The following is a 72089-nucleotide window of genomic DNA, read 5'->3' on the forward strand; positions in this document are numbered from 1 at the left end:
CGGCATGCTCGCGAGCTATCCATGTTAGTTTAAGTCCATCATCGCACGTTGTTGCATGCCATATTTGTTTACATGTTTAGGTTGTGTACCTATTGCATATTAAATGCATTGCATAATCATGTTGCATTAGCCTTGCTTGCATGCTTAGGTTGCATTGCATTGTGCATGCATCCCTTGCCTCTTGATTAAGCATGATAGAGGTTGGGGCCTTTGATGTGTTTTGTGTGTGCATTTCATTTGATATTGAAGTTGCACACTTGGCTTTTGTGCCATCACGCATTGAAATACGCGATTGGTGGTCTGAGAATCGAGCACCATACCCCATTGAGTCACAAACATGATAAGGGGTGTGTTGGTGCACACATTTGCTTGAAATGCATTGTCATGCCTTGTTTTGCCTTCTGCTGCTGTCAAAACAGGTTCTGCAGGAAGAATTGGCCGGTCGACTACATACAGTGCCGACCGACCACGTATTGCTGGCCGAGAGTCACACCAGTGGCCGATGACCACATCCCCTTAGCCGGTGATCATTTACCTTGGCCGGTGGCACTCCACAGTGTGCAGAGAGCATACCTTGGGACTTGTGTAGTCTTCAGAGGTGCCAAACAGTGAAAACAGAGACAACATGTGTCATGGCAATGGATTTCCAAGCGAAGCCAATCCGAGCATGCATTCATCCCTCTTCGCGAGGTTATTTTACTGCTTTAGTAGCTTAGTTAATTTGTTTAATTAATTAAGGGTTTGTGATATTTAATTAGCTAGAATAGTTAATTACTTATTCGGTTTGTATTATTCTTTTGGTCCCTCCGAGCGAGGGCGAATTTGATATAAGTGTGGGTGTGTGTGTGCATGTCTTCCAACCCCCACTTCTTTCTCCCTTTTACTTACCTGCTTTTGATGGTTAGTATTAGGTCATATTTAAATTAGCATACCTTATGCTACGCATGCATGCATCCATACATTTGTCTTGCATGCACCGGGCTCGGCGCATCATACTAGCTGCATTGTATTTCAATTCCAGGTTGAATACGTGTTAGTTATAGCATCATCATATGCCATCCATAGATTAGCCGAGCCTATTGTAGCTGCATCTTGCATGTGTTGCATTAGCCATCTTAACATGAACTAGGATCATGCATATGATTACTAACTAGTTTTTGTTTTGGCTTGGAGTACTCGGTAAGCATTTATGTTTTAGCATCCTTGCATGTGTGTGAGTGTTGCCATGACAACATGTTTACCATGAGGCTACCTGCTTATGTGATATAACTGCTTGAATGCCTGTGGATGGAGGTTGAATTACCTAAATTGGAATAATGCATTAAAACTGTGAGTTTTAAGCCCACAAGATCGTGGCAAAACCATCTTTTCTAAAGCCCACTTGAGGGTGGCAAAACCTGCATTTTAGCCTACTTGCGAGTAGCAAACCATTTTCAAAACAAACATGCAATGTTTTGTTCTAATTTAGGCGATTTGGTCTATACTTGCTTGTTGTGCGCATGACATAGTAATTCTAGGCTAATAACCAGAATAAGAATACATAATGCTTTCAAAACAAGATATCATGGTTAGTAGAGACCGATCTTTGATCGGGCGAGCGGGGGTGCTCATAGATGACCTTCCCCAATCGTACCCAAGTTCCCGAGCCGAGGCAACTTTGGTGATGACGGACACGTGGCCTTAGGCAAACAAGTCAGGGTTTCCTAAATTCCCCCAAAATAAAATATTTGGGTGGTGACTCTGTATCTGGCAAAGGAGTCCATGTTTGGCACTTCTTTTCTAAAAATCTATTTTTCTCAAAACGATTTGCCGGATTTGGACTCTTTGGTTCAGATTAAGAACCGTGACAATTCGAGAGTTCGAACTATAGTGAGCCCAATATGAATAGAACGGGACTCACCCTCCCAGGGCGTTCAGGGACGTCTACACACGCATGCAAGCATAAGGTATGCTAATCGAAATATGCCCTAATCTAACCATCGAAAGCTAATAAGTAAAAGGGAGAAAGACGTGGGGTTGGAAGACATGCATCACACACACGCACACTTATTACAAAATTTTCCCTCTCGACGGAGGGTCCGAATAATATGAAAGCTAACTAGCTACGCTAATTAAGCTAACTATTACAAACCAACTAATTAACTAACTATTCTAGCTAATTAATTATTACAAAACAAATCGATTAATTAAGCATATTAACTAATCCATTACAACAACGACTAAGCTAACTTAGCTAAGCAAAATAGTTAGAAAGCCTCGGGACGAGGGATGCATGCATGCTCGATCGCCTCGCTCGGAAATCCATTGCTATGCCACTAATTGTCTCTGTTTGCACTTGATTTAATCTCGAAAAATTGCACAAACTTCAAGATTGCTTCTGCTCCAACACAGGGACCCTCTGATGGGCTGCCGATCAGAAAAAGGGGCTGTAGACCAGAAAAACTGGTCGGCCGACCACCCTTACTAGTCGATCGACTACTTCTTGTGGTCGGTCGACCAGCTGATTCTCCAAACTACAGTTTTGCTGCAACAGAGAACAACAAGGGGCATAGCAGTGTATTTGCAAGATATGTGTGCACAACCACCCTCCCTATCATTTCTCAGGCTCAAGGGAGTATGGTTCTCGACTCTCGGGCCTCCAACCAAGCATTGCAATGCACGATGGCCGAGAAGCCAAGATTGCACGAGTCAATGAATGCACATATAACACATAAGAGCCTCCACCTCTATCATGCATGATCAAGAGGGTCGGCGACCAAGAAATGCTACACGTTTCATCACTTTGAGTATGAAGCATCTCTCATTTCTTGTGTTTGGATTAACGTCCGATCCAAACATAGGCAATGCAACACAACATGTTATCTTTGACATGTTTTACTTGGTTCAATTTTGTTTACTCATTTTAGATTCCCAATCCATCCTTTAATTGGTTAAGGCCAAAAGCGAGAAGTCCTCTAATTAAAAGATGGTCTAAACCAGAAGTATCTTAAGCTTGAAAGAAGCCTCATGCTTTTGGTTAGAAGAAGCCCTCAAGAGAAGGCTAAAACCATTAGGCATGAGAGCCTCAATTCCATGCTCAAGCCAACAAGGGGCTCAAGACCTCTTTCAAAACAAATGAAGGAGTAAACAATGGAGTGCAATGGCATAATTTTGGCACTGAAATGACATGCTAAATGATGCTAAAACATGCTAATGACTCATGCAATGCATGCTAGAAGCCAAGAATACTGAGGCTAGTGAAGGACACAACACTAGAGGTATGCAATACAATGCACAAAGGACTAAACCAACCCCAAAAAGACCTCATGCATGCCAAAACAGTGGCTAAAATGAGCTGAAATGATAGCATGAAAAGCAAGAAAATGCATGCGCAAATGATGGCTCGCAAGCAAGGCACAAAGCTTAACTCTCAAGAGCACTTAAAGAGTGAAAAATATGGAAGTGTGGCAGATATATATGCTCTGAAATAACATGCCAAATGATGCCCATATCACAATAACATCACCAATAAGGCATGCTAGGGGTCTCCAAGCACAAGGCTAGCAAAGCCAATTACACTATAGCCCTACAAGGCAAGCCATACATGACCAAGACCACTTGGAATAGAGTTTAATCATGCTAAATCAAGGCCAAAAGCATGCTGAAATAGAGCTAAAGCAAGCTAGAATTAGAGGCATAAAGCATGATGCATGTTAAGCCTACAAAGGGGCATTACACTACAAGTACAAAAACCAAGCAAGAGGTGACTGTAGACACCCCATTTTTGACCGTCCTCAAGACTTGGACGTCACCGCTCGAACACTCGGTGATCATCCATGTTCGTGTTCGTCTTGAGTTCCCGGAGGTCTCGACTACGAGCCTTGCCTCGGAACCTCTCGACTCGACTGTTTTGTGTCTGGTTTTGCACCAAACACTTGTGTTTTGCCTTGAAGGGGCAGGGAATGCCTTGTGAGGCATCCCCACACATCACCGGCCATGGCTTGAGGCCACCGGCCAGTGATTTTGTTCCATCGGCAATGTATATTGCCGGTCGGCACTGTTTGTTGCCGATCGGCCATTTATTTTGCCAAAATGGCAATTTTGAATGGCCGATCACTGTTCATCTACTTTTGGTAGATATTTTGTGCCAGCTGTGATAGCTGGCACCCACTCTGCTCCCCTCCATACACGTGTATGGAGGGATTTCTCTCTTAACAAGCTTATTTGACAAGCTTTACAAGAGAGAGCTCTATAAGAGAGAGTCTCCTCTCTTGAATTTAGGGTTAGACAACATAGTTAGAGAGCTCTGGTTTTAGGGTTAGGAATTTGTATCTATCCTATATCTCTCTCTCTCTCTCTCTTGAGCTTAGTGTGTGTGTTTTGTCTTACTTTTGCTAACAAGCACCCACCATTACACCATCCCTTGGAGCTGAGGCCTCTTGAGGATTGTTTTGGAGGTTTTGAAGCTGGTTTCAACCTAAAGAAGCTGCTGGAGCTCCATTGTTGAAGAAGGTCTTCAAGGGTAAGAAGCTTGCTCCTTTTTACCCCTTTCTTGCATTGTATTTTTGCCTACCTTGCAACTATTTTTGTGTTTAGTATATAACATAAAGAAGTTCTGTTTTTAGGCCCTCTAAATAGTTTGTTTAGAGTGTTTTGTGGTTTGAGGTTGTTTGACCCCTCTTAAGCCTTGTAAGGCTCTATTTTGTGCCATTTTGTGTAAGCTCCGAGACCTTGGTGTTTGGGCCTCCTCACCACTGAAATCTTGAGGTATTTCAGAGGTGAGGATGATGCCTTGAGGTCCCAAGAAGGAGAGGGCCACCCCCTCTCCTTGTTGTCCTTGAAAAGGACTATTTTTGCCTCTTGAGGGAGCATCTAGCTTAGGTTCATGTTGACCATGCCTTAGCTGATTTTTGTGCTTATTATGTCATAATATGCCTCTGTTTTTAGTTGGTTTTGGTACATCATGCTTGCTTAGCATACATGCCTTGTAATGCCATTTTGTTGCCTTAACATGCCTTAGGTTGTAAACCATTGTTCTAGCATGTTTTAGGCTTGGCTTTGTGAAGCTTTCATGTTTATCTTGCCATGATTAAGGTCTGTCCTTAGTTGCTTGGGTCGATTTTGGCATGCATTGTATAGCCTCTTTGCATTTTGGCTTGTTGGCCTTAAGTATGTGAGTGTATAGCATGCATTACTTGCTTTGATTTAGTGAGTTGGGACTATTTTCCATGTCATTTTAGTCCACATAGCATGCTTGTATATTTGCATTTCATGGCTCTTCGATGTTTCAAGAGTTTGTGTTTCATGCTCCTTGAAAGTGCATTTGAGCATGCCTCCATGTGTAAGTCATTTTGATATCATCTAAGTGGTTTTTGAGGTTCATTTTGACATGCTAAAACCCTTATTTTAGTTGCTTGAATCATGTCATGTTTGGTCTTGATAAGTGTAGTCCAATGCCTCTTTGGTGAGCCTTAAGCACTTGGGTCATTGTGGCATGTTTTGTTTGTTTTGTTTAGTTGGTTTGGCACCTCCTATAACATGATTTTCAGAGCTTGGTATGTATGCCATATGTCCATGTTCATCTCCTTTTAAGTGTGCTTAAAAGTTGTCTCTTCAATGCTTAAGTGTTGGCCCATTTGCATTCATGTTTGTATGTGTATTTGCCTCTGATTCCGTAGCATTTTAGCCACTATTTTAGGTAAGTTTGAGGGCTGCCTAAATTAGTCTAAGTCCATTCTTGCATATTGTGACATGCTTACCTTGTGTGTTGATTGCATGCCTGGCCTATCACGTGTTGTGGCATGTCTAAGTGACTTTGCATTTAGCATGCATTTCTCTTAGTTGGAATTACCTAACATGTTGCATGCTTTGCATACTTGCATGCTTGAGTAACTAGCATAGTTGTCACATGCCTTGTATGCTTGTTTGCATTACCATGTTGCATGCCTAGTTAACATGCTTAGGTTGTATTGCATGCATGCTTTGTCTCTTGATTATCCATGATTGAGGTTGAGCTCCTCACTTGCTTGTTGGTTTGCATTACATTTGAAATCAACATGCATAAATCGGATCCTTGGGCCATCACGCATCGAAATGCGCGATTAATGGTCCGAGAACCAAGGACCATGTCCCTTTGAGTCATAAACATGATAAAGGATATGGTTGGTGCATACATTGCTTGAATTGCATTGCCATGCAAAGCACTGTCCTCTACTGCTGTCCAAACAGATTCTGCAGGAACTTTTTGCCGATCGACTGCACAGAGTGCCGACCGGCAATCCATCCTGGGCCGATAGCTTCATCAACAGCCGATGATCACATCTTACTACCGGTGGCCATTCTCCTCAGCCGGTGGTGTCCCCCAATGTCCAGGGAAGCAATTCTGAGACTTTGGAAGTTTTCAGAGGGGCAGAGCAGGGAAAACAGAGGCAGCTTGCGCATGGCAGTGGACTTCCGATCAAGACCCGAGCACGCGTGCATTGAGCTCTCTTCCTGAGGCCCTTTTTCTTGCTTTCTTAAATTAATTAATTCGTTCAATTAATTTAGTTGGTCTGTAATAATTAATTAGCTAGGTTAGCTAATTCTTTATTTGAGTTGTATTATTCTTTTGGTCCCTCTGAGCGAGGGTGAATTTGTAATAAGTGTGGGTGAGTGTGTGCATGTCCTCCAACCTCCACTTCTTTCTCCCTTTTACTTACCTGCTTTGATGGTTAGTAATAGGTCATGTTTAATTTAGCATACCTTATGCTATGCATGCGTGCATCATTCATCAGTATTGCATGCACCGGGCTCGGCGCATCATGCTAACTGCATTAGCATTTCGAATCTAACTTAAATACATGCTACTTGTGCATTTTCACATGTCATTCATAGACTAGCCGAGCCTACTCTAGTGACATTCCGTATGCGTTGCATTAGACATTTGAACATGGACTTGGATCATGCATTGATTGCTAACGAGTTCTTTGTTTTGGCACGGAGTACGATGTAAGTATCTATGCTTTAGCACCCTTGCATGCGTGTGAGTGTTGCCATAATTGCGTGATTACCATGAGGCTAGCTGCTTATGTGATATAAACTGCTTGAATGCCTGTGGGTGAAGGTTGGATTGTCTGAGTTGGAATAGCTCATTGAAATCCGTGTTTTAGCCTACTTGCGAGTAGCAAATTCCAAAACATCTTTTTTTTCCAAAACAAACGGATATGCAATGCTTATTCCCAAATTAGGCAATCTAGTCTATACTTTTATGCTGTGCGCATAACATAGTAATTCTAGGCTAATAATCGGGATAAGAACACATAACGTTTTCAAAAACTGATACCATGGTTAGTAGAGGCCGATCTTCGGATCGGGCGAGAGGGGGTGCTCATAGTTGACCTTCCCCAATCGTACCCTAGCTCTTGAGCCGAGGCAACTTTGGTGATGATGGACACGTGGCCTTTGGCACCGAGTCAGGGTTTCCTAAATTCCCCCATAAAAAATATTTAGGTGGCGACTCTGTATCTGGCAAAGCAGTCCATGTTTGGCACTTCTTTTCAAAAATCTTTTTCTCAAAACGATTTGTCGGATTTGGACTCTTTGGTTCAGATTAAGAACCGTGACACAAATCGAGTCTAAACTGTAGCGAGGCCTACACGGGCTCGTCTACAGTTTCTGGCGACTCTGCTGGGGATGTTTAGAGAGCTTGACTCGAACTCGTGATATCCTGTTTTGATTTCATTTATGTGTTTCTTTGCATTGCATGTGTATTGGTGTGCCTAGGACACCGTGTTTGCCATCTGCCATTCCTGAACGGTTTGCCAGAGGCTTGTCTTGTCAAGACATGTCCATAAGGCTGACCGGTTGTGGGCTCTGACAGTATGGGAACACAAACCCAGTTTTACCGGGGCACCTTTTTTAACCATTCGACCTAGTGCATATTCGGATCCATAGTGACCATTCCAAGCTAGGGCAGGTTGCTTACCCGATGTTAGGTTGTTTGAAAGCTGCTGCGTGCATAGTGAAACCCTAGCTCTTGACAAAATAGGACAGGGAAACCCTACCCCTTTATAGGGGTGTTTTGGCTCTCTTTACTTGCTATGTGCTTTTAGAGTGTATCTCTACAGGAACGTACATATCAGTTTGCAAGTTTGAGTATCAGACCTGAGGGCATCAGTGTCAGTTTATGAGAATTAGTTATCTGCGGGTATCAAGTTCAGTTTTGGGGACAGTGATTCTGGGGAACAGTGATCAGTAATAGAGTGCAGTTGTTCAGCTACACCTGTGATTGATCTGTTTGGGCTGAAATGCTGTTTGTTTTTTCTTTCAGTTCAGAGTGTCCAGAAAATTGATACAGAATAGCTAGTGTTCCCCCTTGCTGAGGCAGGACTTATGATGATGCAGAATTTAGAAGAGATTGTGGTTATGACAGCTATGTTAGATCAAGGGACTACCCTGCGGGATGAAACTAATGTTGATGTATCGCACCCGCCAAGGTCGCCTGTCGCGCATCCGGTCTGGACCCCCCAGTTGTATCAGGCTCGCGAGCCCACCACATTTGAATTGATGGGAATGATAGGTGACCTCCAGAGATCTGTGGCTGATTTGGCCTATGGAATGTCGGCTTCGCCGCCAGCGGCACCGTATGCCGGGAATTTCATACCACAGGAGCCCCCGCTACTGGGGCGGATTGTGATAGAGCTCAGCCAACCAGAGGCTGCCTCCAGCTACAGCAACGACGTGTCAGCAACAACCGGGCTTCGCTCTGATGCAGTAACCCAAACCCCCGATCAGGCTGAGGCCAGAGGCAAGAACAAAATGAAGGCAGATGCCGATCCCATTGAACAACTGCTGCGGGCAGTCGAGGCTTTGAAAGCCGGGGGGATGAACAAGCAACAGATATCCGCAGTTGTGGCAAAAACTGTGGAGGATGCTTTTCCCACTCTACCTGAGGGTAGTTCAAGTCAATCAGAAAATCGGGATAGGCCCCATCATGCCAGAACAGTTCCTCCTATTCCCAACCCTGCACATGGGAAAGATCAGAAAACCAAGGCAGAGCCTGCTGACCCTTTTGCTAGTGCGTCTAGTAAGAATGCTCAGACTTCAAAGTACCTGCCCCGAGGGCGCAGAATCTTCCATGCCCTCTACATGCCTCTGTCTAAGGCACTTCAGATTCTTGCCGAAAGGGGGCACCTCAAACCCCTTGAACCTCGGCCTCTCCCGAAAAATCTCCCTCTCACACATGATGCTGCTTTGTACTGCGCGTACCACCAACAGACCGGTCACGCCACCGATAACTGTTTCCGCCTTCGCCATGAAGTGCTGGATTTGATCGATAATGAGGTCATTCTTCCACCTACCTCAGCGAAGTCTGTTACCACCGAGCTGTTGGACTTTGAGGATACTGCGAGTATGTGATCAGGGGTTGGACCACCTGTGGGCGGCGCTCGGTGTATTTCAGATGTGGCGTCTGGTACGCACTTTTTGAGCATTTGTAAATGCAGTTTTGTAGCTTCTGGCTTGGGTTTTGAGTCAGTTCTCTGTTTTGTTTTTGAGTCTGCCTCTTTGCTTTGAGTCAGTCTTTTTGTTTTTGGGTCTGTCTTGCGGTACCGAGTCAGTTCCGTTGTATAGGATGTCGAGTGATTCCGGGGTTGTTGCCTCGAACACCGTTTTTGTATTTAACCTTTTTGCTTTCTTTTTGAGTCTGTCTCTGCTGTGGAGCCAGTTACATCCGAGAAACCTGAATGAAATAGCTGCGGCTATCATGTTTCTGTGCTTATCGTTTGTTTTGGGCTAGTTGTGACAGAGGTTTTGAATGGAACGGCCCTGCATTCTACCTGCTCTTCTGTGCCTTGAGAATTATTGCATTGACCTAAGTTCTTCAAAACTTTTTTTCGAAACATTGTGATAAAAACGAAGAGGAAGGAATTCCTCCGGTTTTGCAAAAATTTGATCAATTGAGAGAAAGAGAGGCATGCTTAGCCCTTAATGAATGAAATCATGCTTGTCAGCGTGAGTACTGGGAAGGACCCTGGCTTGATCCAGACCAGTTCCACACTATCTTCGGCGCGAGCAATTTGTCGCTTTCTTAAAAACTTTCAAAAACAAATGTTTTGCGCGGCCCTGTGAAGACCTGTGTGGAATTGCTCTTGAGATTGTGCAGCCTAGGATCGCTCTCAGCCTCAAGATTCAACCCGTTCATTTTTAAACCTTGAACCCATTCAGAACGTTCAACGGTCAACCGCCATGTAAGGTCTGTGTGGCCAGATTAGAAGCAGCCCTCGAATAAGAGGCACCAAAATCAGATCAAGAAGATTAGATCTCACCAGAAGAAGCTCGTGGAGCAGCCATGATGGATTCTTCTGCAAATCATTGCAACAGCCGTTCTCCTAGATACAGAGAGGCTTCAACTTCAAAAACCATTTGGCATGGACTTGTTACACTTTTACCCTTTTGAGAGGCTCGCTGGGCCGAAAACCCGGAAGGGCGACCCAGGCAAAAGTTAGAGCAAGAGAAAAATACAAAAAATTCAAAAAAAGAGAAGAAATAAAATCAAAAAAAAAGAAAGAAAAAAAAAGAATGAAAAGATACAAAAAATCAAGAAAAAAAGAAGGAAAAAAAGAAAATGAAAAGAAGTTCGCAAGGTCGAAAACCCGCATCGGGCACCTTGGCAAAAGTTAGAGCCTGAAAAGTGCAGGTTAAAATACCTGAGTGTACCTTAACCGGAACTACGTAAGGCTTGATTCCCATGTTTGGGATACGTAGGCAACTTCATCCTGAAGTCCAGCCCTCAACGCTTTCATAGCACCTCAGTCCATGTAATGGTTTTGATTATTTTCGCCCTCCCCGAATCCGATAGTTCGGTTGTGACAATGGGATACATAGGCAACTTCGTCCCAAAGTCCAGTCGCTCAACACCTTCAAAGTGACTGTGTCCATATATTGGTTTTGACCATCTTCGTCTTCTCTGTATCTGAGAAAGTTCGGTCGTGATCATCACTGGTAAGGACTGTTTACAACATGCTGCGGCATCATCCAGACAAGGGGCAACTTTCCGTTGCCATGAGTCGCCGTTCAAACCAGGGGAAACTTTCCGTTGCCATCCACCCCTTTCAAGCCAGGGGCAATTTTCCATTGCCTCCGATCCGAGGTTGCGCATCTCAAAGAGTAAGTTCCATGCTCGTTGAGCATTGACTGTTTGCAAAATAGTTTTTGAAAATTTTTACTGAGGTTGACTATTTTCTGGAAAACTATTCCATTTTCCAAAACTGGACCATTTTCTTGGACCTAAATGGAAAATTTTCAGTGCTTATAGTCTGACTTGCATGGTTTTCAAATCAAAAATCGAACAAGTACGTTAATCCGACTCTCATCTTGATCAAAACTGTTTTAGTAGAAAACCAAAACAAAAAATGGTCAAAATGATGAACTAGGGGCACAGTTGAGTCAGGCGTTCTGTCTTTCCCCCGTCGTCAACATACTTGCCAAGAGGGCACTCTTCCCACCAGAAGAAATAGCTGTGAGCTAACGGCGTTGGGCATGAACCCACAACTTCTTATTCATTCATCAATCACCTTGGGGAGGGACGAAAAATGAGAGAATAAAGAATAGAGAGGTGTAAGTTGAGAGAAAAGTAAGAAAAAGGGTTTTGAGAGAAAAAAAACCGAGCCTGAGGGCCGAGTGATGTGAGAATCACAAATCAGAAAGGGTGGGAAATATACCCGGAGGAACTGGCTCCTCGAAATTTGAGGTCTTTTGTTGAACATGTCCGCGTGTCGTGTCTTTCGTTTTGTTCACCTCAACTTTTGTTTTGGGTCTTTTCCGAGCGTGTCTCGTTGTGTTTAGGTCGTGTATCCCTTTTGTTTGAGTCTTTCCCACTGTGTTCAGTTGTAGGCTCGATACCCCAGTTGAAAATCCTTTTTTATTTCGAAAATCGTTTATGCTCAGAGTGCTGTGCCATTCTCTACATCTGTGCGAAGCAAAAGAAGAAGAAAAAATTTTTGGGGCATCTGAGCGTGCTTCAACTTCAACTGGTCCCGTCTTTGTGTTCCGCCTTGTCAGATTGGGCCGTTTGTTCAGGATTTGCTGTGTGCAGAATGAACCGAGTGTGGTGTTAGGGGCTGTATGCAGATTAATCCCCAGTAGAGTATGAGCTGAATGTTCAGAATGTGCAGTGGCTGGTATGGTTTGTTTTTGCTGTTGACTGGTTCGTTATCTGATTATTACAATGCAAGTGTTCAATTTTCAGACAACAGGTCAATTCCATTCACATTGAGGTGTAACATGATGCGATGCGATGCAATACATGAGATATGTAAATGTAACACTTTTTAAGCAAAAAGTTTGTTCATTTCATTATCTTTTTCAAGTACATAGCTTTGAAAACAAAAATTTGCCTGCGGCAGTACAAGGTAATCTAACTACCAACAAAGAGAAAAAGAAAAGAAAAAAGTACAAAAAGAAGAAAAGCAGCAATCTAGATCATCATCAGTAGTCTCGGGCCCAGGGATCTGTCCTCACCCTCTTCCTGGACGAAGGTCCAGGGGCATCGTCATCAGCATCGTCATTTGAGCCTGAGTCTGAGTCGTCTCCAGCCTCCTCAGATGACCTGGCCTCTGCCTCTGCCTCGGACTCGTCATCATCATCATCGTCATCATCAGGGATCGGCGCCCGAGAGCTACTCCTGACATGAACACGCCCCCCTTGGTACGGGGACGTACAGCGTCTCCAGGCCCTCCTCGAGCAGGAATAGAGGGCCCAGCCGGAGCACCACCTACCGGAGGAATCTGGAAGGGAGGCTGAAAAGCACAAAAGGCAAATACATCAGAATACTGTGAGCAGTGTATCAGTGCAAAATGCAGTGTACAGTGTGTGAATGCCGTGAGCAATTTATCAGTGCAGAGTACAGTGTATAAATGCAGTGTATGCAGTGTATCAGATGCTGTGAGATCAGTGTGTCAGGTGTTGTGTCGTGCATCAGATTACGTGAATCAGCTTATGAATGGTTTAAGACCGTCGTCAGAAGGACATACCGGAATACTATAGAGGGCCAGGAGGTCGAAGGTCCGCTATAGCATCCCTATCATAGAGGCATTCAACTCCATAGACTGCCGGGTGTACTCGGAGGACGCCTGCAAGAGTACAAGATATATCAGTATTTCGCGGAATATCAAATGAACTGAAATGAAATGGCAATGCAAGATGCAAAATGAAGTAATACATACCGGAGGCAAGTCGGGGATACCGGCTAACTCATGATCAGCCGGGGGAGGAGCAAAGGGGATCTGGTAGGTTGCCCCATCCTGCCCTCTGTATGTCAGTAAAGTGGGCAGAGCAGGCCAGCTGGTCCCCCGCCCTCTCTGAACTCCACCCCTACCTCGGACTCGAGCTCTTCTCGACGCTCCTGCTCCAGCCCCCGCTCCCGCTCCAGCTGCCGGCGCCGCTGGCCTCTCCCTCTCAGCTCGGCAACCACCGCTCAAGGGTCGCATAATGTAGGTCCGGACGTACTCTGCGTAGTCGCCCTCGCCTCTGTGATGCTCTACACCCCAGTCGACAGTGTAGTCCCTCATCTCCTGGGCGGCGAACCTCTCAGTATCTCTCATGTGGGCAGGAGGTGGACCTGGCACTATCTGCTCCGGTAAACCCAGGGTCTGACACAAGAAACGCTCACCCAGGTACCAAGCCCGACAACCGGGCCCTCCAACAAAATCCGACAACGGGCAGTCTCCCCTGCGCCCTCATAGTGATCCCTCACCACGGCCGGCAACGGAGCCCAGGGCTGCCAGGTGATCTGAAAATAATATGCAGTTTGTTATCTGTCTGTTATTGAAAACATATAGTGCTAAGCGAAGCCTAAGCAAATTCTAAAGATGAACATACCTCCGCGGCGGTGATGGTGTCGAAGTAGCGGCGGAAGAAAATAAAAGACTCCCGTGGTCTCCGCACGCATCGCACATCAAAGCGATGAGAAAAGGGGACGCCGAGTGGGGTCTCCGCATCAGGTACTGGGGCAAGCCTGGGAAAGTAGGCATACACTCATAACTGCAGAATAGATATAAGTATGACTATCAGATAAAGCAAAATACAGAATAAAGCAGAAATGGCAGAGCCGTGTGTTGTGCAGTGTATTGTACAGAGTATATAGTGTGTGCAGTATACAGTCAAAGTAAAGCAGAGTATATGTGTGCCGCGTGTGCAGTATATAGTCAGTGAGAGGCAGACCGTGGTGTGTACAGTGTGCAGAATACAGAAAACGTGAAGCAGAAATGTAAAAGGGGAAGAAGATGTACCTCCCAAGCTCGCCAGTAGCCGCCGAGAAGTTCTCCGCTGAGGCGGGAAGAAGAGCTCATGTAACCATACAAAGTGGCCAAGCCGGCGCCACCCCAGTCATAGTGGCGGATCCGTCTGACATCCACCAGTGCGCTCAATAGACATAGAGGCACGGTGTAGGCACGGTGTTCGCCCGGTCGGTGAAAAGAGTCGTCCCGAAGAAGAACATGATGAAGCCTCACGCATACTGATCCACCTCATCCGGGGTCATCTGCGCCTCCTCCGCCAAGGCTGGCTGGATCCAGAAATGGCTCTCAAACCAAGAGTACCTGACAAACCCTGCCCGAGCGAGGGGAGGCTGAGTGCCGAGAAGGTACAGCTGGGCGGCGTCCCACTCACCCATATCGGTGTCGAAGGCGATCGGATCACCCCCTATCCCGATGCCGGTGAGCATCGAGAAATCATAAGGGGTCATCGTCATGTCCCCCGCAGTGGAGAAGTGGAAGGAGTTGGTGGTATCCCACCACCTCTCCACTAAAGCGGCGAGCAAGGGCCTACAGGTCGTAAGCCGGGAGAGCCCCCTGCAGAAAATGCCGAAATCGGCCTCGTCGATGATATGACGAACCGCGTCTAGAAGCTCTAGGTACCAGTCCCGAGCGACGATATTCCCATACCCGCGGATGGTATGGGAATCCCCCTGTAATCAAAAACAACAATTGCGAGGCAATATTCAAAACGTAGTTTTAAGAAGCATACAGGTATACAGCATGTGTGCATGTTTTTAAATTCAAACAGACATCGGGTGCCGGTGTACTTACAGTGAACTACAACGTGTGATGCGTCAGCGTGTTTGAGTGGTTCAGGGCAAACACAGCATGTGTGCATGTTTTCAGACTCAAGCAGATATCGGGTACCAGTGTGTATGCAGTGAAATACAGTGTGCGCCGTGTGTTTGGGTGATTCAGGGTCAGTACAGTGTGTGTGCACGTGTAAGTTTCAAATAGATATCGGTTGTAAGTTTGTTTGCAATCAACTACAGTGTACAGTGTATCGGTGCATCCGGGCTAAGCAGTTAGAGAACAGAATCAACTAATGGCAGTTATGTTCCACATTGCGGGAAATAATAGAACAGAAGAAAGAATGTTACCTCGGAAGCGCCGAAGGATAGATGGGAGGTAAGCTCACGCAGGAGAAGCTCGGGTGCCGCGCTCCTCTCGAAGCTCCGGAACTGGCGTAGTCCATCGGGGAGCATCACATGAACCGCAGGCCTGTAGGTCTCCGGATCGAACGGCCGCATATGAAGTGGCAAGGGGTCGGCCTCGGGATCCATCTCGAGCTCTGGAGGGGCCCTACCCTGTGGAAGATCGTCCGCCATCTCGAAGAGAATATGAAAATGGCCGGAAGACGAAAAACCGGGCGAGAATATGAAGAGTCAACAAAAAGTCAACCCCGAGAGGGACGGAAAAGGCCGGAAAAGCTGAAGTGCGGAAAAGGCACAGATATCGAGAAAAACTCAAGGGAAACAAGCCCCGAGTGGCGGAAATTGAAAAAACAACACCGAAATGAAATTTCAATCGGTTCAAAACGTTCGAAACGCAAGGGTGAATGCGAATCGAACGACGAAATGGAGGCTAGAACGCAAGAAAACGAGGAAATAAGGCTCGGAAAATATCTTAGAGAGAGAGAGGAGGAAATTTCAAACTAGAGGAAGTGAAGAAAATAGGGCTTGAAGCCCTATTTTAAAAGACCCGTGGCCAAATGACTGAACTGCCCCGACACAGGGACTTTTTGCCAGTCGGCCACACTCTTTGCCGATCGGCAAAATATTGTGCCGATGGAGATTGTATGATGGCCAATGGACGGCCGGTGATGCATTTTGATGGCCGGTGGACATCCGGTGGTCTCCTACAGTGATTTTGGAGCCTCCTACACCCTTGTTTGAGTTATGTGTTGGGTCCAGGGCCTTTAGTGCTCAAAACAGTGCAAAACAGTGCATTTCCGACGCTCAACCGGCCTCCGTTTTGACCTCGGGCCGTGTCTTCTGTGTGTGGCACTCGAATTCGTGCAAGGTGTATCCTTTCCGTATCCGTTTGGCTTTTACAAAACTCAAAAGTTGCCCCATGTGCATCACATGTCAATTGCACTGTCTTGTGCATTTCAAATCAATCGCACTGTCTTGTGCACTCGCGTTGTCTAAACGCATCGCGCGATTTTGTGCATCTCATTGCATTTTGCATGCATTCAATCAATTTCGTTACTTGCGTAGGCCGCATTCTTATGTTCAATTTCATTACTTGCGTAGATCGCATGTTTTGCTTGTGTAGACCGCATGTTTGTAATCAATTCCATTACTTGCGTAGACCGCATGTTTTGCTTGCGTAGACCGCATGCTTTCTTGGCGTAGACCGCATGTTTTGCTTGCGTAGACCGCATGTTTGTAATCAATTCCATTACTTGCGTAGACCGCATGTTTTACTTGCGTAGACCGCATGCTTTCCTAGCGTAGACCGCATATTTTGCTTGCGTAGACCGCATGTTTGTAATCAATTCCATTACTTGCGTAGACCGTATGTTTTGCTTGCGTAGACCGCATCCTTTCCTGGCGTAGACCGCATGTTTTGCTTGCGTAGACCGCATGTTTTGCTTGCGTAGACCGCATGTTTATAATTAATTACGTTACTTGTGTAGACCGCATGTTTGTAATCAATTTCATTACTTGCGTAGACCGCATGTTCTGCTTGCGTAGACCGCATTCTCATGTTCAATTTCATTGCTTGCGTAGACCGCATGCTTATGATCAATTTCGTTGCCTGCGTAGACCGCGTGCTCCACTTACATCACTGTGCCTTCACAACTTTGTTATGCTTCCCACTTGCTTTGCGTTGTCACGCATCTTCAAGTACGTTAATGTGCATATTGTTAATCACATTGTACCTGTTAAGTTTGTTTTCTTTGCAGGCACGATATTGTATGTACGGTTCATTTAAGGCTGGTACAACCCGACGAACCGGACAGGTATGGTATACTCCGAGTGAGACATACCGAGAATATATACGGTCTAGGAGACCTTAAATCCTTGGAAGGTGCAAGACCTTTGGCGCATTGATGTGCACAGTTCGCTTGCATTGTCATGCATATCTTAAGCCGCACGTTGTTGCGCATTTCAAGTTCACTTGCATTGTTATGCATTTCTTGTGCAACATATACGGTCTAGGAGACCTTAAATCCTTGGAAGGTGCAAGACCTTTGGCGCATTGATGTGCACAGTTCGCTTGCATTGTCATGCATATCTTAAGCCGCACGTTGTTGCGCATTTCAAGTTCACTTGCATTGTTATGCATTTCTTGTGCAATATATACGGTCTAGGAGACCTTAAATCCTTGGAAGGTGCAAGACCTTTGGCGCCATGATGTGCACAGTTCGTTGCATTATCATGCATGTCTTAAGCCGCACGTTGTTACGCATTTCAAGTTCACGTGCATCTCAAAAGCCGCACGTTGTCGCGCACTTCAAAATCATGCATCATCATGCATTTGCATCTCAAAAACAAAAAATATATAGTTGCATTGTCATGCACCATCGTAAATAGTTGCATTGTCATGCATCATTGTAATATAGCGCACATTGCATTGTAGTTTGCATGCATTCATTGCATCACCTTCATCTATGGCTCGCACCTTTCCATGATGGAGCTTGGTCTGGTATGTGCCCATACTTTTCACGTCGAAACATAGTTCAGTGGATCGTTCTATGTTAGACAAGGCTTGTACGTGTACATGCCTTTCCTAGGCAAGATTTGGTTTGGCCCGCAGGCCATATCCATTGTATCCATTTCCATTCCATTGCATATTTGTAGATATTGCATTGTAATTTGCATGCATTCACTGCATCACTTCCATCTATGGCTCGCGCCTTTCCATGATTGAGCTTGGTCTGGTATGTGCCCATACTTTTCACGTCGAAACATAGTTCAGTGGACCGTTCTATGTTAGACACGGCTTGTATGCGTACATGCCTTCCCTAGGAAAGATTTGGTTTGGCCCGCAGGCCATATCCATTATATTGCATTTCCATTCCATTGCATATTTGTAGATATTGCATTGTAGCTTGCATGCATTTATTGCATCACCTTCCATTTATGGCTTGCGGCTTTCTATGATTGAGCTTGGTCCGGTATGTGCCCATACTTCTCGTGTCGAAGCATAGTTCAGTGGACCGTTTTATGTTAGACATGGCTTGTATGCGTACATGCTTTTCCGAGGCAAGATTTGGTTTGGCCTGCGTACCTTATCCATTGCCATTTTCCCCAGCATTTTCATTGTATGTATTACATTGTAGTGTAATTTTTGCATCCAGCATTAGGATCGTTGTCCTTTCCCCAGCGGGTCGTTTCCCCACTTATGTCATCCACCCCCCCAATACTTGTTCTTATGTCCGCCTACATTACTCATAGTTCTGTTGATCGTTCTATGGTAGACGGACTTGTTACCTCCATCAATCTATTTGACATAGGTATGGTTTCGAACCGCTCATGATTGGATCATGATTCAATTCTTTGCATATAGTTTGCATTGTTTCAATTGCATTGCACTTTCTTTTGCATTGTTTATACATTGTTTTGTATATATTGCATATTATTTTGCATCCATTTTTGCATTGTCATGCATGTTGCTAATAACATCGTACCTGTCGAGTTGTTTTCTTTACAGGCACGGTATTGTATGTACGGTTCATTTGAGGCTGGTGCAACCAGACGAACCGCACAGGTATTGTATCCTCCGAGTGAGACGTATCGAGAATTGCATAATTCTCTTACATCTTTTCTGTATTGTAGTGTAGTTTGGTGTATGCTAGCTTAAAACTGTTGCGTGTTATGCTTCGTTACAGCTTTCTTTGCATGATCATAAGTTATGTTCTACTTTGTGCATTGTCTTGCATCTTGCCCCCGCCTTCGGGCGCATATCTTGTTTGTCTTGCATGTTTGTCTGAGTCTTCGGCCATGTCAAAAATGGGTCGTCTCTGGGCTTTGACATTCACTCCCGTCATTGTTATGACTTTCGAGTTCTGTCAAAGAGGGGCAACTATAGACACCCCATTTTTGACCGTCCTCAAGACTTGGACGTCACCGCTCGAACACTCGGTGATCATCCATGTTCGTGTTCGTCTTGAGTTCCCAGAGGTCTCGGCTACGCGCCTTGCCTCGGAACCTCTCGACTCGACTGTTTTGTGTCTGGTTTTGCACCAAACACTTGTGTTTTGCCTTGAAGGGGCAGGGAATGCCTTGTGAGGCATCCCCACACATCACCGGCCATGGCTTGAGGCCACCGGCCAGTGATTTTGTTCCATCGGCAATGTATATTGCCGGTCGGCACTGTTTGTTGCCGGTCGGCCATTTATTTTGCCAAAATGGCAATTTTGAATGGCCGATCACTGTTCATCTACTTTTGGTAGATATTTTGTGCCAGCTGTGATAGTTGGCACCCACTCTGCTCCCCTCCATACACGTGTATGGAGGGATTTCTCTCTTGACAAGCTTATTTGACAAGCTTTACAAGAGAGAACTCTATAAGAGAGAGTCTCCTCTCTTGAATTTAGGGTTAGACAACATAGTTAGAGAGCTCTGGTTTTAGGGTTAGGAATTTGTATCTATCCTATATCTCTCTCTCTCTCTCTCTTGAGCTTAGTGTGTGTGTTTTGTCTTACTTTTGCTCACAAGCACCCACCATTACACCATCCCTTGGAGCTGAGGCCTCTTGAGGGTTGTTTTGGAGGTTTTGAAGCTGGTTTCAACCTAAAGAAGCTATTGGAGCTCCATTGTTGAAGAAGGTCTTCAAGGGTAAGAAGCTTGCTCCTTTTTACCCCTTTCTTGCATTGTATTTTTGCCTACCTTGCAACTATTTTTGTGTTTAGTATATAACATAAAAAGTTCTTTTTTTAGGCCCTCTAAATAGTTTGTTTGGAGTGTTTTGTGGTTTGAGGTTGTTTGACCCCTCTTAAGCCTTGTAAGGCTCCATTTTGTGCCATTTTGTGTAAGCTCCGAGACCTTGGTGTTTGGGCCTCCTCACCACTGAAATCTTGAGGTATTTCAGAGGTGAGGATGGTGCCTTGAGGTTCCAAGAAGGAGAGGGCCACCCCCTCTCCTTATTGTCCTTGAAAAGGAACATTTTTGCCTCTTGAGGGAGCATCTAGCTTAGGTTCATGTTGACCATGCCTTAGCTGATTTTTGTGCTTATTATGTCATAATATGCCTCTGTTTTTAGTTGGTTTTGGTACACCATGCTTGCTTAGCATACATGCCTTGTAATGCCATTTTGTTGCCTTAACATGCCTTAGGTTGTAAACCATTGTTCTAGCATGTTTTAGGCTTGGCTTTGTGAAGCTTTCATGTTTATCTTGCCATGATTAAGGTCTGTCCTTAGTTGCTTGGGTCGACTTTGGCATGCATTGTATAGCCTCTTTGCATTTTGGCTTGTTGGCCTTAAGTATGCGAGTGTATAGCATGCATTACTTGCTTTGATTTAGTGAGTTGGGACTATTTTCCATGTCATTTCAGTCCACTTAGCATGCTTGTATACTTGCATTTCATGGCTCTTTGATGTTTCAAGAGTTTGTGTTTCATGCTCCTTGAAAGTGTATTTGAGCATGCCTCCATGTGTAAGTCATTTTGATATCATCTAAGTAGTTTTTTAGGTTCATTTTGACATGCTAAAACCCTGATTTTAGTTGCTTGAATCATGCCATGTTTGGTCTTGATAAGTGTAGTCCAATGCCTCTTTGGTGAGCCTTAAGCACTTGGGTCATTGTGGCATGTTTTGTTTGTTTTGTTTAGTTGGTTTGGCACCTCCTATAACATGATTTTCAGAGCTTGGTATGTATGCCATATGTCCATGTTCATCTCCTTTTAAGTGTGCTTAAAAGTTGTCTCTTCAATGCTTAAGTGTTGGCCCATTTGCATGCATGTTTGTATGTGTATTTGCCCCTCATTCCATAGCATTTCAGCCACTGTTTTAGGTAAGTTTGAGGGCTGCCTAAATTAGTCTAAGTCCATTCTTGCATATTGTGACATGCTTACCTTGTGTGTTGATTGAATGCTTGGCCTATCACGTGTTGTGGCATGTCTAAGTGACTTTGCATTTAGCATGCATTTCTCTTAGTTGGAATTACATAACATGCTGCATGCTTTGCATACTTGCATGCTTGAGTAACTAGCATAGTTGTCACATGCCTTGTATGCTTGTTTGCATTACCATGTTGCATGCCTAGTTAACATGCTTAGGTTGCATTGCATGCATGCTTTGTCTCTTGATTATCCATGATTGAGGTTGAGCTCCTCACTTGCTTGTTGGTTTGCATTACATTTGAAATCAACATGCATAAATTGGATCCTTGGGCCATCACGCATCGAAATACGCGATTGATGGTCCGAGAACCAAGGACCATGTCCCTTTGAGTCATAAACATGATAAAGGATATGGTTGGTGCATACATTGCTTGAATTGCATTGCCATGCAAAGCTCTGTCCTCTGCTACTGTCCAAACAGATTCTGCAGGAACTTTTTGCCGATCGACTGCAGAGAGTGCCGACCGGCAATCCATCCTGGGTCGATAGCTTCATCAACAGCCGATGATCACATCTTACTGCTGGTGGCCATTCTCCTCAGCCGGTGGTGTCTCCCAATGTCCAGGGAAGCAATTCTGAGACTTTAGAAGTTTTCAAAGGGGCAGAGCAGGGAAAACAGAGGCAGCTTGCGCATGGCAGTGGACTTCCGAGCAAGACCCGAGCACAAGTGCATTGAGCTCTCTTCCAGAGGCCCTTTTTCTTGCTTTCTTAAATTAATTAATTCGTTCAATTAATTTAGTTGGTCTGTAATAATTAATTAGCTAGGTTAGCTAATTCTTTATTTGAGTTGTATTATTCTTTTGGTCCCTCCGAGCAAGGGTGAATTTGTAATAAGTGTGGGTGAGTGTGCGCATGTCCTCCAACCTCCACTTCTTTCTCCCTTTTACTTACCTGCTTTGATGGTTTGTAATGGGTCATGTTTAATTTAGCATACCTTATGCTATGCATGCGTGCATCATTCATCAGTATTGCATGCACCGGGCTCGGCGCATCATGCTAACTGCATTAGCATTTCGAATATAACTTAAATACATGCTACTGATGCATTTTCACATGTCATTCATAGACTAGCCGAGCCTACTCTAGTGACATTCCGTATGCGTTGCATTAGACATTTGAACATGGACTTGGATCATGCATTGATTGCTAACGAATTCTTTGTTTTGGCACGGAGTACGATGTAAGTATCTATGCTTTAGCATCCTTGCATGCGTGTGAGTGTTGCTATAATTGCATGATTACCATGAGGCTAGCTGCTTATGTGATATAAACTGCTTGAATGCCTGTGGGTGAAGGTTGGATTGTCTGAGTTGGAATAGCTCATTGAAATCCGTGTTTTAGCCTACTTGCGAGTAGCAAATTCCAAAACATCTTTTTTTTCCAAAACAAACGGATATGCAATGCTTATTCCCAAATTAGGCAATCTAGTCTATACTTTTATGCTGTGCGCATAACATAGTAATTCTAGGCTAATAATCGGGATAAGAACACATAACGTTTTCAAAAACGGATACCATGGTTAGTAGAGGCCGATCTTCGGATCGGGCGAGAGGGGGTGCTCATAGCTGACCTTCCCCAATCGTACCCTAGCTCCCGAGCCGAGGCAACTTTGGTGATGACGGACACGTGGCCTTTGGCACCGAGTCAGGGTTTCCTAAATTCCCCCATAAAAAATATTTAGGTGGCGACTCTGTATCTGGCAAAGCAGTCCATGTTTGGCACTTCTTTTCAAAAATCTGTTTCTCAAAACGATTTGTCGGATTTGGACTCATTGGTTCAGATTAAGAACCGTGACACAAATCGAGTCCGAACTGTAGCGAGGCCCACACGGGCGCGTCTACAGTGACCCCACCAACTAAAATCAGAGTTAAATCATGGAAAATAATGGCTAAAAACATGCTTGAACTTAGCAAATTCAAGGCACAAAGACATGCTACTTTGCAAGGCCACAAGTAGGATTACACTACAAGTGCAATAAGCATGCAAGAGGTGACCAAGACAGCCAAAAACTGAGTTATGGAAGGTCTAAAAAGTCACAGAAATGAGCCTAAACAAATCCTCAAAGAAGTAAAAGCACATTCTCATTTGGTTGGCCATCAACACATGCAAACAAGAGAAGAGGAGGGGGGGACCGCCCCCACCTATTTAGGACCTCAAAACATGGTTTTTGTAACTGAAAAACCTCTGGTTTTTAGTGGTAAAAAGGCCCAAAAAGTTGGATTTGAAGGTGGTGAGAAGTTGCACAAAAGGCCTCACAAGCCAAGAAACAAAAAGGGAGAACAACCCCCTAGCCAAACAAGGCACAAACCAACACTTTTAGGACTGAAAAACAGAGGAAAAACAGAGGTTTTTGTAGTTCAACACCACCCGCAAAACAGCCCCAAAGTAGTTTAAAACTATGGCAAAACAATAGTGCACAAAGAGCTTAAAAGGGATAAGGGGTTACCTTTGAAGTACAGCAGCAAATCAGCCTCTTTTCTGAGCCAAACAACCATCCAACAACCCAAAAATAGGTTCCAAGGGACCTCATCCCAATGGTGATCAACTTTGGTTAAGGGTCTCTTTGCAAAAGTGTAGAGAATTCTAACCTTAAGGCTCAAAAACAAAAGGAGAATGAGAGAATTCTAGAGAGAGAGAGAGTTTGGTCACAAATCTTCTAGAGAGAGAAGATTCTAGAGTGAGAAGCTCCCCAAATTTTCTAAGCCTTCAAAATGTTCTAACCCCCTTGAATATATGAGATATGGCTTCATATATAGCAAAAAGCAAGAGCTTGGTCGGAATATCTGATTATAGGACAGCCGAAGGTTGTGGAAGATAGTTGGAGGGAAAATATCTTCAAAATATCTGAGTTTGGGACCTTAGTGGTCGGTCAGCCACATTTTCTGGTCGACCGACCACCTTTTTGGGTCGACCGACTACTTTTCTGGTCTACAGCCCATTTTTCTGGTCGACAGGAAAAATTCTGCTTTTCAGGTCCAACTTCAAATAGGCATATCTCCTTCATCTGAACTCCTTTTCAGGTCATTCTTGTGTCCAAATTGAATCCCCGGAAGTAAACTTTCCAATGGTGGCAGCCTTGCATCAAAATTCCAACTGTGCAAAAAGGTATGCCTATTTTGGTGAAGCCGCTTAGTTTCGATCCTACCCAGATTTATGCCGAACTTCTCCTCAACTAGTTTTCTTCTCTCCTTTCTCATTTCTTCAACTCCAAACCCCTAAACAAGATATTTTGAAAGATTTTTCAAAGATTTCATCTCTCTTTCATTCATTTCCCCTTTGTCCCTGCTCGGTTTATCGAAAAGCGCAACATTTAACGAAATGCGAGCGTCGAAACATCGTAAGAAGATTATTTCAAAAATATTTTGAAAGAGAGGGTTTTAAGGTCTAAAACCATTCAAAATAGTCTTAGTCCAAAATGGGGTGTGAGGTTTGGATTTGACGCTCTCCTTGCCGAAGAAATTGAACCTTTGCACTGCACAGCCTGCATCACTAAGTAAGCAATCAGTAGCGCCCAAGTCTTAAGGACGGTCAAAAATGGGGTGTCTACAGTTGCCCCTCTTTGACAGAGCTCGAAGTCATGAAATGACGTGAGTGAATGTCAAAGCCCAGAGACGACCCATTTTTTATAAGGCCGAAGACTTGGACAAACAAACAAAATACAGATGAATAAAATGGTTGGGCCCATAGACTGCCTACGTATCCTTTTGCAAGAAATCCAACTAGCGTAGTTCAGGGGCAAAATGCAAACTGATATGCCATATGCAACAAAACGATGTAAATGATATACAATGTAATTAAACAATGCAAATGATATGCAATGTAATTGAGATAATCAAACCACAAGTAGTGCAAAACCACACAAATATCATAAAAGGATGGAGATGCAACATCAAACTACGTTTAACACAGAAAAGGTGCCTGAATCCTCAAACCACAATTCTCTTTGTGGAAAATGCGTGTGCACATGCAGAACTGTGTGTTTTACAGAGAGAACACAAGTAATTGGGTGGGATGATATAAGTGAGGAATGACCTACTGAGGAAAGATCATGATCCTAAATGCTGAATGCAACAACACAAAATACGATGCAACGAATGTAATAGATAAGGCGCAAGCCGGACCACATCTTGCCTAGAAAAGGCATGGACACAAACTAGACCACGTCTAACACAAAAAAGGTGCCAAAACCCTCAGACCACAATTCTCTTAATGGAATAGGCGCGTACACATTATCACAGAACCATGCTTCAACGAAGGAAATATATGAGCATATGCCAGACTAAGCTTAACATGGAAAGGATGCATGTGATGGATGCTATATGCAATGCGATAGATGCTATATCCAATGCAATAAACATACTAGATGATGTAGATAGGAAGTGAAAGTACCTTACAAGGGCAATCGGCAATGACTGACCTCATGTTGCTAGGAATCTCCCACTTCTGCATCTTGCGTTTCCGAGCCATAGGTACTACTTTTCTTCCTGGCTATGCTCGTAGCTTTCCCTATTCTCCAACAGGGTGACAGACTAGGTTGGTTCAGTATCCAGAATTGAGGCTCATACCTGCTATCTCAATCAATGGGGCTTCCATACAGATTTCAAGCCGGGGATACACCCCTGGGTATTTAAACCAGACTTTAGTCTAAAAAATTCCGAACCTTTGCGTTCTAGGCATGGGCCATTCGAACTCTAGTTTCCACCGTGTCAGTTGATCTCCTAGGAACTCACTGCAAACACAGGTAGGTGGCTATACCAGACCACCGGAAGTCGTTCGGGCACGACAAACACCAAAGGAATTGCACCTTTTGAAGATTTAAGGTCTCCTAGACCAAAGAGGGATGTGAATACGTCCAAGTGCGTCTCATGCGAGAGGAAAATGTGAATAAATGAACACTAGAACGCATCTGAGTGTTCGAAACCGAAGACATCCTAACGCACCACATGTGAGAGGGGAAGAGGTATGAATGAACACTGAAACTCATCCGAGGGTTCGAAACCGAAGACGTCCTAACGCACCACATGTGAGAGGAGAAGGGTTACGTAAGAAAGCGCGGCATCCAAACGCGCCACACACGAGTGGAGAAAGGTTGCGCAAGAAAGCGTGATGCACATGACAGTGCGAGTACGTCCAAACGCGCCGCACGTGAGTGGAGAAAGGTTGCGCAAGAAAGTGTGATGCACATGACAGTGCGAGTACATCCAAATGCGCCACACGCGAGTGGAGAAAGGTTGTGCAAGAAAGCGCGAGCATCCAAACGCGCCACACGCGAGTGGAGAAAGGATGCGCAAGAAAGCGTGATGCATATGCACTAACAAGTGCAGGTAAGGGGCGCAAAATAGCGCGAGCAATGCACTAACAAGTTCTACAAACATTTTCTATGCAAGATGAGAGCACGTAATGAAATGCACAATGATAGTGCGATGCACAAGAGAGCGCGAGTGTAAACTACATAAAAGAGTGGGATACGCAAGAAAGCGCGAGTGCAAACTACACAAAACAGTGTGATGCGCAAGAAAGCGCGAGTGTAAACTGCACAAAACAGTGCGATGCGCAAGAAAGCGCGAGTGTAAACACAGGATTTTAAGGTCTCCCAGACCAAAGAATGCACATGACAGTGCGATGCGCAAGAAAGCGTGAGTGAGACACAAAGTGTAAGTGCACAAGACAGTGCGAGTGAGATACAATGCACAAGAAAGTGCGAGGAAGGTGCACAAAAGAAGTGCGATAAAATGCATTTTCTATGCAAGTGAGGTGCACAAAAAAGTGCGATAAAATGCATGTTCTATGCAAATGAGGAAGTGTAGACACCCCATTTTTTACCGACCTTAAGACTCAGACGTCATCGTCTGTGCACTCGGTGATTGTGCATGTTTGTTCTCGTTTTGAGTTTCCGGAGCCTTCGGCTGAGCGCCTTGTCTCGGGACCTCTTAACTTTCTCCTCTTGGCCTGGTTTTTGGACCATGCCTTGCTGCCTTTTCTTAGAGGGAGACAGAGGCCTGTAGGCCACTTTTTGTAGCCGTAGACTACCTTTCCCTCTCGTAGGCCACTTTTTGTACCCGTAGATTAGTCTGAGTGCCTCGCCTTGCGGACTCTTGTCTTGCTTCCTTTTTGGTTTGTTTTTTAACCAAACCTTCTTATCCTTTGCCTGGAGAGTGGAACAGAGGTGCAGACCATTTTTTCCCCTGTAAACCACTTTCTTCCCTGCCAGCCACTTTTGGTGGTCAGCCAGCTAGGGTGGGTGGTCTGCGGACCACCTAAGGTGATCGGCAGCCTGCCATCACCTTCTACTCTCCCTGCAAACCCTCTCTCCCCCTTGCCGACCACTTTTCTTCTCTATAGACCACTTTTTGTGGTCGGTCAACTAGTGGGAGTGGTCGGTCGACCACTTCAACTAGTCGGCAACTTTTCTGCATTTTCTGCAAATATTTTTCTTGCCAGCTGTTGGGCACAGAAGACATCCTCCATACACGTATATGAAGGGACTACTTCAAGCCTCTAGCTTGTCTAACAAGCTTGAGGCATGAAATTCTATATAAGGGAGCCTCCTCCCTCTTGCTTTAGGTTCAAAAAATTTGCTTAGGGCTATACATATCTATCTCTATCTTGATTTCTCCCTCTCTCTCTCTCTCTCTCTATATATATATATATATATATATTTGTCCCATTTTGTGCCTTAAAGTGAGTGTTGTTCACACTTTTGCACTAAACAACTAGTGAAACACCTTCATTCTTGAGCTGAGGTTCTTGGAGGTTTGTTTGAAGCTCAAAAGCTTGGTTTTTGCCTCAGAAGTTGTTACTTTGCTGTGATTCTTCAAGGGTGAGTCTTTTTTCTCTTTAAAGCTTTGTTTTAGTTGCTTACTTAGCCATCTTTGCATGCTTCTTTTGGCTTAGCTTTCAATTGAAAAAAGTTCTGCATTTAAGTACTTAAAATGTTTGTTTAAGGCTTTGTTTGAGTTAGGGGTGGTTTACCCCCTTTGGTGGCTGCTTTGGCTTTGTTTTGTCCCATCTCTTTAGGCCTTTGAGATCACTTTGTCTTGGCCTTTTAACCACTGAATTCCAAAGAAATTTTAGTAGTGGAAAATGTGTTTTGAGGCCCCAAATGGGTGGGGGGGCCCCTCATCTTCTCTTGTTTGCTTGTGTTGATGGCTCATTAAAAGAGCATGTTTTCTACCTCCTTGAGGCTCCATCTTAGCATGTCTTAGGCCTTATTTTAACATGATATAGCTCTATTTTGGGTTAGTTTGATTGCCTCTTGCATGCTTCATACCCTTGTAGTGCAATCCTCCCTATAGCCTTAACATGCATCTTGCTTTGGACCGCCATTTTAGCATGTTTTTGGCTCCACTCCAGCAAGCTTTTACTCATGTTTTGCCATGCTTAAACTCTGTTTTAAGTGTTTTTGGTCATGCATGCCTTGCTTTGTATAGCCATAGTGCAATCTTGCTCACTAGCTTGGTGTTTTACGTCCACTAGCATGCATTGCTTGGGCTATTTACATGATTTAGCATCATTTGATATATGATTTCAGAGCATGTTTCACTATCATACCCTCGTATGTTTCACTCTTTCAATGCTTTGGAGGGTTATGCTTATGCCTCAATCATGAGCCAATTAGCATGTATGCTTGCCTAAGCTTTTTGGACTACCATCTCAGCATGTTTTTGGTGTTATTTTGCCATGATACAACTCTGTTTTTGGTTGGTTAGAGCATCCCTCATTTGCTTCTTACACTTGTGGTGTAATCATACTCATTGGCCTAGCTTACTTGGTGTTTTAGCCTTTTATTCTAGCATGTTTTTGGCCTTGTTTTGGCATATTTTAGGACTGGTTTGGGTCATCTTGGCCCTTTGGGGCTTGCTTGATATGGCTATGGTACAAGTGCCTTTGCTAGCCTTAAGCTTTGAGCCTCTTAGCATGCCTCATTTGTGATGTATGCATGATATCGTATCATTTGGAATGTAATTTCAGAGCTTATGTCTTTGCTATACTCCCATGTTTATCACTCTTTCAATGCTTTTGAGAAGTTGAGCATTATGCCTTGTTTGTGACCCAATGAATGAGCATGCTTTGCTCGCCTTTTGAGCCTATGTTTTAGCATGTTTTTGGCCTTGATTTAGCATGCCTCAACTCTGTTTTGGGTAATTTGGGTCATGTGGGATTTGTTATGCATGGTTGTAGTGCAATAGCTTTGACTAGCCTAATGATTCAAGGTCCTTAGGATGCTATGCTTGTGTTGTTTGGATGATTTGGCATCATTTCACACATGATTTCAGTGCATATAGTATAGCTACACTCTCACATTTGTCACTCCTTCAATGTGTTTGAAAGTTAAACCTTTTGCCTTGCTTGCGAGCGAATGAATGAGCATGTGTTCTTTGCCTTTTTGTGCATAAGTTTTGGTGTGTTGGCCACTGTTTTGGAGCATCTTAGGTCTGTCCATATGTGGTTTGATCATTCGAGCATTGTATTGTATGTCTCTTGGATGGTGCTCTTTACTTGCTTTGATGCTTTAGCCCCCAAACATGTCATGCATGCATTGCTTATATGATAGGACCTTGTGCATGCCACATTAATATTGATAGATAGGCATGTTGTGTGCGTTGCATTGTGTTTGGATTAGACGTTAATCCAAACACAAGGAATAAAGCATGTTTCATACTTGAAATGATGAAACGTGCCTCATTTCTCGGTCGCCGACCCTCTTGATCAACCACGATAGAGGTGGAGGCCCTTATGTGTTATTTGTGCATTCATTGACATTGACTTGTGCAAACTTGGCTTCCCAGCCATCATGTATTGCAATGCTCGGTTGGTGGCCTGAGAGTCGAGTACCACACTCCCTTGAGCTTGAGAAATGATAGGGAGGGTGGTTGTACACACATTCCCTTGCAAATACATTGCTATGCCCCTTCTTGTTCTCTATTGCAGCAAAACTGGAGTTTGGCAAAATTTCTGGTCTACAACCAGTTTTTCTGATCTACAGGTGGTCTACACCTCTCTTTTCTGGTCAGCAGCCCACCAGGAGGTCCCCCCATGTTGGAGCAGAAGCAACCTGGAAGTTTGTGTAGTGTTCTGAGATCAAATCCAATGCAAACAGAGGCAATTCTGGGCATAACATTGGATTTTCGAGCAAGGCAATTGAGAGCATGCATCCTTCATTGTTGAAGGCAGAGTTGTGGCAGCCTAGTTCACATACCTCGCATGCTTAGTTGGTTGCCATGATTAGTTAATTTGTTAATTAATTGAAGTATTGTAATAATTAGTTGTAGCTAGTTATTCAATTTGTGTCGTGTAATAATTAGTCTAATTAGATTATTAGATTCGTTAAGTAGCTCAACTTAGTGTAGCTAGCTTAGCTTATTCTTTCGGACCCTCCGTCGAGAGGGCAATTGTTGTAATAAGTGTGCGTGTGTGTGTGAATGTCTTCCAATCCGACGTCTTTCTCTCTTTTATTTACCAGCTTTTGATGGTTAGTTTTAGGGCATGTTTCAATTAGCATACTTATTCTTTGCGTGCGTGCATCATTCATTCATATTGCATGCACCGGGCTCGGTGCATCATTCAAACTGCATTGAATTTCAATACTTACTTGAATACGTGTTTCAAAGCATGTTATCAAATGTTGCATTCATATGCCATCTTAGAATAGCCGAGCCTACTTAGTTGCATTTTGCATGTGTTGCATTAGGCATTGTTGACATAGCCAGGATCATGCATTGATTACTAACTAGCTTTTGTTTTGGCTCAGAGTACATTGTAAGTGTTTATGCTTTAGCATCCTTGCATGTGTGTAAGTGACTGCCATGATAGCATGCTTTCCATGAGGCTATGTGCTTATGTGTTTAAATGCATGAATGCCTGTGGATGAAGGTTTGATTGCTTGAATTGGAACAATTCATCAAAATGTGCGTTTTAAGCCCACTTTGCGGAGTGGCAAAATCATGTTGTTTTCTAATCCCACTTGAGGATGGCAAATCCGCGTTTTAGCCTACTTGCGAGTAGCACTTTCAAACCACTTTAAAAAACAAACTTGAATTGTTTTGTTCCAATTCTTGTGATTGGGTCTATACTTGTATGCTGTGCACATCACATAGTAAGTTAGCTAATAAACCGGAATAAAAACACATGTGTTTATAAAAACAACATAGCATGATTTGTAAAGGCCGATCTTTGATCGGGCGAGCGGGGGTGCTCATTTCAGGACCTTCCCCTCTCGTACCCAAGTTCCCGAGCTGAGGCAACTTTGGTGATGACAGACACGTGGCCTTAGGCATGAGTCAGGGTTTCCTAAATTTCCCAAAAAACAAAATATTTAGGTGCCGACTCTGAAATCTGGCAAAGAAGTCCATGTTTGGCCCTTTTCGATTCAAAATTGATTTTTCAAAGCCAATTGCCGAATTTGGACTCTTTGGTGATTTATCAGTCTTGCATTGCACTTTGTGAGATTAGATTCAGAACCGTGACAGGAGTCCGAACTGTAGTAGCAAGAACCCATTTCGCGCCCTTGCGCGCGGCGCGGAGTTGGGGCAGTCTACAGTTTCTGGCGACTCTGATGGGGATTTAGAGAACTCTACTCGAACTCATGATATGTTGTTTTGTTTATGATTATGTGTTTCTTTGCACAGCATTTGCATTGGTGCGCTTAAGTCACATTGTTTGCCATCTGCTATTCTTGAACGGTTTGGCGGAGGCTTGCTTGAAAAAACGTGTCATAAGGCTGACCGGTTACGGGCTCTGCCACGATAGGAACACAAACCTTGGTTTTTACCGAGGCACCCTTTTTCACCATTCGAGCTAGTTGTATATCGGAAGCCATAGTGACCATTCCAAACTAGAACAGGTTGCTTACCCGAATGTAGGTTGTTTGAAACCGTTTGCTTGTGTAGCGAACCCCTAGTTCTTGACGAAATTAGGACAGGGAAATCCTACCCCACCATAGGGGTGTTTTGGCTCTTACTTGCTTGATATGTGCTGTCAGAGTGTGTCTCTACAGGTTGTATGTATCAGTTTGCAAGTCTAGGTATCAGGCTTGTGGGCATCAGTATTTGGGGGAATCAGTTTTACCTGAGGGTATCAGATTTGAGGCAGTGATTCGGGGGCACTGATCAGTGTTGAGAACAGTGTGTTCAGCTTACAATGTCAACTGTGTGTTGTCTTAATTTAAGCCGAAGTGCTGTCCATTTTTCAGCTTTTTGTTTCCTTATTATGCTTTATTTATCTTTTTGCAAGGTAGTTTAGCATCATTGCTTTCGACCAAGCAGATATTCCCCAAGCACTCTGGACCAGAGGTCGAAGGCTTCATTGATCCGAGGATCTAGTTGACGGACAAGCAGTGTTCTTTTCATTACCCCCAGTTACGAGACGGAGGGCAGTTAGGCAGAGAGTATCGGCACAGTAGTCGTTGGTTCAGCGATCATTGTCCACCCCACCAGTGAGTAGTCGGGCTGTTATTTCCATTCCTAGCACACAGAGAGATACACCTGTTGTTCAATTAGATCACCACCTTATGGCAAGTATGAAGGACATGATGCGTCAGCTCCAAGAGACCATGCAAGCCATGCAGTGGGATGTTGCCCGCCAGGCAGAGTTTGCTACGCGTCAGGCAGAGGTTGAGGCTCAACAGACAGAGCTGATTGCCAAACTTCAGCAACAACAGCAACCGCAATAAGTCGGAGCATCTGCTTCGCATCCACCCCCGCCCCCGCCTAGAGTTCCAACACTCGGGGATACTGCAAACGTCCAGAAAAATACAGACATCCCAACGGGGCCAGTTCCATCCCCAATCCTACCTCAGTTGTCCAAAGCACCGGCTAATCCAGTGGATACACCGTTTGAATTTGAGGTGGATCCAACAACGCTGAAAGTGAGCAAGTTAGAAAAGCTGTTCAAAAAAGCTCAAGGTGTTAATTCCATTCCGGACATAGAGAATGGATACACTGATTCGGCGGTGACTTTGCCGGACCGGTTCAAGATGTCGCATATAGACCGTTTTGACGGTTCTGGGGATCCCATGGTACACCTGCGGTTGTTCTCAGATATCCTAAGGCCAATGGGCCTCTCCAGAGTGCAAAAGCTTTCCCTCTTTGGCCGGACCCTGTCGGGTGTCGCGGCCATCTGGTATGCGAAGTTGGAAGATTCTATCGAGAGAAGTTGAAAAGAAATGGCCGAGGCCTTCATTGCCCATTACTCATACAACACACAGATCGAGATCCCAACTCGTGATCTCGAGACAACCAGACAGGAGCCGAAAGAGGGCTTCTCTGACTTTGTAACCCGTTGGAGGGCCAAAGCTTCTATGATGACCACCAGGGGGGTCGAAAAGGATCAGATACGGATGGTTGTGCGCAACCTCCAATCCAAGCTAATGCAAAAGATGATCGTCTTACCCCTTCCCACCTTTGCTGATTTACAGGAGATTGGGGTACAAATTGGGGACGCCATAAAGTAGGGTCTGATTGACCATGAGAGAGAGTAGCCTAAGAGGGCATTTACCCGCAGTTTGAATGCAGGCACGAGTAGTACTGCAGCTGCCAGAACTTCTGATGTGGGCATGGTCACCACCACCACACCAAAAACAGCCACCCCATTTACCGGTGCGTCCGGTACCAGCTCACAAACAGCCAAATACCCACCTTGAGGCCAGAGGACTTATACCCCGCTGTATATGCCTTTATCCAAAGCCCTGGGAGTTTTGATCAGGAAGGGGCATCTAAAGCCCCTGGATCTGCGGCCATTACCAAATAACCTCCCACCAACCCATAATCCGGCCAAATACTGTGCCTTTCACCAACAGTATGGTCATGACACGGACTAGTGCTTCAAACTGCGTCATGAGATTTAGGATCTCATTGACAACAAGGTGATCGCACCTCCAGGAAAGCCAAATGTCACCACCAACCCACTTCCACCACATAACCAAGCTCCACCACCCAAACACATCAACCTGATCCAAACCGTGGCCATTCCATATGACCCAAGCATATACATCACACCCTCCCACCTACCCAAGCCTGAGGTGTTCATCCCAGACAGCACAGACTTGTGCATGTTAAGCACCTCCCTAACCCAACCCGAACCGATGGTGATGATTGTCGAAGACAGAACCGGGATGACTTTGGAGGTAGATGGGAATGTTGATTCAGTGCCTGGAGGGTCTGGGAGCTTTGCGTACAACCCGAGTGGTTATATCACATCAATAGATCAGGTTAAGCCGAGGGTAGAGTTGCCAGCTGGGGCAGAAATCAATGTGGTCCGAGAAGATAGACCAAGTCAGGGGTTAGATGACCTAGCAGAGCTGGAAAAGGATATTGCCAATCTGCAGTTCTTTAATGAGCAGGACTCAGGGGATGTGAACATCAACTGGTTCAACTTGGATGGATCGGCAGAGAATACGGGGTGGCTTAGCGACGAACCGGATGTTGTTGAGGCGTCTTAGCCAGAACAGGGGCAATAAGAAGTTGGGATATCAGCAGTGGCCGGAATGGCCGAGAATCATGAGAAATCGCCAGAGAGCACCGGTGCGAAGAATTTTGATCAGGATCTGGGCAGTTTGAGTACGGTAGACACTGAACAGGAGGCTGCATCGAAGCGGTTTGAGCAAGAAAAGATCGAAGATCTTGAGAGGGCTAGGAAGGCCAAAGCCCCTGCAGGGACCGAATGTGCTGTGAGCACAGAAACAGTTGCAACGGAACCTGACAATTGTCTGTCGGTTGCCGACGGGATGTGGTTGGAAGACGACGACTTACGTCTTGCCCACACTGACGAGGATTGGGGGCAGAACCAACCGGATGACACCTGGTACGTTGAGGAGGTTGACCATATGACCAGGAGTGGGCAGTATTTCAAGCCCCTACACTTGGACCAGCCAGAGGCGTCCAGGAAGGACAAAGAAGCAGAGAAGCAGAAAGAAAAGCTGCTGGAGAATGAGGCTGTACTGAAGCAGCTTAAGAAAATTCGAGCAGACATCTCCATCTAGGGACTGCTTATGGCCTCGAGAGTTCACAGACAAGTTGTCCTTTCTACCATGGATAAGGCCAAGCTTTCAATCGATACAACACCCGAACAGTTGGTAGGGCTGGTTTTCCCGGGAGGAGCTTCCCCGACCTTGACCTTCACTGACAAAGAACTACCGCCCGAGGGCTCAGATCATAACAAACCACTCTACATCTCTGTGGAGTGTTGAGAGAAATGGATACCTGTGGTCCTGGTGGACACAGGGTCCACAATCAATGTATGTTCGTCGAGAACGGCATATGCTATCCGGTTGAAACCCGTGGATTTTGTGCCTACAGCCCAAGTGATTCGGGCCTATGATAATACCAGCCGAGAGGTGATAGGACCGTACAGATTAAGACTCAGGTTGGCCCAGGGCAACACGACGTTGAGTTTCATGTCTTGGATGTTCCCACAACCTTCAATTTACTCCTTAGGCGGCCGTGGCTGCACCAGGTGAAAGTCGTCTCTTCCACCTTACACCAAATGCTGAAATACCCCCACGAGAAGAGGGTGGCAATCATTTTTGGAGATTCTTCAATACATCCGCCGCCAGAGGTTTCTACACCAGTTCTGGAGATTGAGCATGGCACAGAGGATGTGTTTTTGTCAGGATTCACCCTAGCTGAGGCCCGAGTTGTACAAGACATGCTAGCTGTTGACGAGGGGCTATATGTCTGTGCACAGTCTGTTTACCTTATGAAAAACCTTCAGCACATGCCTGGGATGGGATTAGGGCGAAGTGGCCGAAAAGGCGTTGCAGCATCGGCCGAAATGCCGTATAACCCACATGCATTTGGCTTAGGTTATCTGCCTACCAAAGAAGATTGGGCGAGGAAAGGAAGACAGATGGCCAGAAGACCCAGGGTAAAGCAAGCATGGAAGCATTATGAGTTGATGCACCGACCTATCCAAGGGACCCTGAATGGATGCTTTCCGGATCCCTGGTTGAATGTAGAGAAGCGACGCTTGCCCGGCTTTGAAATATTTTTTGATCTTCAGTTGTCCAGGGATGAAGTTGTCGAAGAGCAGACAGACCCACCAGCTGAGGCTGAGCAGTGCAAGGAGAAGGATTCCGAGAGCAAAAAAATTAAGATGGGGGTAGCACTGGCTTGTCTCCTCTCAGATCCTTAGATCAGACCAGAGTGCTTGGGGGATAGCTTCTCAGTTTCCATGATCGGGGATGAAGCGGTTGTGGGCCCATCTTCAGGCATTCTTGATGCATCCATTGCACCCTCCCTCGTCTGGCAATACGAGGAGGGATTTTTATCGAGCAGTTTTGGGCTAGGTAGTGAGTAGGAATCTGATTCCATTGAGTCTGTGGAGTCGGAATCAGATTCCAGCTCTTCTGAGGCTAAGTCTGGTATTCTTGAGGGTGATAACCCGGATGCCACAATCCTGTCCAAGTCGTCTTTTTCTTTTTCCTTTGAGTCTGTTGTAACAGAGGAATCAAGCAGACTGGATGTTATTAATGAGAATGGTATGGCTGTGGCTTCCGAGTACTTTTCTGTGCCTTTAATTTATTGCATTAATCAAGACTTTCAAAATTTTGATGAAAATCATAAGGAAGAAATTCCTCCAGTTTTACAACGTTTGATTGATCAAGAGTAGGAGAGGTTTGTAAAACCTTTGGTTGATGAAATCATCACAATTAATGTTGGTACTGAGAAGGACCCACGGCTGGTCCAAATCGGGTCCACGCTGTCTTCAGAGGAGCGCGAGCGCTTAGTCACTTTATTAAAAGATTTCAAAGATGTTTTCGCGTGGTCCTATGAAGACATGCCTGGAATCGATCCTGAGATTGTACAGCACCGGATCCCTCTTGACCCAGAGGCCCGACCTGTTAAGCAGAAGCGCCGAAGGATCTGCCCGGACTGGGCTCTAAAAATCAAAGAAGAGGTCACCAAGCAGATCGATGCATGGTTCCTGTTAGTATCTGAGTACCCAACTTGGTTGGCCAATATAGTTCCGGTGCCGAAGAAGGACGGCAGAATTCAGGTATGTGTGGACTTCAAGGATTTGAACAAAGCCAGTCTGAAGGATGACTTCCCTCTGCCGCATATCAACGAATTAGTGGACTTCACTGCTGGGCATGCGCTGCTCTCGTTCATGGATGGGTTTTCAGGCTACAATCAGATTTTGATGGCACCCGAAGACAGGGAGAAGTCTTCTTTCACCACCCCATGGGGAACCTATTGTTATAGGGTGATGCCGTTCGGCTTGAAAAATGCTGGGGCTACATATCAACGGGCTACGACCACGATTTTGCACGATATGATCCATAAAGAGGTTGAGGTGCATGTGGACGACATGATTGTCAAGTCCAAGGAAAGAGAGGGATACTACACCGCCTTGCAGAAATTCTTCCAACAGATCAGAGAGTATCGGTTGCGGCTAAATCCTCATAAATGTACATTTGGTGTTACAGCAGGGAAAATGCTGGGGTTCTTGATCACACAAAGGGGTATCGAGGTCGATCCTTCCAAAATCAAGGCCATCTTAGAAATGCCACCACTGAGGACTGAAAAGGAGATGCGAGGCTTTCTGGGCAAAGTGCAATTCATGAGACGGTTTATTGCAAAATTGACCGTGACTTGTGAACCACTGTTTGGTCTCCTGAAGAAAGGAAAGAAGTTCCAATGGGATGACCGATGCCAAGTTGCTTTCGAGCAGATCAAGCAATATTTACATGACTTACCTGTGTTGTCACCGCCTGAGCCGGGGAAACCATTGATTCTGTACCTATCAGTGACCGAAACGACAATGGACTGCATGCTTGCACAGGAGTCTGAGGACAAAGTGGAGAAGGCTATCTACTACCTGAGCAAGAAAATGCTGGATTACAAGACCCGCTACACTCCGCTGGAGAAGGCTTGTCTGGCCTTGGTATGGGCTACCAGGAAGTTGAGGCACTACCTGTTAGCTCACTCTGTAATACTAGTTTCGAGATTAGATCCTATCAAATATCTCTTCGAGAAACCGGCACTTACGGGTAAGCTAGCCCGTTGGTTGCTTCTGCTTTCTGAATTTGATCTGAAGTACATGACACGCAAGTCAGTGAAAGAGAGAGTGGTAGCGAAGTTCCTAGCCGACTACCCAGTTGGAGGGAATGAAGCAGTTGAATATCTGTTCCCGGACGAGGCCATTCGGCACGTCGAGGAAGAGACTTGGACGATGTACTTTGACGAAGTGTCAAACCAGTACAGGTACGAGATAGGGGTGTTGCTGATAGCACCCAACAATTCCCGCATACCCTTAGCATTCAAACTCCGGTTCAAAGTATCGAACAATGAGGCAGAGTATGAGGCATGTATTGTTGGATTACAAGCCACCCTAGAACTGGGGGCAAAACGGTTGGATGTCATCGGGGACTCGAACCTTGTTGTATCTCAAGCTAAAGGAGATTGGAAAGTTAAAGAAGAAAAGATGAGAATCTATCACCAGACCTTGGATGTTCTGATTCCTCGGTTTGAGAAACTGAACTTCGCCCATCTGTTAAGAGAGAACAACAAGTTTGCTGATTCATTAGCAACTCTATCTTCTATGATAGATATCCCTTTCGGAGTCCGGATGCGTCTGATCATCATTGAACAAGAATTCGTGTCGGCCTACGAGCTGATTGCTGCCATAGATGAGGTAGGCCACTTTTTGTAGCCATAGACTACCTTTCCCTCTCATAGGCCATTTTTTGTACCCGTAGGCTAGTTTTCGAGGCTTCCGGCTGAGTGCCTCGCCTTGCGGACTCTTGTCTTGCTTCCTTTTTGGTTTGTTTTTCAACCAAACCTTCTTATCCTTTGCCTGGAGAGTGGAACAGGGGTGTAGACCAGTTTTTCCCCCTGTAGACCACTTTTCTTCCCTGCCAGCCACTTTTGGTGGTCGGCCAGCTAGGATGGGTGGTCTGTGGACCACCTAAGGTGGTCGACAGCCTGTCATCACCTTCTACTCTCCCTATAGTCCCTCTCTCCCTCTTGCCGACCGCTTTTCCTCTCTGTAGACCACTTTTTGTGGTCGGTCGACTAGTGGGAGTGGTCGGTCGACCACTTTAACTGGTCGGCAGCTTTCCTGCATTTCTGTAAATATTTTTCTTGCCAACTGTGCCAGTTGTTGGGCACAGAAGGCATCCTCCATACACATGTATGGAGGGATTGCTTCAAGTGCCTAGCTTGTCTAACAAGCTTGAGGCATGAAATTCTATATAAGGGAGCCTCCTCCCTCTTGCTTTAGGTTCAGAAAATTTGCTTAGGGCTATACATATCTATCTCTATCTTGATTTCTCCCTCTCTCTCTATATTTGTCCCATTTTGTGCCTTAAAGTGAGTTTTGTTCACACTTTTGCACTAAACACCTAGTGAAACACCTTCATTCTTAAGCTAAGGTTCTTGGAGGTTTGTTAGGTTGTTACTTTGCTGTGATTCTTCAAGGGTGAGTCTTTTTTTTCTTTAAAGCTTTGTTTTAGTTGCTTACTTAGCCATCTTTGCATGCTTCTTTTGGCTTAGCTTTCAACTGAAAAAAGTTCTGCATTTAAGTGCTTAAAATGTTTGTTTAAGGCTTTGTTTGAGTTAGGGGTGGTTTACCCCCTTTGGTGGCTTGTTTGGCTTTGTTTTGTGCCATCTCTTTAGGCCTTTGAGATCACCTTCTCTGGAGGCCCCAAATGGGTGGGGGCCCCCCTCATCTTCTCTTCTTTGCTTGTGTTGATGGCTCATTAAAAGAGCATGTTTTTCTACCTCCTGGAGGCTCCATCTTAGCATGTCTTAGGCCTTATTTTAACATGATATAGCTATGTTTTGGGTCGGTTTGATTGCCTCTTGCATGCTTCATACCCTTGTAGTGCAATCCTCCCTATAGCCTTAACATGCATAATGCTTTGGACCATCATTTTAGCATGTTTTTGGCTCCACTCCAACAAGCTTTTACTTATGTTTTGCCATGCTTAAGCTCTATTTTAAGTGTTTTTGGTCATGCATGCCTTGCTTTGTATAGCCATAGTGCAATCTTGCCCACTAGCTTGGTGTTTTGAGTCCACTAGCATGCATTGCTTGGCTTATTTGCATGATTTAGCCATTTGATATATGATTTCAAAGCATGTTTCACTATCATACCCTCATATGTTTCACTCTTTTAATGCTTTGGAGGGTTGTGCTTTATGCCTCAATCATGAGCCAATTGGCATGTATGCTTGCCTAAGCTTTTTGGACTACCATCTCAGCATGTTTTTGGTGTTATTTTTCCATGATACAACTCTATTTTTGGTTGGTTAGAGCATCCCTCATTTGTTTCTTACACTTGTGGTGTAATCATGCTCATTGGCCTAACTTACTTGGTGTTTTGGCCTTTTCTTCTAGCATATGTTGGCTATGTTCTAGCATGTGTTTTGGCCTTGTTTTGGCTTGTTGCAAGACTGTTTTGGATCATCTTGGCCCTTTGGGGCTTGCTTGATATGGCTATGGTACAAGTGCCTTTGCTAGCCTTAAGCTTTGAGCCTCTTAGCATGCCTCATTTGTGATGTATGCATGATATGGCATCATTTGGAATGTAATTTCAGAGCTTATGTCTTTGCTATACTCCCATGTTTACCACTCTTTCAATGCTTTTGAGAAATTGAGCATTATGCCTTGTTTGTGACCCAATGAATGAGCATGCTTTGCTTGCCTTTTGAGCCTATGTTTTAGCATGTTTTTGGCCTTGATTTAGCATGCCTCAACTCTGTTTTGGGTAATTTGGGTCATGTGGGATTTGTTATGCATGGTTGTAGTGCAATAGCTTTGACTAGCCTAATGATTCAAGGTCCTTAGGATGCTATGCTTGTGTTGTTTGGATGATTTGGCATCATTTCACACATGATTTTAGTGCATATAGTATAGCTACACTCTCACATTTGTCACTCCTTCAATGTGTTTGAAAGTTAAACCTTTTGCCTTGCTTGCGAGCGAATGAATGAGCATGTGTTCTTTGCCTTTTTGTGCATAAGTTTTGGTGTGTTGGCCACTGTTTTGGAGCATCTTAGGTCTGTCCATATGTGGTTTGATCATTCGAGCATTGTATTGCATGTCTCTTGTATGGTGCTCTTTACTTGCTTTGATGCTTTAGCCTCCAAACATGTCATGCATGCATTGCTTATACGATAGGACCTTGTGCATGCCACATTAATATTGATAGATAGGTATGTTGTGTGCGTTGCATTGTATTTGGATTAGACGTTAATCCAAACACAAGGAATAAAGCATGTTTCATACTTGAAATGATGAAACGTGCCTCATTTCTCGGTCGCCGACCCTCTTGATCAACCACGATAGAGGTGGAGGCCCTTATGTGTTATTTGTGCATTCATTGACATTGACTTGTGCAAACTTGGCTTCCCAGCCATCATGTATTGCAATGCTCGGTTGGTGACCTGAGAGTCGAGTACCACACTCCCTTGAGCTTGAGAAATGATAGGGAGGGTGGTTGTACACACATTCCCTTGCAAATACACTGCTATGCCCCATCTTGTTCTCTATTACAGCAAAACTGGAGTTTGGCAAAATTTTTGGTCGGCAGACCAGTAAAGGTGGTTGATCGACCAGTTTTTCTGGTCTACAGGTGGTCTACGCCTCCCTTTTCTGGTCGGCAGCCCACCAGGAGGTCCCCATGTTCGTGCAGAAGCAACTTGGAAGTTTGTGTAGTGTTCTGAAATCAAATCAAATGCAAATAGGGGCAATTCTGAGCATAGCATTGGATTTCCAAGCAAGGCAATCGAGAGCATGCATCCTTCATTGTTCAAGGCAGAGTTGTGGCAGCCTAGTTCACATACCTCACATGCTTAGTTAGTTTCCATTATTAGTTAATTTGTTAATTAATTAAAGTATTGTAATAATTAGTTGTAGCTAGTTATTCAATTTGTGTTGTGTAATAATTAGTCTAATTAGATTATTAGATTCGTTAAGTAGTTTAGCTTATTCTTTCGGACCCTCCGTTGAGAGGGCAATTGTTGTATTAAGTATGCGTGTGTGTGTGAATGTCTTCCAACCCCACGTCTTTCTCCCTTTTATTTATCAGCTTTTGATGGTTAGTTTTAGGGCATGTTTCAATTAGCATACTTATGCTTTGCATGCATGCATCATTCATTCGTATTGCATGCACCGGGCTCGGCGCATCATTCAAACTGCATTGAATTTCAATACTTACTTGAATACGTGTTTCAAAGCATGTTATCAAATGTTGCATTCATATGCCATCTTAGAATAGCCGTGTCACAACCCCAAACCGCCCCTAGTGGGATGGTGCCGTGATGGCCAGTAATCTGAGATTATCGAAGGCCAAACTTCAAAATCCACACACAACAGAGTATAAATATATGGGGCTTACAAGTACGAAAGCAATACATACAAATCAGAATAGTCCATGAGAGCTGTGCGTAAGTCAAATGAAATGGCAAACATCTTAACGTGGATTACAACTTAGTTACAAATAAAGTAAAGTACAAATTGCATCTTGACCAAAAGGCTTCTCAAGCTGACGTATGCAAAATACAAGTATTACAAGTCGAGAAGCATAATTTTCAAGACTGCCGACATGAATACAAGTCAAGCCGACATAAATACAAGTCAAGCCGACATATGCAAAAATCCCAAACAAGCTCGCGAATCACATCTAGGCGTCAGTGCCTTCTTGCTCATCACCTACATATATATATGGAGAGGGTGAGCTTGGATACTCAGTGAATGACACAAATAATAAAGGGTTTGCATGCATGATAGCCGAAGTCTTTCCAAAACAATACATATCAAAACTTTATATAACAAGGGATGGACCTCGTCCATCTAACAAATCTTCAAAGCTTCAAGGGATGCTTACTAGCATCAACATATTACAAATGATGACGTTCCGAACAAACAAACCCACGCGGTAAACCGTCAGTGGCAAAACAAGACAAAGAAAGGGAGATATCTCAAACAATGGTGCTGCAAAAGTTTAGAGTCCTCTAGCACAAAGGACCTATGTTACAAAGGTCCGTAGCCCCCTAACACGAGAGTACTGCGAAAGTTTAGAGTCCTCCAGCACAAGGGACTTTCAAAACAAGATGTGCAGTTGCATTATAGTCCCCTGGCACTAAGGACTTTTAAAGCAAGATGTCATCAAAACAAGATAATACTTGATATACAAAATAGGGACAATCATTCATGCTTAACAAATACTTTTCAAAACAAAGCAACGCAAAGCTCATCAAAACATTGATAACATAGCTTTATTAAAAATACCACTCACTTAGTTCTTCAACGTCGGGGTCAAGGCAAAAGTCCGAGTCCTACAAACACATGACAAAGTCTATTGAACGTACCTTCAAACAAGATTCACATGCAAACGGATGATCTCGGCGTTCATCAAAACTAAGTTAAATCAAACAAAACACTGTTTTTCATCTCGGGAAAAATATGCTGGGCATCAACCAGGTCTTGGCCGAGGTCACACACTTTCTCGCCGAGGTGTGGCTCTGATGGCCACATTCAAAAGCGAAGTCGGGAAAATCTGGGTTTCCCTTTGAGGAACATGAAGAACATGAAGATGGAGAAGATGAAGAACATGCATGCTAAAATCATAACTTGTTATTACCAAATTCTGAGATTTCATGCTATGAGTTCGAAAACATGGACCTGGGCACCCATATTCAAAGGTCTTGTGAGAACAAACACAAAAACATGGTTCTAGATGCAAACTTTCGGATCAAAACAAGACTTTTCTTCAAGAACACAAGAACACTATTTTCTCTTACTAAAACCGACTTTAAATCAATGCATGGCATGCAAAACAGATTCGATCGTGCAATGCAGCTAAATGATCAACAAGAACAACAAGAGTAGATTAAGATTCTAACCTCAAAACTTGGATCTAACGGTTCAAACTCCAACGATCGAGCTTGGAAGTCTACCCTCTCACTCAAAACTTCTCCTTCTCCTTCCTAGAGTCTCTCTCTCTAAAAGACAAGATTTGATACAAAATGATATGTTTTCTCGACAGCCACTGACTTAACCCTCTGCTGGGACACGTGGCATCGGCTGATTGGCTCTACTCAAAAAGGCGACTGACCGACAAGACAAGACAAGACCATGACAAAGTGTATTCAACAAGCTAGACGGCAAGAGCACTACGGCAAGTGATGATCTCGGCTAAGGGCAAAGCCTCGGCAAGTAGGGTGACAACGACATCGGCTTGGAAGGACGACACTTGAGTAAGCTATGCCACACCTTGGCCTAGATGTGCCACACCTCGGTCTAGGTCATACCACTCCAGGAACAAAACCACTAGTGCAAGGATCAATGAACTGGAACGTCTAAATAATAACATCTCGGCCTAGATGACGCATATCTCGGCCTAGATGATGACATCTTGGCCAACATGCCAGGGTGAAGGTGCAGGTCAACCGAAGTGGTTCCAAGATAGTTCTAAGTGTGGAAAGGTTCCAAGGTGTCTAGGCTTAGGATGACCTCGGCAACACACCAGGCAAGAACAAAGCATGCAAGCAACACTCAAGCAAAACAAGACAGGATTTGCAAATGCACATAACAAGACAAGATCATACATAAATGCATGCAAGTATGACTAAGTTGAAGTGAGGGTTGTTACATCCTACCCCCCTTAAAGAAGTTTGGTCCCCAAACTTGAGTTACCTTGTTCCAAAAACAATTCTGGACGTTGGACTTTCATTTCCTCACCGTAATTCTCCTTCCATGTAGCATCCTCACCGTAATGCTCCTTCCATTCAACTTTCACCATTGGTATCGACTTACTTCTCAATTGTCTCACCTACCTATCGATAATCCGTATCGGCTTCTCTTCGTAGCCTAAATCTTCATTGACTACAATTCCGAAATAGTCGATCACATGCAGTGGATCTCGAATATACTTCCTCAACATCGAAATATGAAACACATCATGGACTTGGCTCAATTCTGGCGGCAAAGCAAGTCAGTAGGCAGCGAGGTTAACTTTCTCAAGAACTTCAAAAGGCCCGATGTAACGGGGTGCTAACTTACCCTTTTTCCCAAATCTTGTAACTCCTTTCATCGACGAAATCTTTAGGAATACATGATCCCCGACTTCAAATTCCAACTCTCTTCTTCTCTGGTCGGCATAACTCTTCTGTCGACTCTGTGCGGTTTTGATCCTTTGCTGAACGAGCTTAATCTTCTCGGTTGTTACTTGAATTAACTCGGGACCCAGCAGAGCCATGTCTCCTACCTCGGTCCAACATATCGGCAATTTGCACTTTCTTCCATACAGTGCTTCATACGGTGCCATGCCAATGCTAGCTTAATAACTGTTGTTGTTGGTAAATTCCACCAATGGAAAATGTACTCCCCAACTCCCTTGGAGGTCCAATACACATAGTCTAAGCATATCTTCAAGTGTCTGAATCGTTCTCTCTGTTTGCCCATCAGTCTGGAGGTGAAAAGTTGTGCTAAACCTCAACTCGGCTCCGAAAGCTCTTTGCAGGCTCTGCCAAAATCTGGAAACAAATTTCGGATCTCGGTCCGACACAATTGACATCGGCACTCCATGAAGTCTAATAATCTCATTCACATACAACAAAGCAAGTTTATCGGCGTTGAAGGTGGTCTTAACAGGCAAGAAGTGTGCTGACTTAGTTAGTCTATCCACGATAACCCAAATCGAATCCATACCCTTTTGTGCCATCGGCAAACCAACCACAAAGTCCATGGAGATGTGCTCCCATTTCCACTCAGGAATCGGTAAAGGTTGGAGAAGTCCTGCTGGCCTTTGATGTTCTGCTTTCACTTGTTGACAATACAGACACTGGGACACGAACTCGGCTATTTCTCCCTTCATATTCGGCCACCAAAACGTCTGCTTTACATCCTGATACATCTTGGTGTTCCCTGGGTGAACAGCAAACTTGGAACCATGAGCTTCCTACAAAATTTTTCTTTTCAACTCTGGGATGTCGGCCACACGCAATCTTCCTTCAAACTTGAGCACTTGATTTTCTATGGTGTACCCTGATCTCGGCTTTGTGATAATCTCATCGACTACCTTCTTGAAGAATTCATCCTCCATCTGTCTTGTCCTTACTTCCTCAACAGTAGTCGGCTCCACTGAGATCGTGGTCAGACATGCCAAATTTCCAACCATCTTTCTGCTCAAAGCGTCGGCTACGGTGTTAGCTTTACCTGGATGATATTGAATTTGCATATCGTAATCTTTCAACAACTCAAGCCATCTCCTCTGTCTCATATTCAATTCTTTCTGAGTGAACAAGTACTTTAAACTCTTATGATCTGTAAAAACCTGACAAGAAGCCCATACAAGTAGTGGCGCCAAATCTTTAAAGAAAATACTACGGCTGCAAGTTCTAAATCATGGGTGGGATAGTTCTTTTCATGTGGCTTCAATTGACGAGAGGCATATGCTATGACCTTACCCCCTTGCATTAATACACAACCCAGACCCTTATGCGAAGCATCACTATAAACATGAAACTCTTCATTACCTAATGGTAGTACAAGAACTGGTGCTGCGACTAACCTCGTCTTCAACTCCTGGAAGGCTGATTCCTTATCCTCAGTCCATTCGTAAGCCGCTCCCTTCTTAGTCAGCTGTGTCAACGGAATTGCAATCCTTGAGAAATCCTTCACGAACTTTTTGTAATAACCTACCAATCCCAGAAAACTACGAACCTTGGACACATTAGTCGGCCTTGGCCAATTCACAACGGCTTCAATTTTACTAGGGTCGACCGAAATACCATCTTCATCAATTACATGACCCAAAAATGAAATAGTGGAAAGCCAAAACTCACACTTGTTAAACTTAGCATACAATTTCCGATCCCTCAAAGTCCGTAAGGTAAGTCTCAAATGATCCTCGTGCTCAGCTTTACTCTTAGAGTAGATCAATATATCATCGATGAAGACAACCACAAACTCATCTAGATACGGCTTAAAGACTCTGTTCATCAAATCCATAAATGCTGCAGGGGCATTGGTCACTCCAAAGGCATTACTAAAAACTCGTAGTGGCCATACCTCGTCCGAAAAGCGGTCTTCTCAACATCCTCGGCTTTAACCTTAAACTGATGATAACCCAACCTAAGGTCAATTTTGGAAAGGACTCGTGCTCCTTGCAATTGATCAAACAAATCATCTATTCTCGGTAACGGGTACTTATTCTTAATGGTTACCTTATTTAGTTCCCGGTAATCAATACAAAGACGAAGTGTACCATCCTTCTTCTTAACAAACAAGATGGGTGCTCCCCAAAGTGAAGTGCTCGGCCTAACAAAACCCTTATCTAGCAACTCTTGTAGTTGGAGTTTCAATTCCTTAAGCTCGGCGAGGGCCATCCTATAGGGTGCTTTAGAGATAGGCTGGGTTCTCGACATGACGTCAACAGTAAACTCTACCTCTCTATCAACTAAGTGACCCGGCAATTCATTGGGAAAGACGTCGGGGAATTCATTAACAACGGGGACATCGGCTAACTCAACACTTCCATTCAGATTACTTAGTACACTACACAAATAACCTTGACACCCTTTTTGGATCAACCTATAGGCTTTCATGGATGAGATTAAGTAAGGTGGGGATACTACTCCTTTACCCTGAAATGTGACCTCGGCTAGGTTTGGGGGTTTTAACGTGACACTTTTAGAAACACAATTTATGGATGCGTGATTTGCCACTAACCAATCCATCCCCAGTATGACATCAAAGTGAGTTATGCCCAATGGCATTAAATCAGCTAACAATTCAACATTCCCAATCACAACAACACATGCTCGATAGATGGATGCAACATTCATAGATCTCCCAGATAGAGTAGATACAGATAACACATAATCAAGGGGTTCTAGTTTCCTATTAATCTTCTCGGCAAACTTAGCAGAAATGAATGAATGCATAGAACCCGAATCAATCAATACATATGCATTTTGAGAGCAAATTCGGAGTATACCTGACACCACTGTCTCAGCATTCTGAGTGTCTCCTGGTACCAGTGCAAAAACTCTGCCTTGCCTCATCTGTCCGTTCCCAATGTTACCTTTCTGTACGGAACCCGAGGTATTCTCATCTTTCTTACTATCGTCGGCTCTTGCTTTTGGACAGTCCCTCATAAAATGACCTATTTCCCCACATTCATAACAAGCTCCAGACGCCCGACGACAGCCCCCGAAATGTGGCTTCCCACAACTTGAACATGTCGGCTTAGTACCACTTTCCTGCCTTGGGTTGCTTGAACTGCCAACATTCGTTTTCTTCTTGGTACCAAATTGTGCTCGGCGATTGTCATAATTCTGCCTCTTCCTTTGGTTCTCTCCTGAACTCTAATATCTGTTCAAGTTAGCTTCGGCCAGAATGGCTTTCTCCAGTACTCCGGCGTAAGTCGGCATGTTGAGCATGTTAACTCGGTCTTGTATCGGTCCACGCAGTCCACTTTCAAACTTCCTAGCCTTCATATATTCATCGTTGATCATGTGGGGTGCATACCTCGCCAATTCGGTAAAGGCACGGTCATATTCAGCTACTGTTCTATTACCTTGTGTCAAAGTCTGAAATTCGATAGCCTTGCGATCTCGAACACTTAGGGGAAAGTGCTTGGTGTAAAATAACTCCAAAAATCGGGTCCAGGTCAAGTCTGGATTGCCTTCTCGAACCATCATCCACCATCTGCGAGCACCATCATCTAGTGTAAAGGCTGGTAATGTCACCTTCTGGGTGTCGGTGCTGGGAAAGATCTCGAATAGCTTCTCCATTTCCAAAACCCACGCTTCGGCCTTCATCGGCTCTATACTCCCTTGGAATCTCGGTGGCTTCATTTTCTTGAACTCCCTGATCAACGCTATTGTGCCGTCCCCATATAAGGCTGACTGCGGGAGTACTTGTGGTACTGGAAGAGGTGGAGGTGGAGGCGGAACTGCATTTCGGTCGTTTGTCTGTTCGGCCTGAGTCGAGGTAGCACTAGCGTACTGTTGTCTTATCTGCCTTAACTCGCGGGCTAAACCTTCAACTAACCTTTCCAGTCTGTCTAATCTGTCCTCGAACTGATCTCGGCCAACTGGAGGTCTACCTCTCCTCATGATGCTATGAGTATGCAAAATGTGACTTTAAAACAAAATAAACAGATAAACACGTAGGCAAGTAACAATTAGGCATAACGAGACGATGCACACCTTGTTCACATAGCAAGAAATATGATGCAATCCTAACATCCTTCTAAGGGAAAATCCTATGCTCTTTAGGACTCAAAGTGTGTGAATAACGTATACTAAGGAACTTGTGCTCTGATACCATTCTGTCACGACCCCAAACCGCCCTAGTAGGATGGTGCCGTGATGGCCAGTAATCTGAGATTACCGAAGGCCAAACTTCAAAATCCACACACAACAGAGTATAAATATATGGAGCTCACAAGTACGGAAGCAATACATACAAATCAGAATAGTCCATGAGAGCTGTGCGTAAGTCAAATGAAATGGCAAACATCTTTACGTGGATTACAACTTAGTTACAAATAAAGTAAAGTACAAATTACATCTTGACCAAAAGGCTTCTCAAGCCGAAAAGTATTACAAGTCGAGAAGCATAATTTTCAAGACTGCCAACATGAATACAAGTCAAGTCGACATAAATACAAGTCGAGCCGACATATGCAAAAATCCCAAACAAGCTCGCGAATCATATCTAGGCGTCACCGCCTTCTTGCTCATCACCTACATATATATATGGAGAGGGTGAGCTTGGATACTCAGTGAATGATATAAATAATAAAGGGTTTGCATGAATGATAGCCGAAGTCTTTCCAAAACAATAAATATCAAAACTTTATATAACAAGGGATAGACCTCGTCCATCTAACAAATCTTCAAAGCTTCAAGGCATGCTTACAAGCATCAACATATTACAAATGATGACGTTCCGGACAAACAAACCCACGCGGTAAACCGTTAGTGGCAAGACAAGACAAAGCAAGGGAGATATCTCAAACAATGGTGCTGCAAAATTTTAGAGTCCTCTAGCACAAAGGACCTATGTTACAAAGGCCCGTAGCCCCCTAACACGAGAGTACTGCGAAAGTTTAGAGTCCTCCAGCACAAGGGACTTTCAAAACAAGATGTGCAGTTGCATTATAGTCCCCTGGCACTAAGGACTTTCAAAGCAAGATGTCATCAAAACAAGATAATACTTGATATACAAAATAGGGACAATCATTCATGCTTAACAAATACTTTTCAAAACAAAGCAACGCAAAGCTCATCAAAACATTGATAACATAACTTTATTAAAAATACCACTCACTTAGTTCTTCAACGTCGGGGTCAAGGAAAAAGTCTGAGTCCTACAAACACATGACAAAGTCTATTGAACGTACTTTCAAACAAGATTCACATGCAAACGGATGATCTCGGCGTTCATCAAAACTAAGTTAAATCAAACAAAACACTGTTTTTCATCTCGGGAAAAATATGCTGGGCATCAACCAGGTCTTGGCCGAGGTCCCACACCATCTCGCCGAGGTGTGGTTCCGACGGCCACATTCAAAAGCGAAGTCGGGAAAATCTGGGTTTCCCTTTGAGGAACATGAAGAACATGAAGATGGAGAAGATAAAGAACATGCATGCTAAAATCATAACTTGTTATTACCAAAGTCTGAGATTTCGTGCTATGAGTTCGAAAACATGGACCTGGGCACCCATATTCAAAGGTCTTGTGAGAACAAACACAAAAACATGGTTCTAGATGCTAACTTTTGGATCAAAACAAGACTTTTCTTCAAGAACACAAGAACACTATTTTCTCTTACTAAAACCGACTTTAAATCAATGCATGGCATGCAAAACAGATTCGATCGTGCAATGCAGCTAAATGATCAACAAGAACAACAAGAGTAGATTAAGATTCTAACCTCAAAACTTGGATCTAACGGTTCAAACTCCAACGATCGAGCTTGGAAGTCTACCCTCTCACTCAAAACTTCTCATTCTCCTTCCTAGAGTCTCTCTCTCTAAAAGACAAGATTTGATACAAAATGACATGTTTTCTCGACAGCCACTGACTTAACCCTCTGCTGGGACACGTGGCATCGGCTGATTGGCTCTACTCAAAAAGGCGACTGACTGACAAGACAAGACCATGACAAAGTGTATTCAACAAGCTAGACAGCAAGAGCACTCCGGCAAGTGATGATCTCGGCTAAGGGCAAAGCCTCGGCAAGTAGGGTGACAACGACATCGGCTTTGAAGGACGACACTTGAGTAAGCTATGCCACACCTTGGCCTAGATGTGCCACACCTCGGTCTAGGTCATACCACTCCAGGAACAAAACCACTAGTGCAAGGATCAATTATCTGGAACGTCTAGATAATAACATCTCGGCCCAGATGACGCACATCTCAGCCTAGGTGACGCACACCTCGACCTAGATGATAACATCTCGGCCAACATGCCAGGGTGAAGGTGGAGGTCAACCGAAGTGGTTCCAAGATAGTTCTAAGTGTGGAAAGGTTCCAAGGTGTCTAGGCTTAGGATGACCTCGGCAACACACCAGGCAAGAACGAAGCATGCAAGCAACACTCAAGCAAAACGAGACAGGATTTGCAAATGCACATAACAAGACAAGATCATACATAAATGCATGCAAGTATGACTAAGTCGAAGTGAGGGTTGTTACAAGCCGAGCCTACTTAGTTGCATTTTGCATGTGTTGCATTAGGCATTGTTGACATAGCTAGGATCATGCATTGATTACTAACTAGCTTTTGTTTTGGCTCGAGTACATTGTAAGTGTTTATGCTTTAGCATCCTTGCATGTGTGTAAGTGACTACCATGATAGCATGCTTGCCATGAGGCTATGTGCTTATGTGTTTAAATGCATGAATGCTTGTGGATGAAGGTTTGATTGCTTGAATTGGAACAATTCATCAAAATGTGCGTTTTAAGCCCACGTTGTGGAGTGGCAAAATCATGTTGTTTTCTAATCCCACTTGAGGGTGGCAAATCCGCGTTTTAGCCTACTTGCGAGTAGCACTTTCAAACCACTTTAAAAAACAAACTTGAATTGTTTTGTTCCAATTCTTATGATTGAGTCTATACTTGCATGCTGTGCGCATCACATAGTAAGTTAGCTAATAAGCCGGAATAAAAACACATGTGTTTATAAAAACAACATAGCATGATTTGTAAAGGCCGAGCTTTGATCGGGCGAGCGGGGGTGCTCATTTCAGGACCTTCCCCTCTCGTACCCAAGTTCCCGAGCGGAGGCAACTTTGGTGATGACGGACACATTGCCGTAGGCACGAGTTAGGGTTTCCTAAATTTCCCAAAAACAAGATATTTAAGTGGTAACTCTGAAATCTGGCAAAGCAGTCCATGTTTGGCGCTTTTCGATTCAAAATTGATTTTTCAAAACCAATTGTCGGATTTGGGCTCTTTGGTGATTTATCAGTCTTACATTGCACTTTATGAGATTAGACTCAGAACCGTGACAGGAGTCTAAACTGTAGTAGCAAGAACCCAATTTGCGCCCTCGAGCGCGGAGTGGAGTTCGGGCGTTCTATAGGAAGAATGCATTTTCTATGCGAAAGATACGAGCATTTTCTATGCAAGTATGGAAGCGTGCATTTTCTATGCAAAAGATACGAGCATTTTCTATGCAAGTATGGAAGAGTGCATTTTCTATGCAAAAGATACGAGCATTTTCTATGCAAGTATGGTGGCATTTTCTATGCATGAAACAAGAGCATATTCTATGCAATATTGAAAGCATATTCTATGCAAGAAACATAAACGATGCACAGCACGCATGCAACAGAAGTGTATATGAAAACGCACGTTCTATTTAATAGAGGGGCATCAAATATGTACATCGGTTCCTCTGATTTACCTCTCAGAGGACTTTGTGTTCATATTGGCGAGAGATAACATCTGCATGTAAAAATCGCAGGTGCTGTTTGGATTTCCATTCTGACTTGAAGCAAGCTTAAACTTGGGGTCGAGATACACTCATACTCCAGAGAAAGGCAAGGCCTAAGAAGACGCACCTGGACTGCAGTCTCAGAATTTGCTGAAGTTGAAACATGCTAAGATGCTCCAAATTTTCCATCTTTTCTTTTGCTTTGCAGTCCGGAACCTATATAGCTTCAGATAGGTCCTTGTTCTATTGTTCTCACATGACCTAGGTTGAACCCTGCAGTTCATGAAAGAAAGGATCGTGTTTTGCACATATGTGGAGAATGGCACAGCACTCTGAGCACAAAATGATTTATTTTTTGAAATCAGAAATGAGTTCTTAACCGGGTATTGAGCCTACGACTGAACACAGCGCACCACGACTCAACAAAGGGAAAGACAAGGTAAACAACCTAAACACATCTATTGACACTCAAAACGACTCAAAACAAGAATCGAAACAAACAAAAACAACAAACACAACACTCTAATGTGTACCACCAGTGGGAGACTTCTCAGTTCACGAGGAGCCTGTTTCTTCGAGTAGTGCTTCCCATCCTTTCTTATCTGTGATTCTCACATTACTCTGGCACTCAATCTTTTTTTCTCTGAAAAGCCTTTTTCTCATTTTTTCTCTCAGCGCACATCTCTCTATTCTTCAATCTCTATTCTTTTTTTATCCCTTCCCTGGGTGGTTGGTGGATAAGTAGGAAGTTGCGGGCTCTTGCCCCTAGCATTATGCTAAATTCTCATTCTTCCGCTCAGAACACTAAGCTTCTCCCGCAGAGGGGTTGTGGTGCAACTAGATGTGCAGCAAATCAGCAACTGACATAAGTTGACGATGCGCTTGGCCAGTTCGGATGTGATCAGACCTGTCCAGATGAGGGAGTGGAATATCTTGATCCATTCCAGTTCGTACTTCGCACTTAGCTTGATACCTCGCTGCTTGGAGGATAAGAGAGCTTTCAGCCCTTTGTTGCTAGCTTCCATTGTGCCCTTTTTCTGGCAAGTGCAGTGCCCTTTCTAGCAAGCATGGTGCCCTTCCTGGCAAGTGTGGTGCCCTTTCTGGCAAATATGGTGACAATGGGGGGAACAGACAGAAAACCTGACTCAACTATGCCCCTAGTTCATCATTTTGACCATTTTTTGTTTTTTTGAGCTTTCTACTAAAACTATTTTGACCAAAATGAGAGTTAGATTAGCATACTTGTTCGATTTTCTGATTTGAAAGCATGCAAGTTAGGCTATGAGCACTAAAAAATTTCCTTTTATGGGTCCAAGAAATGGTCCAATTTTGAAAAAAATGGAATAATTTTCGAGAAAATAAGTCAACCTCATTAAAAATTCTCAAAAACTATTTTTGCAAATGGCCACTGCTTGACCAACATGGAATCTACTCTCGAGATGCACAACCTCGGATCTGAACGTTGAATCATCTTGCAGCTGAGTCTTTTAACGGAATAGAAAAACTGAATCTGAACGAAGATGATCATGAAGATGAGCCACTTCACATGGACAAGATAGCCGAGTTGAACAATGATAAACCAATCAACATGGATGAGCCTAACAGGCTATTGGGGCCGGACTTTAGGATGAAGGTGCCTACGTATCCTAAACATGGGAATCAGGCCTGACGTAGTTCCGGGTTAAAGTACACTCGAGTATTAACCTCTCCTTTTACGCTCTAACTTTTGCCAAGGCCGCCCTTTCGGGTTTTCAACCTTGCGAGCTATTTTCTTTTCATTTCATTTCTTTTCTTTTCTTCTTTTCTTTTCATCTTTTCTTCATTCTTTGCATTTTTTCTTTTTCTTTTCTTTTTCTTACTCTAACTTTTGCCTGGGTCGCCCTTCCGGGTTTTTGGCCCAGCGAGCCTCTCAAGGATAAAAAAGTTGTAACTTGACCATGTTGATCGGTTTTGAGATCTCGAAGCCATCTGAATCCAGGAGAATGGCCGTTGTTCACTGATGATGTAGGAGTCCATCCAATGGGGGCTAAATTTGCCCCCTAGTGTTGCAGATAGAAACTTGATTGTCCTTCAGCAATAAACTTTCTTCTTTCAGCTGCTCGAATTTGGCTTTCTTGCCAGTCTTCGTTGGTTTGCAGAATAACCCATCTTTTGAATCTTTGGGCGCATCTGACATTTTTGCCTCTAGTTCGAGGGGCTGCTTCTGATCTAGCTTTGCACGCTTCCTTTGATAACATTTGATCTTCTTGATCTGACTTTCTTGCCCCTAGTTTGAGGGCTGTTTCAAATCTGGCATGGCGGGCCTTCTTTGATGTCATACGACCTTATTGCCCCTAGTTCATGGGCTGCTTCAAATCTGGCCACGCGAGCCTCACATTGTGCTTGACCGTTGAACGTTCTGAATCCAAGTTCAAGGTTTGAAAGCAAAAGGGGTTCTGTCTTGAGGCTGAGAGCGATCCTATGCTGCACAATCTCAAGAGCGATTCTACATCGGTCTTCGCAGGATCATGCAAAATATTTTTTGAAATCTTTTAAGAAAACGACTAGTCGCTTGCGCTGAAGACAATGTAGAACCATTCTGGATCAAGCCGGGATCCTTCTCAGTACTCACATTAACAAACATGATCTCATTCATTAAGGGCTTAGCATACCTCTCTTTTTCTCAATTGATCGAATTTTTTGCAAATCCCGAGGAATTCCTTCTTCTTTGTTTTCATCACAGTGTTCAAAAAAAGTTTTTTGAAAAACTTAGGTCAATGCAATGATTTCAAGGCACAGAAAAGTAAGTGAAAAGCACTGCCGTTTCATTCAGATTTGCTGGCACAACTGGCTCAATGGCAGAAACAAACGCGAAAGGGTGAAAATCACTGCTGTTTTATTCAGATCTTCTGGCACAACTGGCTCCATGGCACACACAGACTCAAAAGAAAGAGTGTAAAAGACAAACACAAAACGAGAAAGTGATGCCCGAGGTAACACCCTTGAAATCACCAAACTCTAACACAACCGGACTGACTCGATACAACAAGACAGACTCAACTGACTCAATACAAAAGACTGACTCAATACAACACAACGAGATTGACCCAATACCCAAGTCAAAAAGTGAAAGTACAAAGCATTCACAAATTGCTCAAAATAGTACGTGCCATTCCCATATCTAGAGTAAACTGAGCGCCATCCGCAAGTGGTTCATCCCCCGATCACATAATAACACAGGTCCAGAATACCTGGGGGATATCGGAGCCTTCTGAAGCTATGGTTCCAAGACTACCTTGCAAAAGAGAAAACAGGCAGCATCTCAGCCTGATTTCACTAGAACAGAAATGAGCATAGCTGAATGACCATGCTCTCTACTGAATTCTGCCCAAAATTCTGCCTGTAAACTGATACCCTCAGGCCGATACTCAGACTTGCAGCTGATACATACATCCTGTAGAGATACACCCTAACAACACATATCAAGCAAGTGACAGCCAAAACACCCCTATGGTGGGGTAGGGTTTCCCTATCCTATTTTGTCAGGAGCTAGGGTTTTACTACGCACGCAGCGGCTTCAAACAACCTACATTTGGGTAAGCAACCTGTCCTAGTTTGGAATGGTCACTATGGCTTCTGATATGCAACTAGGTCGAATGGTCAAAAAGGGTGCCTCGGGAAAACCGAGGTTTGTGTTCCCATCATGGCAGAGCCCGTAACCAGTCAGCCTTATGGCACGCTTTTCCAAGCAAGCCTCCAGCAAACCGTTCAGGAATAACAGACGGCAAACACAATGACTTAGGTGCACCAATGCAAATGCAATGCAAAGAAACACATTAGTATAGACAAAACAACATATCATGCTTTCAAATCAAGTTCTCTAAATCCCCAGCAGAGTCGCCAGAAACTGTAGACCGCCCGAACTCGCTCCACGCGCAAGGGCGCCGATTGGGTTCATAGCTACCACAATTCGGACTCCTATCACGATTCTGTATCTAATCTCACAAAGTGCAATGTAAGACTGATAAATCACCAAAGAGTCCAAATCCGGTAAATCGTTTTGGAAAATCGATTTTAATCAAGAAGTGCCAAACATGGACTGCTTTGCCAGATTACAAAGTCGCCACCTAAATATTTTATTTTGGGGAATTTAGGACACCCTGACTCGTGCCTAAGGCCACGTGTCTGTCATCACCAAAGTTGCCTCGGCTCGAGAACTTGGGTACGAAAGGGAAAGGTCATGAAATGAGCACCCCCGCTCGCCCGATCAAAGGATCAGCCTCTACTAATCACGATATGTTGTTTTTGAAAATACATGTGTTCTTATTCTGATTTATTAGCTAGCTTACTATGTGCTGCACACAGCATACAAGTATAGACTAGATCGCTCGATTTGGAACAAAATATCTCATGTTTATTTTTCAAAAATGGTTTGAAGTTGCTACCCTCAAGTAGGCTAAGACGCGGATTTGCCACCCTCAAGTGGGCTTAGAAAACATGATTTGCCACTCTTAAGTGGGCTTAAAACGCACATTTTGATGAATTGTTTCAATTCAAGCAATGAAGCCTTCATCCACCGGCATTCATGTAATTAAACACTTAAGCAGTTAGCCTCATGGCAAGCATGCTATCATGGCAGTCACTTACACACATGCAAGGATGCTAAAGCATAAACACTCACAGTGTACTCCGAGCCAAAACAGAAGCTATATTAGAAATCAATGCATGATCCTAGCTATGTATGAAATGCCTAATGTAACACATGCAAAATGCAACTAAGTAGGCTCGGCTATCTAAGATGGCATATAAATGCAACAATTGATACATGCATTCAAATAGGTATTGAAATGCAATGCAATTTGAATGATGCACCAAGCCCGGTGTATGTAAGACAAAATGAATAATGCACGCATGCAAGCATAAGGTATGCTAATCGAAATATGCCCTAATCTAACCACCGAAAGCTAATAAGTAAAAGGGAGAAAGACGTGGGGTTGGAAGACATGCATCACACACACGCACACTTATTAAAAAATTTGCCCTCTCGACGGAGGGTCCAAATAATATGAAAGCTAACTAGCAACGCTAATTAAGCTAACTATTACAAACCAACTAATTAACTAACTATTCTAGCTAATTAATTATTACAAAACAAATCGATTAATTATGCATATTAATTAATCCATTACAACAACGACTAAGCTAACTTAGCTAAGCAAAACAGTTAGAAGGCCTTGGGACGAGAGTTGCATGCATGCTCAATCGCCTCGCTCGGAAATCCATTGCTATGCCACCAATTGTCTCTATTTGCACTTGATTTGATCTTTGAAAATTGCACAAACTTCTAGATTGCTTCTGCTCCAACACAGGGACCCTCTGGTGGGCTGCCGACCAAAAAAAGGGGTTATAGACCAGAAAAACTGGTCAGCCAACCACCCTTACCGGTTGGTCGACTACTTCTTGTGGTTGGTCGACCAGCTGATTCTTCAAACTCCAGTTTTGCTGCAACAGAGAACAAGGGGCATAGCAGTATATTTACAAGATATGTGTGCACAACCACCCCCCTTATCATTTCTCAGGCTCAAGGGAGTGTGGTTCTCGACTCTCGGGCTGCCAACCAAGCATCGCAATGCACGATGGCCGAGAAGCCAAGATTGCACGAGTCAATGAATGCACATATAACACATAAGAGCCTCCACCTCTATCATGCATGATCAAGAGGGTCGGCGACCAAGAAATGCTACACGTTTCATCACTTTGAGTATGAAACATCTCTCATTTCTTGTGTTTGGATTAACGTCCGATCCAAACACATGCAATGCAACACAACATGTTATCTTTGACATGTTTTACTTGGTTCAATTTTGTTTACTCATTTTAGATTACCAATCCATCCTTTAATTGGTTAAGTCCAAAAGTGAGAAGTCCTCTAATTGGAAAGCTGGTCTAAACCACAAGTACCATAAGCATGAAAGAAGCCTCATGCTTTTGGTTAGCAGAAGCCCTCAAGAGAAGGCTAAAACCATTAGGCATGAAAGCCTCAATTCCATGCTCAAGCCAACAAGGGGCTCAAGAACTCTTTCAAAACAAATGAAGGAGTAAACAATAATGAAATGGCATAATTTCGGCACTGAAATGACATGCTAAATGATGCTAAAACATGCTAACGACTCATGCAATGCATGCTAGAAGCCAAGAATACCGAGGCTAGCGAAGGACACAACGCTAGAGGTATGCAATACAATGCACAAAGGACTAAACCAACCCCAAAAAGACCTCATGCATGCCAAAACAGTGGCTAAAATAGACTGAAATGATAGCATGAAAAGCAAGAAAACGCATGCGCAAATGATGGCTCGCAAGCAAGGCACAAAGCTTAACTCTCAAGAGCACTTAAAGAGTGAAAAATATGGAAGTGTGGCAGACATATATGCTCTGAAATAACATGCCAAATGATGCCAATATCACACAAACATCACCAATAAGGTATGCTAGAGGTCTCCAAACACAAGGCTAGCAAAGCCAATTACACTATAGCCCTACAAGGCAAGCCAACATGACCAAGACCACTTGGAACAGAGTTTAAGCATGCCAAATCAAGGCCAAAAGCATGCTGAAACAGAGCTAAAGCAATCTAGAATTAAAGGCATAAAGCATGATGCATGTTAAGCCTACAAAGGGGGATTGCACAACAAGTACAAAAACCAAGCAAGAGGTGACCCCACCAACTAAAATCAGAGTTAAAGCATGGCAAATAATGGCTAAAAACATGCTTGAACTAAGCAAATTCAAGGCACAAAGACATGCTACTTTGCAAGGCCACAAGTAGGATTACAATACAAGTGCAATAAGCATGCAAGAGGTGACCAAGAAAGCCAAAAACAGAGTTATAGAAGGTCTGAAAAGTCACAAAAATGAGCCTAAAAAAAGCCACAAAGAAGTAAAAACACATGCTCATTTGGTTGGCTATCAACACATGCAAACAAGAGAAGAGGATGGGGGACCACCCCCACCTATTTGGGACCTCAAAACATGGTTTTTGTCATTGAAAAACCTCTGAGTTTTAGTGATAAAAAAAAAAAGCCCAAAAAGTTGGATTTGAAGGTGGTGAGAAGTTGCACAAAAGGCCTCACAAGCCAAGGAACAAAAAGGGAGAACAACCCCCTAGCCAAACAAGGCACAAACCAACACTTTTAGGACTAAAAAATAGAGGAAAAGCAGAGGTTTTTGTAGTTCAACACCACCCCAAAAACAGCCCCAAAGTAATTGAAAACTATGGCAAAACAATAGTGCACAAAGAACTTAAAAGGGATAAGGGGTTACCTTTGAAGCACAGCAACAAATCAGCCTCTTTTCTGAGCCAAACAACCTTCCAACAGCCCAAAAATAGGTTCCAAGGGACCTCAGCCCAATGGTGATCAACTTTGGTTAAGGGTCTCTTTGCAAAAGTGTAGAGAATTCTAAGCTTAAGGCTTAAAAACAAGAGGAGAATGAGAGAATTCTAGAGAGAGAGGATTCTAAACTGAGAAGCTCCCCAAATTTTCTAAGCCTTCAAAATGTTCTAACCCCCTTGAATATATGAGATATGGCTTCATATATAGCAAAAAGCAAGAACTTGGTCGAAATATCTGATTATAGGACAGCTGGAGGTTGTGGAAGACAGTTGGGGGGGAAATATCTTCAAAATATCTGAGTTTGGGACCTTAGTGGTCGGTCATCCACATTTTCTGGTCGATCGACCACCTTTCTGGGTCGACCGACCACTTTTCTAGTCTACAGCCGATTTTTCTGGTCGACAGGAAAAATTCTACTTTTCAGGTTCAATTTCAAATAGGCATATATCCTCAATCTGGACTCCTTTTCAGGTCATTCTTGTGTCTAAATTGAAGCCCCAGAAGTAAGCTTTCCAATGGTGGCAGACTTGCATCAAAATTCCAACTGTGAAAAAAAGTTATGCCTGTTTTGGTGAAGCCGCTCAATTTCAATCCTACCCGGATTTATGCCGAACTTCTCCTCAACTAGTTTTCTTCTCTCCTCTCTCATTTCTTCAACTCCAAACCCCTAAACAAGGTGTTTTGAAAGAGTTTTCAAAGATTTTATCTATCTTTCATTCATTTTCACTTTGTTCTTACTCGATTTACCGAAAAATGCAACATTTAACGAAATGCGAGCGTCGAAACATCGTAGGAACTTTATTTCAAAAATATTTTGAAAGAGAGGGTTTTAAGGTCTAAAAACCATTCAAAATAGTCTCGGTCCAAAATGGGGTATGAGGTTTGGATTTGACGCTCTCCTTGCCGAGGAAATTGAACATTTGCACTGCACAACCTACATCACTAAGTAAGCAATTAGTAGCGCCCAAGTCTTAAGGACGGTCAAAAATAAGGTGTCTGCACACCCCCGCTCGCCTGATCAAAGATCGGCCTCTACTAATCATGATATGATTTTTTATAAACATTATGTGCTCTTGTTCCGGTTTATTAAGCTAGCTTTACTATATGATGCGCACAAGCAAGTATAGACTAATTTGCTCAATTTGGAACAATTTAACTCATGTTTGTTTGTGAAAAGGGTTTGAATTTTCCACCTCAAGTGGGCTTAAAGTTTGTGGATTTGCCACCAAACAAAGGGGGGTTAAAACCTACATTCGTTGAATCGTTCCAATTCAAGCAACAAGTCTTCATCCATAGGCATTCAAATAGTTTAGCAATTAAGCATTTAACCTCATGGCAAGCATGTTAGACATGGAAAAATTCACACTCATGCAAGTATGCTAAAGCATGAAAAACTCACCTAGTACTCCGAGATAAGAAAACATAAGTTAGAAAAATATACGTGATTCCTAACTATACAAGTTGTCTAATGCAACACATACAAAGAATGCAATTAGAATAGGCTCAACTACTAAGCATGGCATATGAAGTAATTTGATAACATGTGGTTAAACACGTATTCAAAGAAGGTATTGAAATGACAATGCAGTTTGAATGATGCGCCGAGCCTCGACGCATGTAATACAAGATGAATGGATGCAAGCATAAGGTATGCTAACTGAAACATGTCCCTAATTTAACCATCAAAAGCGATTAAATAAAAGGAAGAAAGACGTGGGGTTGGAAGACATACACATTATTACATTACGCTCTCACGAAGGAGAGTCTGAATGAATAAAGCAAAGCTAATTAGCAACTAATTAGGGCTAAGCTAATTAGACTAATTATTACAAACCAAATGAATAAATAACTAAACTAATTAACTAATTATTAAAACACTTTTAACTAACTAGTAAGCTAACTAATTAATTTATAACACAAATGTAAACAACCTAAGCAATTAAGATGTTTAACTACACTGCCACTACTCCGCCTTGGGAAATGAAAGATGTACATGCTCGATTTTCGCCCGAAAAGACCTTTGTTTTGCTCACGAAAGCCTCTGTTTGCAGAGTTGAACATTTCCAGAATTTTTTGCTCCACCTTACCAACATTCTGCTGAGGTTTACATCAGTGGCCAGCCAGCCATGGATGAATGCTGCCGGCCATCTATGGTGCACTGTCGGCCATGGATGGTGGCCTGCTGGCCAATGATGCACTAGATCACCATGTTGCAATAGAGCACAAACAAAGCAAAAAGAGGATTTTTCCAAGGATTATCTACACAAGTCATCCCTCATTTTCATGAATAAATCCAAGGAGTTATGAATTTAAGCCACAAACCACCAATCCAAGCAATTTCATTGCATGATGGCTTATGATTCAAGGTGTGCAAGCTCAATGAATGCAAAACAAGACACTCAAGAACCACCACCCTATCATGCATGATCAAGGGCAATGGAGACCTAGGAAACTTGAGACATTACATCACTTTGAGTATGAAATGTCCCAATTTTCCTTGTGTTCAATTAACGTCTGATTGAACACACAACACACAAGTTATTATCTTGCTCAATTTTAGTCCCAAGTTGTTAGTTACTCATTTTAACTTACCAACCATTTTTTAGTCAATTAAGTCCAAAAGGTGAGTTAGAGTCCTCTAATGGAAAGAAGGCTCAAAATACAAGTTGCTTTGGGTAGGAAAAAAGTCCCATACCGTTGGTAATGAACCCCCTAAGGAATTAAACCATTAAGTATGAAACCTCAATTTCACACTTCGGCAAACAAATGACTTGAAGCAACTTTCAAAGCAAAAAGAAAAACCAAGAAAGAAGAGAGATTGCAGATGTGATTAGTACTGAAATGAAGTACAAAACAACACCATAACATGCAATCAACTCAAACAAGAGGTGCCTAATGACCTAAAACACCAAACTTGTGAGGACTATTACACTACAACTATGCAAAACAAGACTCAACTGACCCAAACAACCCAAAACAGAGTTAACTAGGTTTGCAAACAAGACACATGGAGAGGAGGCTAACCCCTCCAATTTTGGACTTCAAAACATGTTTTTTGCCACTGAAAACACTCTGAAATTCAGTGGTTAAAGGCCCCAAAAAAGATGATTTAAAGATAGGAAACAAAGGTGCAAAAGCCTTAAAAGCAAGGAATAAATAAGGGTAAGACACCTCCCCCTAACCTTAAATGGCTTAAAACATCAATTTCAGCCCATTGAAACAGAGATTTTTACAACTCAAAGGTACCCCAAAAATAGTGGGAAAAGATGGAGAAACAAGTATACTAAAACAAATTACAAGACAAGTATTATACCTCTTGAAGCCAAGCACAACTTTGGGCACAAATACAAGCTAAAACCACCTTCAAGAGCTCCAACAAGACCTCAAGGGACCTCAGCTCAAAGGTGATCAAGTTTGGTTAAGGATATGTATGCAAAAGAGTAGTGTAAGTGGCAAGTAAGCACAAAATTTCAAGAGAGAGAGAAATGTAGAGAGAGAGAGAGAGAATTTTTGAGTTTAAAAATCTTCCAACCTTAAAACATGAGAGAGGGCCTCCCTATATATACAAAACATGAATTCTACATAAGGAGATCCAACCCTCCACGTGTGGACAGATGCAAGCATCTCTGCAACCAGTTGGCACAAAATATCTACAGAAAACACTGGTGATGGCCGGCAAGGCATCATTAATGGCCGACAAGGCACATCAATGGCCAGTAGACCATAAGCTTTGGCCGGCAGCCTTCATAGATGGCCAACAGGCCACCAAAAACTACAAGTGAGGAAGACCAAGACATGGTCTAAAAAGGAGACAAAATGGATGCAAGGTTTGAAAGGCTCAAACCTGTGGCGTTCCGCTGAGGGCTTCGTGCACTCGGCGAGTAATCTGACTCGTCACCGGATGTACCTATAAGAACATCCAAGTCGTGAAACGCCATAAAAAATGGGGTGTCTACAATAGGTTTCGAGTTGAAGAAAATAGGAGGGGAGGGAAGGAAACTTGTTTAGGAAGAAATTGAGCATCAATCCTTTGAGAAAGAATGAGCAGCCTTCACTAAATTAGGCATATCTCTTTTCACACTTATAATTTAGAGGTGAGGCCACCACCATTGGAAATTAGACTTTCGGGGCTTCAATTTAGACTAAAGAATCACCAAAAGCTGAGTCCGGATAAAGGAGATATGCCTATTCGAAGTCAGGCCTGAAATGTAGATTTTTAGACCCAGCCAGGTCCATTTCGAACTAGTCGAACCTCAATGAAAACTTTTTTTGGGTTGCTTTTTAGGCCCGGCCGTGTGTTTTTAGGCCCGTCCATAGGTTTTGGGGCCCGACCGAGTCTCAATGGCGCTAGACAGACAGCCGGCAGGAATTGAACAAACATCTTTGTTTGCAGATATTTTTGACCATTTTGGCTCAAATTCTATAAATAGGACATCTTCCTTCAGAATTCAAGGTTAGCAAAATTTCCAAAAGCTTTGAAGAGCTAAATAGACCTCCTTCCATCTTTCTTCCTCCTTTGACCCTCAAACCTTCTTTAGCTATACATACACTATACATACACCATTAGAGCTTGTTCTTGAAGCTTTTTGCTAGAGTTTCAAACCATATTTCATAAACTTGAGAGTGTTTGGAATCAAATTTGATCAACAACCAAAGCTTACTCTCTTCAAGAGGTATAAGCTTGTCACCTTTTTCCTTGCTTTCATTTCAATCTTTTTCTATCTTTTTCTTGTGTTTTCCTACTGTTTTGGACCTATTTCAAGTATTGGAACTTGGGGTTGAAGAGCTACCAAAGGTTTAGAGGCTTAACACCCTTTCTTACACCTTATCCCATAGTTCATACCTTCTGTGTTTGCACTCTTTTCTTTGGTTTTCATACTTATTTTTAGAGCTTAAAAAGGCTAGAAAACATGGTTTAAAAGTCTCAAAAGTTAGCCACCTCTCCTTGATTTTGCTAACTAGCTTTATATCTCTTGCTTTTGTCTATCTATTTGTGCTCCTTAAACACACTTTTAGCCACTGTTTTGGGGTTGAAACATGTTATTTAAAATTGCAAAAAGTGGAGGGGGTTAGCCTCCCCTCCTTAGGCTTTGTTCCATAGCTTTTTCTCTAATCCTTTTATTTACTTTCTCTTGCTTTTAGCTACTATTTTTTTACATTTTAGGAGCTGTTAGGGGCTATTTAATGCATTTAAATAGTTTATGCTTTGAAGATCATACTTGCTGTGTTGTAAGTCCTCATGGCTTAGGGGTGTAACTCGGGCGGGTTCGGTCGGGTTGGGAGGTTATCCAAGCCCAGCCCAAGTTGTGCTGAGACCTGCCCAAGCCCGAATTGTAACCCGAGGTTGTCTACCCAAGCCCGACCTGAGTTAAACCCGAATTGCCCGAGTTGCCCGAGTTGTAAATGAATTTTAGTTTTTTTTTTTTTTTTTTTTTTTGCAGCTACTTTATTAAATTATTAAAATTTGACTCTATTTAAAAAAAATTATTTATAGAAAATCATTAATGCCATCAAAATAAATAATTTATATAGTGTAAGAGAGATGCTACTATACTAGTCCTTATAATTTATGAGTGAAAATAAAAAGAAAAAAAAGTAAAATTTTATGTTGTTTGTATATATAATATATATTCAATATGATTTAATAATATAAATTACTTTAATATCATGTAATGGCTAATAATTTATATATATATATATATTTAATATTTTTATATATCTATCTATATATATATATAATTCGGGCTTCGGGTTGCTCGGGTTGTTTGACGTCTTTGCCCAAGCCCGCCCAAATTTAATTCGGGCTTCTGAATTTTTGCCCAAGCCCGTACCGAATTTGAAAATATTTTGTCCAAGCCCTAAAAAAATTCGGGCTGGGCTCGGGTTGCTCAGATTGAGCCCACCCAAGTTGCACCCCTATCATGGCTTCGGTTGTTTAGGCCTTAGACACCGAGTCATTTGAGTTGATAGCTTTATTTACTTAATTTTCATGCGAAGAGTTTCATTTTAAATAATCAACCTTGCATAATCATTTCTGGAACATTCCTTCTTTCTTGGATTTTCTTTTCTTTTCTTTTGAGAGTTGTTTCAACCGAATGTTGTTTAAACATGAGAAAGATACATACAATGCTAAATGGTTTAATCTCTTCAGAGGTTTATTATCAGGGCATTACGTCTCTCTAATGTCAAAAACAACTTCTCGTTTGACGCTTCTCTCCTTTTAGTGGACATAACTCTCATTTTTGGACAAATTGATTAAGTAATGGAAAGGTAAATCAAAAAGGATTAACAAAATTGGCTTAAAATGAACCAACCAACGTAAAGAAAATAAGTTGTATTGCTTGGGTTTGGCCGGATGTTATGTCGTGTCCATCGTGTTAAGGGTCGTCATACGTCAATTCATGATGTTTTGATGAACCTTGAAGCGTCTCTGCCTTCATCTTTGAGCTAAATTCATGATAAGAGGGAGGGGTGGTCACATTTCATTGCATTTATTAATTTTTTGTCCAATTGTGTTCGAAATCATCAAACCATCAACATGTGCTTGTTGATGATTTTGGAACCAAATCCGTTCTTCTCTTGAAGTTCCACATGACAAAGAAGAATAGGCGGGACAAACAGGATTTAAACTTCTCTGTCTACACTATTTTCACCTCAGAGGATAAAAATAGGTTTTGCATGAAATTAGGGCACAGTCGGCCTTGTTTAGACCCGACCAGGCCTCATTGGGGGCCAACCGGGCCCCAATGTTTTGGTAAGCAGTGCATTTTTTGCAAAAACAGAGAGCAGTGGCTAAGGGTGAAACAGAGCAATTACACAGAAGGCAGACAGAGCAACTTCTGAAAATCATGCATCTTTAGTTCATATTAAATGTTGTAATATTAGTGTTCATATTAAATGTTGTAATATTAGTGTTCATATTATTGTTGTAATTAGTGTTGTAAATTATTCTTGTTGTAATTAGTATTGTTGTAGTACTGGTTTATTTGTAATTATTATAGCTAGTTAAATTAGGTAGCTAGTTTCTTATTCATTATTAGCCTTTGTTGTAATAACTTAGCTAATTAGTTATTTATTCATTCATTTTGTTTTGTAATAGTTAGTTTATTTCGGACATTCGGACATTCATTCGAACCCTTTTGCACGAGGGCAAACAGTGTAATGAGTGTGTATGCCTTCCAACCCCTACTTCTTTCTCCCTTTTATTTCTCTGGTTATGATGGTAGAATAGAGCAACACGTTTTCCTTATCATTTTCCATGATTTGCATCCACTCGTCACTCATCTTACATGTATAAAAGCTTGGTTCATCATTCTAACCAAGCATTGTTATTGCTTAAAATCTTTGAATACCTGCTTAGACTGCATGCTATCAAATTGATTCACATCCATGTTAATAGCCGAACCTATTTAAAATGGCATATTGCATGTGTTGCATTAGTCATTTTGCATCCGTAGGATCATGCATTTTTTCTAACTCTTTTATTTCTTTTGGCTTGTCTTGGAGTACTAGGTGAGCACTTATCGCTTTAGCATAACCGCATGTGTGTGATTGTTGTCGTGATAAGCATGAATATCATGAAGCTAATTGCTTAAGTGATATAACTCTTTTAATGCCAGTGGATGAAGGCCTCTTTACATAAGTTGGGATAAATTGATTAATGCACATGCAAACTCACATTTTCAAGTGACGAGTATCAAAAACAATTTCAAACAAACATGAAATCAAATGTTCCAACTTTTGCAAATTGGTCTGTACTTGCGTGTATCACCTAGTAAAGTTAGTTTAGTAATCGGAACAAGAGCATATAATGTAGATAAAAATTACATCATGATTAGTAGAGGTCGATCTTTGATTGGGCGAATGGGGTGATCAATTCATGACCTTCCCCTCTCGTACCCAAGTTCCCAAACCGAGACACTTTGGTGATGACGGATAAGTGGCCTTTGGCACGAGTCACGAGTTTCCTAAATTTTCTAAAAATATTTAAGTGGCGACTTTGAAATCTGGAAAAGCAGTCCATTTTTGGCATTTGATTCAAAAACATCATTTTTTCAAAAAGAATTGCCGGATTTGGACTCTTTTGTGTTTTCACTGTTTCACATTGCATTTTGTGAAATCAGATTCAGAACCACTAGAGTCCAAACTGTAGGACTAGTCATATCCGAAAGGAGCACGAAAAGTAAAGCCACACATGGCGTGACTAAAGCCTTGGCAGCATGCCAACCTGGCCTATGTCACGCCCTCAAAAAAAAAAATAACATTAAACCCATCAATATAAACATACATTTACATACAAAAGATCCACATTCCCTCAAATAAACAGAGTACTTCATTACAAAAGTATTACATGTTAACAACAAAAGTAAATGCCCTACGGGCTTACAGCTTTCCAAGTTATCACTTGGTTACAAAAGAGAGTATTAACTCGGTTACACATTAAGCCCTTGGCTTGAATTTACATGTAATACATCAAAAGGGAAATAAGGCAACAAAAGTATGTCTTGCCCCTAGCCTCCCAAGCTATGTCCTTAGAGACGGCATGCTACCTGTACCTGAAAATGATGTTCCCATATAGGGTGAGCCACAGCCCAGCAGAGATATACTAAACCAACTATGAACAATGATTAAAAGATTAGCAACTGATAGATGGTCGATACTTACATTTCCATTTACATCTTATTTCAATTCCATGACAACCAAACCTATGTTACAATTCACTTTTCATTTCTTATTCAACTTTGAGTTCGAAAACAGGGTTCAGTACTCTGGCCAAAACATTTTGATGAGATTATAGTTCATCACTAGAACATTTTCAAAATTTACGGTGGATACACATTTTGGTGTTGTATCAATAACACATAAACTACTTCCATACTTCACAAACGATGATGATATACATTTTAGTGCTATATCAAATCAAACAGACTTTCAATAGATAAGCATATGAGCTATATCACTACTACAACAGATAAGCATATGAGCTATATCAACATCCCAATAGATAAGCATATCACACATCAACAGACAAGCATATTAGCTGTATCCACACTTCACTAGACAAGCATATGAGCTGTATCTACACTTCACTAGACAAGCATATGAGCTGTATCTACACTTCACTAGACAAGCATATGAGCTGTATCTACAGAGTTCATCCCCCATCTCCTCCCAATCCTATCCGGTTTAGAGGTACATCCCCCATCTTCCCCTAAACTGCGGAGTACATCCCCCATCTCCTCCTCTACACAATGCATATAAACACAAAGGTTCTATACACAATATAACGCATGTAAACACAGAATCACATACGCAATCAATCAATACATAAAGTTAATGTAGTCTACCAACCGTCTACACATGATGCATATAAACACATTGGTCATATACACAATCACTCAATACATAAAGTTAATGTATTCTATCAACCGTCATACTCTATGACACATCCGATTGATTAGTTTTAGTTTGCCTAATCATCATGCATTGTCTACAGCAATCAACACTACCCTCCACCGGTAGCCCAAAGCAATTATTTCTAAGCAGGAAATAAATGCACAAATGGATAATATATCAACATTTTCAATTCAATTCCTCGTTTTCTTCAATTAATTATATGCATTAATTAATTTAAACCAATTAGGGCAAATTACCATAATTCACAAAACAACCCTAAGGTTCCATTTCCATCAATGTACCAACATTAATCTCATTTCTCTATGCCTAACATGCATATAGGTTTATATATTTAAAACCCCGACTTTTGTAAAATTACACAAAGGCCCAAACTTTCTCAAAATTACCCAACAACCCCCAACATAACAAAATGCTAAAATTCAAAGACAAAGCTCATAAGATGGAGTAGGTTATCCCTACCTCGAATGATGGGGCTCAACGAAGAAGATGAAGAAACGGAAATGCTCCAAATCCCGAAATTTTTAGATTAAAAGATAGCCCTCGACGATCAACACAACTTTTGTAAAGGCCCAAGGTGAGAAAACAACTCCTACTAGATCAATCCTAAGAGAGAAGTTAAGGTTTTAGTGAGAGGAGCTCTCAAAATACCTTTTTGGAAAAGTAGAAGAGAGAAAGGATGTTGAAAAGTGAACAAAAAGGTCGGATCTCGGCTTTATAAAAAAGTCGCCCCGCTCGAGCGTCCAAACCCCCGCTCGAGCATCACTCACAGACTCCCGCTCGAGCGTCAACAATCTCGCTCGAGCGGCGGATACACACTCCCAGAACTTTTACAGAACCAGGTCTCCGCTTGAGCGTCAACCCTCCCCGTTCGAGCGTCACACAACATCCCGCTCGAGCGTCAAAACTCCCGCTCGAGCGCACAACACTGCAGAAGAGATACTGGAAGATGGAAAACTACGCTCGAGCGTCGAAAACCCCGCTCGAGCGGACAGATGACAACGGGGCCCGCTCGAGCGTCAAAATCCCCGCTCGAGCGTGAAGGCCAAAATCTGGGCAACTACTCTTGGTTTCTAAGTCCAACCAACCTGTAACAAACTCGCCCAACACAACCCAAGACTCGAATGCAAGGAGTAAAGGATGTAAACAAGATATACACGACAACCAACTCCGCGGAACCTAAGTCCGGATACAACAGTAAAAGAAAAGGGGAAACCGGGATCGCTATAGCCTACATGCGGCCATGGTAGCATGGCATGCCTGGGGCCTAGCCAGCATGGCTGCCTAGCCTACGCGCGGCCTTGCCCGTGACCTGGCTAGCTTGGCTACCTAGCCTATGCGCAACCTTGGCAGCATGGCATGCCCGCGACCTAAGCAGCATGGCAGCTGTAGATACCCCATTTTTTACGGCCTTAAGACTTGGGTGCCACCGATTGATCGCCCATTGATGAATGCACATGCTTGTCAAATGCTCGATTTCCTCAGCAGAAAGCCTCAAATTTGAGCCTAAAAAACCTACAACCTTATACCATTTTTGGACCAAAACAGTTTTTTTTTTTTTTTTTAATTTTTTTTTTTATTTATTTATTTTTTTTTATGCCTGACCATCCAGGGGCCTACAAACCCACTAGTGACCTGCCGGCCACTTGTGTAAAAAACACAAATCTTTTGACAACTATGCCAGCTATCTCTACAGTTGCATACACTGCACCAGTTGTGTCTGTATAGATATTTCTGAGATAGTCTCATATATTTATGTATATAGATGACTCCCTCTAATAATTTAGGGTTAGAAAAATTTGTGCAAACAAGTTTTGGAAAATATTTCTCTCTCCTTTGCAACTTCCATACCCTTTGCCTAGGCACTCTAAACCAAACCTTGAGAGTTCTTTGCTAAGGTGTTTGAGCTTTCCTTTTAGCTCATGAGGGTGTGAAATTAGTGGCTTGTAATTCAAAGGATCACTCATCTTCAAGAGGTATATATCCTAGCTCTTTTGTGTCATTTCTTTCCTATCTTTTCTTACAATTTTTAGGCTATTTTTCACCTGTATTTGTG

Source organism: Camellia sinensis, chromosome 5, assembly GCF_055761805.1.
Source record: "Camellia sinensis isolate YWXY chromosome 5, ASM5576180v1, whole genome shotgun sequence".
NCBI lineage: Eukaryota > Viridiplantae > Streptophyta > Magnoliopsida > Ericales > Theaceae > Camellia > Camellia sinensis.